Genomic DNA, 72089 nt, shown 5'->3' on the forward strand with positions numbered 1-72089 from the left:
TGTGTTTGTAGAGGGGTATACAACATTGGCTTGGTAAATAAAGATAGGTGAGCATATTAAATTGATTATATGTAGGGCTGCCAATAAAATTTTTAAGAAAAATCGTCACGTTTTTCCGAAGAAATCGTTTTTTGACAATATTGCAAAAATTTTCTATAGAAATAAAATATTGATAAAATTTTTCTATAGAAATAATATTTTGGGCAAAATTGTCTATAGATATAAAATTTTGATAAAATTTTCTATAGAAATAAAATTTTGCCAAATTTTCTATAGAAATAAAATTTTGCGAAATTTTCTATAGCAATAAAATTTTAACTAAATTTTCTATAGAGATAAAAGTTTCCATAGAAATAAAATTTTGACAAAATTTTCACAAAATTTTCACAAAATTTTCCATAGAAATAAAATTTTTACAAAACTTTCTATATAGATAAATTTGTGACAAATTTTTCTATATATTATGGATGTGTGTGTGTTTTTGTAGAGGGATATACAACATTGGCTTGGTAAATAAAGATAGGTGAGCATATTAATTGATTATGTGTAGAGCTGCCAATAAAATTTTTAAGAAAAATCGTCACGTTTTTCCGAAGAAATCGTTTTTTGACAATTTTTACAATGGAAGTAAAAATCGACAAAAAATCTGCAAAAAATTTGATAATATTCTCTATAAAAATAAAATTTTGACAAAAATTTTCTATAGAAATAAATTTTTGCAAAATTTTTCTATAGAAACATTTGCAAACATTTTTCTATAGAAACAACATTTTGATAAAATTTTTCTATTGAGATAATATTTTGGGCAAACTTTTCTATAGAAATAAACTTTTGCCAAATTTTCTATAGAAATAAAATCTTGCCAAATTTTCTATAGAAATAAAATTTTGCCAAATTTTCTATAGAAATAAAATTTTGCCAAATTTTCTATAGAAATAAAATTTTGACTAAATTTTCTATAGAGATAAAAGTTTCCATAGAAATAAAATTTTCACAAAATTTTCCATAGAAATAATATTTTGACAAAATTTTCTATATAGATAAACTTGTGACAAATTTTTCTATGGAGATAAAAGTTTGACAAAATTGTCTATATATATATATATAAAATTTTGACGAAGTTTTCTATAGAGATAAAATTGTGACAAATTTTTCTATGGAGATAAAAAATTGACAAAATTGTCTATATATATAAAATTTTGACGAATTTTTCTATAGAGATAAAATTGTGACAAATTTTTCTATAGAGATAAAAATTGTGACAAATTTTTCTATAGTGATAAAAATTTGACAAAATTTTCCTTAGAAATAAAATTTTAGCAAAATTTTCCATAGAAATAAAATATTGACAAAATTTTCTCTAAAAAAAAAATTACAAAATTTTCTGCATAAATAATATCACAATAAATTTTGATAAAAAAAATTTATAAAATTTTGATAAAAGTTTTTATAGAAATAAAATTTTGACAAAATTTTTCTATAGAAATAATATTTTGGGCAAAATTTTCTATAGATATAAAATGTTGATAAAAGTTTTTATAGAAATATAATTTTGAAAAAATTTGCTATAGAAAAAAAATTTTGCCAAATTTTCTATAGAGATAAAAGTTTCCATAGAAATAAAATTTTGACAAAATTTTCTGTAGAAATAAAATTTTGACGAATTTTTCTATAGAGATAAAATTGTGACAAATTTTTCTATAGGGATAACAATTGTGATAAATTTTTCTATAGTGATAAAAATTTGCAAAATTTTCCCTAGAAATAAAAATTTAGCAAAATTTTCTTAGAAATAAAATTTTGCAAAAATTTTGATAAAATTCTCTATAGAAATAAAATTTTGACAAAAATTTTCTATAGATATAAATTTTTGCAAAATTTTCCTATACAAATACAATTTTGCACAAATTTTCTATAGAAATAAAATTTTGATAAAATATTTCTATAGAAATAATAGTTTGGGCAAAATTTTCTATAGATATAAAATTTTGATAAAAGTTTCTATAGAAATAAACTTTTGACAAAATTTTCTATAGAAATAAAATTTTGACAAAATTTTCTATAGAAATAAAATGTTGCCAAATTTTCTATAGAAATAAAATTTTGATAAAATTTTTCGATAGAAATAATATTTTGGGCAAAATTTTCTATAGATATAAAATTTTGATGAAAGTTTCTATAGAAATAAAATTTTGCCAAATTTTCTATAGAGATAAAAGTTCCCATAGAAATAAAATTTTTACAAAATTTTCTATAGAAATAAAATTTTCACAAAATTTTCCATAGAAATAAAATTTTCACAAAATTTTCCATAGACATAAAAATTGTGACAAGTTTTTCTATAGTTATAAAAATTTGACAAAATTTTCCTTAGAAATAAAATTTTAGCAAAATTTTCCATAGGAATAAAATGTTGACAAAATTTTCTATAGAAATAAAATATTGACAAAATTTTCTCTAGAAAAAACAAAATTGACAAAATTTTCTGTATAAATAAAATTGTTACAAAAAATTTTATAGAAATAAAATTTTCACAATAAATTTTGATAAAAAAAATTTTGATTAAAGTTTCTATAGAAGTAAAATTTTGACAATAAAATTTTTAAGAGAAATCCTCACGTTTTTCCGAAGAAATCGTTTTTTGACAATATTGCAAAGATTTTCTATAGAAATAAAATTTTGATAAAATTTTTCTATAGAAATAATATTTTGGGCAAAATTGTCTATAGATATAAAATTTTGATAAAATTTTCTATAGAAATAAAATTTTGCCAAATTTTCTATAGAAATAAAATTTTGCGAAATTTTCTATAGCAATAAAATTTTGACTAAATTTTCTATAGAGATAAAAGTTTCCATAGAAAGAAAATTTTGACAAAATTTTCACAAAATTTTCCATAGAAATAAAATTTTTACAAAATTTTCTATATAGATAAATTTGTGACAAATTTTTCTATAAATTATGGATGTGTGTGTGTGTTTTGTAGAGGGATATACAACATTGGCTTGGTAAATAAAGATAGGTGAGCATATTAAACTGATTATGTGTAGAGCTGCCAATAAAATTTTTAAGAAAAATCGCCACGTTTTTCCGAAGAAATCGTTTTTTGACGATTTTTACAATGGAAGTAAAAATCGGCAAAAAATCTGCATAAAATTTGATAATATTCTCTATAAAAATAAAATTTTGACAAAAATTTTTTATAGAAATAAATTTTTGCAAAATTTTTCTATAGAAATACAATTTTGCAAACATTTTTCTATAGAAATAACATTTTGATAAAATTTTTCTATAGAAATAATATTTTGGGCAAACTTTTCTATAGATATAAAATTTTGATAAAAATTTCTATAGAAATAAAATTTTGCCAAATTTTCTATAGAAATGAAATTTTGCCAAATTTTCTATAGAAATAAAATTTTGACTAAATTTTCTATAGAGATAAAAGTTTCCATAGAAATAAAATTTTCACAAAATTTTCCATAGAAATAATATTTTGACAAAATTTTCTATATAGATAAACTTGTGACAAATTTTTCTATGGAGATAAAAGTTTGACAAAATTGTCTATATATATATAAAATTTTGTCGAATTTTTCTATAGAGATAAAATTGTGACAAATTTTTCTATGGAGATAAAAAATTGACAAAATTGTCTATATATATAAAATTTTGACGAATTTTTCTATAGAGATAAAATTGTGACAAATTTTTATATAGAGATAAAAATTATGACAATTTTTTCTATAGTGATAAAAATTTGACAAAATTTTCCTTAGAAATAAAATTTTAGCAAAATTTTCCATAGGAATAAAATTTTGACAAAATTTTCCATAGAAATAAAATATTGACAAAATTTTCTCTAGAAAAAACAAAATTGACAAAATTTTCTGTATAAATAAAATTTTTACAAAAGTTTTTATAGAAATAAAATTTTCACAATAAATTTTGATAAAAAAATTTTATAAAATTTTGATAAAAGTTTCTATAGAAATAAAATTTTGACAAAATTTTTCTACAGAAATAATATTTTAGGCAAAATTTTCTATAGATATAAAATTTTGATAAAAGTTTTTATAGAAATATAATTTTGAAAAAATTTTCTATAAAAAAAAAAATTGCCAAATTTTCTATAGAGATAAAAGTTTCCATAGGAATAAAATTTTGACAAAATTTTCTGTAGAAATAAAATTTTGACGAATTTTTCTATAGAGATAAAATTGTGACAAATTTTTCTATAGGGATAACAATTGTGATAAATTTTTCTATAGTGATAAAAATTTTACAAAATTTTCCCTAGAAATAAAATTTTAGCAAAATTTTCTTAGAAATAAAATTTTGCAAAAATTTTGATAAAATTCTCTATAGAAATAAAATGTTGACAAAATATTTCTATTGAAATAAATTTTTGCAAAATTTTCCTATACAAATACAATTTTGCAAAAATTTTCTATAGAAATAAAATTTTGATAAAATTTTTCTATAGAAATAATAGCATGGACAAAATTTTCTATAGATATAAAATTTTGATAAAAGTTTCTATAGAAATAAAATTTTGACAAAATTTTCTATAGAAATAAAATTTTGACAAAATTTTCTATAGAAATAAAATGTTGCCAAATTTTCTATAGAAATAAAATTTTGATAAAATTTTTCGATAGAAATAATATTTTGGGCAAAATTTTCTATAGATATAAAATTTTGATAAAAGTTTCTATAGAAATAAAATTTTGCCAAATTTTCTATAGAGATAAAAGTTTCCATAGAAATAAAATTTTTACAAAATTTTCTAGAAATAAAATTTTCACAAAATTTTCCATAGAAATAAAATTTTGAGAAAATATCTATGGAGATAAAAATGTGACAAAATTGTCGATATATAAAATTTTGACGAATTTTTCTATAGAGATAAAATTGTGACAAATTTTTCTATAGAGATAAAAATTGTGACAAATTTTTCCTTAGAAATAAAATTTTAGCAAAATTTTCCATAGGAATAAAATGTTGACAAAATTTTCTATAGAAATAAAATATTGACAAAATTTTCTCTAGAAAAAAACAAAATTGACAAAATTTTCTGTATAAATAAAATTTTTACAAAAGGTTTTATAGAAATAAAATTGTCTCAATAAATTGTGACAAAAAAGATTTATAAAATTTTGATTAAAGTTTCTATAGAAATAAAATTTTGACAAAATTTTTCTATAGAAATAATATTTTGGGCAAAATTTTCTATAGATATAAAATTTTGATAAAAGTTTCTATAGAAATAAAATTTTGACAACATTTTTTATAGAAATAAAATTTTGCCAAATTTTCTATAGAGATAAAAGTTTCCATAGAAATAAAATTTTGACAAAATTTTCTGCAGAAATAAAATTTTGACGAATTTTTGTATAGACATAAAATTGTGACAAATTTTTCTACAGAGATAAAAATTGTGACAAATTTTTCTATAGTGATAAAAATTTGACAAAATTTTCCTTAGAAATAAAATGTTAGCAAAATTTTCTTAGAAATAAAATTTGCAAAAATTTTGATAAAATTCTCTATAGAAATAAAATTTTTACAAAAATTTTCTATAGAAATAAATTTTTGCAAAATGTTTCTATACAAATACAATTTTGCAAAAATTTTCTATAGAAATAAAATTTTGATAAAATTTTTCTATAGAAATAATATTTTGGGCAAAATTTTCTATAGATATAAAATCTTGATAAAAGTTTCTATAGAAATAACATTTTGACAAAATTTTCTATAAATATAAAATTTTGACAAAATTTTCTATAGAAATAAAATGTTGCCAAATTTTCTATAGAAATAAAATTTTGATAAAATTTTTCGATAGAAATAATATTTTGGGCAAAATTTTCTATAGATATAAAATTTTGATAAAATTTTCTATAGCAATGAAATTTTGCCAAATTTTCTATAGAGATAAAAGTTTCCATAGAAATAAAATTTTGCCAAATTTTCTATAGAGATAAAAGTTTCCATAGAAATAAAATTTTGACAAAATTTTCTATAGAAATAAAATGTTCACAAAATTTTCTATATAGATAAATTTGTGACAAATTTTTCTATGGATATGGATGGATATGGATATGGATATATATATATATATATATATATATATATATATATATATATATATATATATATATATATATATATATATATATATATATATATATATATATATATATATATATATATATATATATATATATATATATATATATATATATATATATATATATATATATATATATTAAAAATTTTGACGAATTTTTCCTTAGAAATAAAATTTTGACAAAATTTTCTGTAGGAAAAAATTGACAAATTTTTCTGTATAAATAAAATTTTTACAAAATTTATTTATAGAAATAAAATTTTCACAAAATTTTCTATAGAAATAAAATTTGGAAAAAAATTTTCTATGAGGATAAAAAATTGGATTCAAAATTTAATTTCAAACATTTTTCGTTTCATTTAAATCCTCTACTAATTGAAAAATATCATCTTCCTAAGAACCAAATCATTCAGGTTTTCCGTGTATTCGCCTAGAATTGAATCTATTTACTAATGTTACTCTATGTGGCTTTACACTAAAGCCAATTTGGCCTCAGGACCATGGTTTTGTTTATTTGCAACGCATATTCTTCACACTCGTATGATCTTTAATGGTACGCATTTGAATCAGGTTAAAGAAATCACTTGAAATGAATGATGTTAGGATGTTGGTCTGTTGATGGTTGTTGTATGACTTTATATTACACCTCATAGTATCTCCGTTTCCTGCTGCAGAAAAAACACACAAAAATACTTTGTTTCCAATTAAAGCTCAACGTCCATCACCATGGTGTTGATGTTGATGTTGAGAATCGTGGTTACTGTCGGTTTACTTTATTTTTCTTTCTATCATCAAAGATACTTTTACACTATTTTACAATTGGTAGATATTTTTGTAACACTTTAGAGTTTTTTTGAGATTGCAATGGATTTCGATCCAATCTGGCCTTTACTTTTCGGATTATTTCTGGTGATCTAGTGGATCATTTTTTAGACCACTTTTACAACACTACAAGTATCACGTAAACGAGCAATGGTACCAGAAATAAAAGTTTTATTCACATTTTAATGCTTGAGGGTTCTAACGATAGCCACTATCTCTATCACGTTTGAATTCCATCACGAATGGATTATTTCTGAGGGTAATTGATCAAAACGCTTTTATAAGTTTGTAAACAATAAAATGAAATGTTGATGGAATAAATAATCGGTTTAGGAATGGTAGTAATGTAAAATTGGTTGCAATATATAACAGCCACCCTGGTCATTTCTGATTTCAAATCTTTGATGCAGTCATGCGTTATTTATCGGTAGTCCATATGACCACATTCGGTAGGGTTTGAACACATGGAAATATTAATGGAGGAATTGTTGGTCAATATTTTACAATTATCATTGGGTGAAACTTTTACGATGCCACCTCAAAATTCTAATTTCTGTAGTTTAGTGTTAGTTGAAATTTTTGCTGCTCTCCCTTTCTCATCTACAATTGTATTCGGTATAGACATTGAGGATGGCCGCATTATAAGTGGGGGTGAAAGTCCTTTCATTGCGTTGGTTGAGTAATATTAACTTACCACACATCTAATGTCCTGTATGAAGTATATTTGGAAGATTGAAAATGGTTTCGTTGCTGGTCTGCTGGTCTTCCATTAACCCAGTTTTTTTTTTAACGTGATATGTTCTCTTAACATAGATGGAATTTGAGTTATAGTTAGAAAGACATACAATATGATAATGTTGGGAAGAATGTTTCTTCTTTGCCAAAATTTTCTATAGAAATAAAATTTTGACAAAATTTTCTATGGAAATAAAATTTTGACAAAATTTTCTATTAAAATAAAATTTGACAAAATTTTTATAGAAATAAAATTGTGACAAAATTTTCTACAGAAATAAAATTTTGACAAAATTTTCTATAGAAATAAAATTTTGAAAAAATTTCTATAGAAATAAAATTTTTACAAAATTTTCTATAGAAATAAAATTTTTACAAAATTTTCTAGAAAAGTAAAATTTTTACAAAATTTTCTAGAAAAATTAAAATTTCTATAGAAATAAGATTTTGACAAAATTTTTTATAGAAATAAAATTGTGACAAAATGTTTTATAGAAATAAAATGTTGACAAAATTTTCTATAGAAATAATTTTTTGACAACATTTTCTATAGAAATAAAATTTTGACAAAATTTCCTATAAAAATAAAATTTTCTATTGAAATAAAATTTTGTTTTATAGAAATAAAATTGTGACAAAATTTTCTAGAAAAATTAAAATTTCTATAGAAATAAGATTTTGACAAAATTTTTTATAGAAATAAAATGTTGACTAAATTTTTTATAGAAATACAATTTTGACAACATTTTCTAAAATTTTGACTAAATTTTCTATGGAAATAAAATTTTGACAAAATTTTCTATTGAAATAAAATTTTGACAAAATTGTCTAATAAAGAAAATTTTCTATAGAAACAAAATTTTCTATGGAAATAAAATTTTGAAAAAAATTTCTTTAGAAATAAAATTTTGACAAAATTGTCTAATGAAGAAAATTTTCTATAGAAACAAAATTTTCTATAGAAATAAAATTTTAACAAAGTTTTCCATATAAATAAAATTTTGACAAAATTTTCCATAGAATAAAATTTTGACAACATTTTCTATAGAAGTAAAATTTTGACAAAATGTTCTATAGAAATAATATTTTGACAAAATTTTCCAATGAAGAAAATTTTCTATAGAAATAAAATTTTCTATAGAAATAAAATTTTGACAACATTTTCTATAGAGATAAAATTTGACAAAATTTTTATAGGAATAAAATTTTGACAAAAATTTCTATACAAATAAAATTTTGACAAAATTTTCTACAAAAATGAAATTTTGAAAAAAATTTCTATAGAAATAAAATTTTTACAAAATTTTCTACAGAAATAAAATTTTGACAAAATTTTCTATTGAAATAAAATTTTTACACAATTTTGTAGAAAAATTAAATTTTCTATAGAAATAAAATTTTGACAAAATTTTCTATTGAAATAAAATTCTGACAAAATTTCTTATAGAAATAAAATTTTGACAAAATTTTCTATTGAAATAATATTTTGACAAAATTTTCTATTGAGATAAAATTTTGACAACGTTTTCTATAGAAATAAAATTTTGAGAAAATGTTTTATAGAAATAAAATTGTGACAAAATGTTTTATAGAAATAAAATAGTGACAAAATTTTCTATAGAAATAAAATTTTCACAAAATTTTCTATCGGAGGGTTCAAGTGTGGTTCACTTTGGGTTTAGTGTACTGCCTGAATTTATTCTGATAATTGGTTGATAGTTTTGCTGCAAGTAGAGGCTGCTGATGAGGAATGTGGTAATTCCGAAACGTGCGACCATCCAAGCATCTTGCAGTCTATAAGGCTTTGCCCAAATAAATTTGACAAACATTATTTTCCTCTGTTGGTTAAGCTACTCTTGTAGTTTAGTCAAAACAATGTTTTTAAAGCTGAGATTAAAACAACAAATATGATTGAAGTACAAACCAACAATAAAGAACAAACCACGAAATAAAATTTTGACAAAATTTTCTATTGAAATAAAATTTTGACAGCATTTTCTATAGAAATAAAATTTTGACAAAATTTTCTATTGAAATAAAATTTTTACAAAATTTTCTAGAAAAATAAAATTTTCTATAGAAATAAAATTTTGGCAAAATTTTCTATTGAAATAAAATTTTGGGAAAATTTTCTATAGAAATAAAATTTTGACAAAATTTTTTATAGAAATAAAATTTTTAAATTTTTAAAATTTTCTGGAAAAATAAAATTTCCTATATAAATAAAATTTTGACAAAATTTTCTATTGAAATAAAATTTTGACAAATTTTTCTATTGAAATAAAATTTTCTATAGAAATAAAATGTTGACTTAATTTTTTATAGAAATACAATTTTGACAAAATTTTCTATAGAAATAAAATTTTGACAAAATTGTTTACAGAAATAAAATTTTGACAAAATTTTCTATAGAAATAAAATTTAAAAAAAAAAAATCTGTAGAAATTTGACAACATTTTCTATAGAAATAAATTTTTGACAACATTTTCTATAGAAATAAAATTGTGACAAAATTTCCTATAGAAATAAAATTTTGACAAAATTTTCTATAGAAATAAAATTTTATATTACATGTTAGCCTGATACCGAAACAGGCAATTGACGTCCAAATGCATTATATCTAATTATACAATTATTATTCGAGCTTTATGGACAGATATAGATTAAGGAACATGGTTAATAGAGCCATTGAAAAGAAAACGCCAGATACAAATCTATACACGCCTGGACTGTACATGTTTCAGTTCGGGCGAATGAACCTTTCCACAGCCTTTAGTATAGATCTGGCTGGGAGAGATAACTCAATTTTGGGCCCTTTATGCTAACTCCTTATGGAGAAAACATTTGGGAAATTTCCTCTTACAAATTGAATCATCTTTTCTCCCACTGTACATCATCTTTTCATATAACTTACAAGTCCCTTAATCTTATTCTTATTTCGTTTTTGTTACATAGTAATGCAACAACACGAAATTTATTTTTAGAAAGCTTATTTGTTAGAATTCACCTAAGTGGTGAACAGTCGAACAATGCTTATTGTTTCTACAGTCAACTACAACATATGACAATTAACAGAAACTGGTTTCCAGGAAACAACAACAATTCTAACACGTACATTAGTCGTGTTTTTCCTAGTTTTACGACGGGCTCATCGTTGCAACCAAAAACCAGTTTCTGTTAATTGTCATATGTTGTAGTTGACTGTAGAAACAATAAGCATTGTTCGACTGTTCACCACTTAGGTGAATTCTAACAAATAAGCTTTCTAAAAATAAATTTCGTGTTGTTGCATTACTATGTAACAAAAACGAAATAAGAATAAGATTAAGGGACTTGTAAGTTATATGAAAAGATGATGTACAGTGGGAGAAAAGATGATTCAATTTGTAAGAGGAAATTTCCCAAATGTTTTCTCCATAAGGAGTTAGCATAAAGGGCCCAAAATTGAGTTAACTCTCCCAGCCAGATCTATACTAAAGGCTGTGGAAAGGTTCATTCGCCCGAACTGAAACATGTACAGTCCAGGCGTGTATAGATTTGTATCTGGCGTTTTCTTTTCAATGGCTCTATTAACCATGTTCCTTAATCTATATCTGTCCATAAAGCTCGAATAATAATTGTATAATTAGAAATAAAATTTTGACAAAATTTTCTATAGAAATAAAATTTTGACATATTTTTTTATGGAAATTATATTTTGAGAAAATTTTCTATAGAAACAAAATTTTGCAAAATAATTTTTTTTGTTTGGTAGTTTTTTGTCCAAATTTTAGTAGATTATTTTGGTCGCGAGTGGTAACCGTCCTATGATCTCAAAATTTCGTTCACTATTTTTTCATTATCTCGGCTCTAACTATACCAAAATTCAAAGAGTAATCTATAACAGTTCCCAAAGGACAGACATTTTGCTATTTGTATTATCTCACGCCTCTATGCAATCATATATTTTTGAACCCTTAGTATAGGAGGTACGTGAAGAAGTCGTCGAATCGATACTAGTCTTCCTATTATTCTTAGTTTTGACCATAAACAAGTCGCTTCAAAGTTTCGCTTTCCTACGATGCCTCTTTCTATTGTATGGGATCCAAGCACTGTGCACCAGGCCGTTATGTGCACTGTTAGAAAAATATGTTTTTCATATGGTCCGATATAAACAAAATGTGTTTCGGGCACAATTTTTAAACACAATATATTTATGTGCAGACTAAAATGCCCTTTCTACAGAAGAGGAAAGTCAACAAGAAGATCCTAAATACAAACAAGTATCCAATAGCATTGTTTTCGTTATCTTTTTTAAACTCTTCTGTTGAAATGGCATTTTTAATATTTGACAAAATTAAAAACAATCGTATTTTAACTTAGCAGCTGAAAGCTTTTTAAGAGTAAGCCCGCTTTTTAAATTGATATACATATTGTATTATTACATCCATAGAAAAAATAATTTCCTCAGGGATGAAATTTTAAACAAACGAAAATCTCTTTTGTTTTAAAGTATTTTCTTAAACAGCAAATTTTATTTATTATTAACTTCGAACGAAAAAAAAAATTAGCATCAAAAGAAAACTTAGTTTTTCTAAAATTTCGTTTCTCAGGAAAGAACTTTTCTTTCAGGATATATATTTGTGTTAAATTTAATTTTTAAAGTGTATCACTACAGGATTTTTTTTCACGTAATTTTGGGACCACTTTTTGTACTTTTATATTCTGAAATTTTTTGGGGGTTTTTGAAAAAAGCTTAGACCAATTTAGGGTTTTTTTTTTCTTAAGATTTGGGGGGAAGAATCAAAAATCACTTGGCAACACTGGTATGGACATGTGTTTTGTTTATCATTTTGGCATTATGGGCACAATTTTTTTTCTTGGTTCGTTAAAAGAAATCGGAACGTATGCTAACCACTGCTCCACGTGGCCAACAAATGTATGTTTCTGTTAAATAATGTTATGTTTGCATGGGCTCGTGGGCGCTGCAAACTATGCTATATAAATGTAACTTATAACGATAATTGTCTATTGGTGACTATAACAGCTACGTAGCCCAGTGGTAGTGTGTTGGCTTACAAATTGCCTGGTTCCCGGTTCGATTCTCCGTCCAGGCGAAAGGTAAAATTTAAAAAAAATATAAAATTGAATAATTTCTTCAACATTATTTGTATTACAGAAAAAGGTGCCAAGAACTAAAAATTTCGTGGAAGTGAAAATTATGTGAGGGAATGAATACAATCTTCTTGGGGAGAAAATTCTTCCAAGCATATAATATTTTTGGGCTCAAAGTACTTCCAAACATATAATATGTTCACATAAAACAAATATAATAATGTTTCGGCAATATCCAATAATATATGTGCTTCCTGCAAAATATGTTTGGAACATATGTTAGAGAAGCGATTTTTTTGAGGATGTATGGTATATATGGATCCATTATGGATTGCATACAAAATTCTATTAAAGACCTGCAATCGATTTATTTGCATTGTGCAATATATGACCATTTCGGAACTTGTGTGTTCCTACATTGCCTTGACAACTGAAAGAATAACTGAAATACCTAACACATTAGGTAAACCTTAACAATCCCACATAATTTTAAACCTTTTCGCAATATATTAATTTGATTTATTTGTTTAAGAACTAAGATACTCTTATAATAGTTTACGTTGCTGTATTTTTCGAAGAATCCCAAGAATTGCTCCCTGTGGCAAATCATCTGGCATTCTTTGAATGTCATCCGTAATTGTATTCACTAACTCAATTTCGTAGGATTCATATACGCTTGGTAGGTCAAGAAGAAGATACAAATCAATAACACGTTGTACCATATCGAAATCTAAAAATAAATAAATAAATAAATAAATATTGAAGTTAATAACAAAAAACATTTGAAATAAATTAAATAAAAACAAATATAAATGGCCGTAAGATCGGTCAGGCCGAATATTAAATTGGACCCTGCATGTTGGATTTCATAGAAAATTATACTAAAGACTGTCATTTATAATCGAATTAATTGTCCATGGCAAGATATCTTAAAAATTCTTAACATTGTCATGAAGACAGATTTAATACCCATATAAGCCAATTCAGTCCTCGATCGGTTTATGTAGAGAAGTCTACAAATAATTATGAAACTATATGAACCAATTTTCGCACCATAATTAGAGAGTCATATATCAACAGGACCCAATGAAATATGCTCCTCCATGATACTCCATGAGAAAATTCAAATTTAATTGTGGACCGGCGAAGACAATTTTTTGCGCGATTGTTGGATGAAATTTGCTCTTTAAAGAGGATCCGGAAGTCTAATCCGGGAATCGGTTTATATGGGGTCTATATATAATTAAGGGGCCGATATTGACCAATTTTAGCAAATTTTTTCAATTTCAAGCGCACTGGATCACATGTACATCTACAAGAGGGACCAGAAGTCAAATCTGCTGATCGATATTAACCAATTTTTAATTTTATACATAAAAGAAGTCCGAGCAAATGGGCTATTGCAATACCATCCGATCTACATCGACAGCAACTACTTGAGCTAAGTTTATATACTATTTGCGTTCGGAAGTTAGCGTGATGCTAGATCGATTCAGAATTACACCACGACCCAGGATATTTATACTTTATGGGATCTTAGACAAAACTTTCGATGTGTTACAAACGGAATGACAAATATTTCTAAAGAAATAAAATTTTGGCAAAATTATCAATAGAAATAAAATTTCGACAACATTTTCTATAGAAATACAATTTTGACGAAATTTTCAATAGAAATAAACTTTTCGACGAAATTTTCTACAGAAATAAAATTTTGCCAAAATTTTATTTCCATAGAAAATTTTGTCAAAATTTTATTTCTGTAGAAAATTTCGTCAAAAAGTTTATTTCTATTGAAAATTTCGTCAAAATTGTATTTCTATAGAAAATGTTGTCGAAATTTTATTTCTATTGATAATTTTGCCAAAATTGACAAAATTTTCTATGAAAAAATTTTGACCAAATTTTCCATAGAAATAAACTTTTGACAAAATTTTCTATGAAAATAAAATTTTGACAAAATTTTCTATAGAAATAAACTTTCGACAATATTTTCTACAGAAATAAAATTTTGACAAAATTTTCTTTACAAATAAAATTTTGACAAAAATTTTGTATAGAAATAAAATTTTGACAAAATTTTCTTTACAAATAAAATTTTGTCAAAATTTTCTATTGAAATAAAATTTTGCGAAATTTTCTATAGAAATAAAATTTTGGCAAAATTTTCTATAGAAATAAAATTTTGGCACAATTTTCGATAGAAATAAAATTTTGGCAAAATTTTTTATAGAAATAAAATTTTGACAAAATTTTCTATAGAAATAAAATTTAGACAAAATTTTGAATAGAAATAAATTTTTGACAAAATTTTCTATGGAAATCAAATTTTGACAACATTTTCTATAAAAATAAATATTTTGAAAAAATTTTGTATGAAAATAAAATTTTGTCAAAAATTTCAATAGAAATAAAATTTAGACAAAATTTTGAATAGAAATAAATTTTTGACAAAATTTTCTATGGAAATAAAATTTTGACAACATTTTCTATAAAAATAAATATTTTGAAAAAATTTTGTATGAAAATAAAATTTTGCCAAAATTTTGTATGAAAATAAAATTTTGACAAAATTTTCAATAGAAATAAACTTTTGAAAAAATTTTCTATGAGATAAAATTTTGGCAAAATTATCAACAGAAATAAAATTTCGACAACATTTTCTATAGAAATAAAATTTTGACGAAATTTTCAATAGAAATAAACTTTTCGACGAAATTTTCTACAGAAATAAAATTTTGACAAAATTTTCTATGGAAATAAAATTTTGGCAAAATTTTCTATAGAAATAAAAATTTGACAAAATTTTCTATGAAAAAATTTTGACCAAATTTTCCATAGAAATAAACTTTTGACAAAATTTTCTATGAAAATAAAATTTTGACAAAATTTTCTATAGAAATAAAATTTTGACAAAATTTTCTTTACAAATAAAATTTTGACAAAAATTTTGTATAGAAATAAAATTTTGACAAAATTTTCTTTACAAATAAAATTTTGTCAAAATTTTCTATTGAAATAAAATTTTGGCAAAATTTTCTATAGAAATAAAATTTCGGCAAAATTTTCTATAGAAATAAAATTTTGGCAAAATTTTCTATAGAAATAAAATTTAGACAAAATTTTGAATAGAAATAAAATTTTGACAAAATTTTCAACAGAAATAAAATTTTTACAAAATTTTCTATAGCAATAAAATTTTGACAAAAATTTCTACAGAAATAAAATTTTGACAATATTTTCGATTGAAAACAAATTGAGAAAATCTTCTATAGAAATAAAATTTTTTTGACAAAATTTTCTATAGAAATAAAATTTTGACAAAATTTTCTATAGAAATAAAATTTTGACAAAATTTTCTATTGAAATAAAATTTTGACAAAATTTTCTATGAAAATAATATGAATATTAAATTTTGACAATATTTTTCTATAGAAATAAAATTTAGACAAAATTTTGAATAGAAATAAAATTTTGACAAAATTTTCAATAGGAATAAAATTTTGACAAAATTTTCTATAGCAATAAAATTTTGACAAAAATTTCTACAGAAATAAAATTTTGACAATATTTTCGATTGAAAACAAATTGAGAAAATCTTCTATAGAAATAAAATTTTTTTGACAAAATTTTCTGTGGAAAAATTTTTTTTGAGAAAATTTTTTATAGAAATAAGATTTTGACAAAATTTTCTATAGAAATAAGATTTTGACAAAATTTACAAATTTAATAAAATTTGGACAAAATTTTCTATTGAAATAAAATATTCACAAAATTTTCTGTAGGAATAAAATTTTGACAAAATATTCTATAGTAATAAAAATCTGTTGTTGTTTTTGATTTCAGCTTAAAATCATGCATTGACTAAACTACAAGTGTAGCTTAACCAATGGAAGGTTCAAGTGTGGTTCATTTTTGGGTTTAGTGAACTACCTCAATTTATTCTGATAATTGGTTGATAGTTTTGCTGCAAGTAGAGGATGCTGATGAGGAATGTGGTAATTCCGAAAAGTGCGTTCATCCAACCATCTTGCAGTCTATAGGGCTTTGCCCAACTAAATTTGACAAACATTCATTTCCTCTGTTGGTTAAGCTACACTTGTAGTTTAGTCAATGCATGGTTTTAAGCTATTTATTTCTTTAGAGAAATAAAATGTTGACAATTTTTTTTATAGAAATAAAATTTTGAGAAAAGATTCTAAAGAAATAACATTTTGACAAAATTTTCTATAGAAATGAAATTTTGACAAAATGTTGTATAAAAATAATATTTGTGTCAAAATTTTCTATACAAATAAAATTTTCACTAAATTTTCTATAGAAATAATATTTTGACAAAATTTTCTATAGAAATAAAATTTTGTATAAAAATAAAATGGTGACAAAATTTTCTATGGAAATAAAAATTTTTTTATAGAAATGAAATTTTGTCATAATTTCTCTAGATATATAAAATTTTGACAAATTTTTCTATTGAAAAAAAAAATGTTGAGAAATTTTTTTATAGAAATAAAATTTTGGCAAAATTTTTTATATAAATAAAGTTTCGACAAAATTTGTTTATAGACATAAAATTTTGGCAAAATTTTTTATATAAATAAAGTTTTGACAAAATTTTTTTAGAGAAATAAAATTTTTACAATATATTTTTATTGAAATAAAATTTTGACAACATTTTTTATAGAAGTAAAATTTTGACAAAATTGTCTATAGAAATTAAATTTTGACAAAATTTTCTATAGAAATAAAATTTTGACAAAATTTTCTATAGATATAAAATTTTGACAAAATTTTTATTGAAATACAATTTTGACAACATTTTTTTTATAGAAGTAAAATTTTGGCAAAGTTTTCTATAGAAAGAAAATTTTGACAAAGTTTTCTATAGAAATAAAATTTTGACAAAATTTTTTATAGAAATAAAATTTTGGGAAAATTTTATTTTAATTTAAAATGTAACAAAAGTTATATTTTTTTATGTAATCTTACCATTTCTTCCATAACACTGAACCATAATATCCATTTGTTCTCTGGAGGCACGGTTAATACACTCAACTGCCAACCAAGTGCATTTATTTTCAGAAATATCAGTGCCTATGGTACATGTGTGTTCAGGGGTTCCAAAACAATCGAGAAAATCATTTTGCGCTTGGAATAGGAAAGCCAAATTCAAAGAAATTTCCTTGAGATTTTGTAATTTTTGCAAATTGTTTATTCTGAAAATAGCAAAAAAAAAAGAATTCTTGACATTTTTCTAACAAAGAGAAGCCTATTTCAAAAACAATTTTTTTCGTTACCCCGCCAAGTGCATGGCCCAAGCGAATGGCAAATAGAAGAAACTGTAGGCTGATTTCGATGCAACGATCTCTCGATACATGTCCATTGTGAACGATGTCATTGGCATTTTGGAACACATCATATCCATATTTTGCCCACATGCAGTTATTAATTGCACCTCATGAAATGTATTCAAAATTTTCAAATATTTATTGGAATTTTCAAAATATTTCCGTAGCAAATAGAAGGTCAAATTTTGAAATATAAAGGAATCATTGAGAGCACTCATGCCTATATTTTCCAGAGTATGCCAACAGGGTCGACCAAATCGAATGCTACTGTTATCCATGATATCATCACAAATGGTAAAGGCTATAAACATTAACTCCAGACAACATCCTAATATATGAAGCTCCTTTTGAGACTCTTTGTTCAGAGTTTCGCAATGTGTTAGCTCCTTGTAGGTGGATAACAATATGCTGTAACCTAAATGTGCTCTATGGGGAAAATTGTAATCGAAGGACTAAAAAGAAAAATTAATTGCAAAAACAGTGATATTGTAATAATCATCCGGCTAACCTGATTAATTCTCTTTTCTATATGACCAAGATTATATTTTTGCAGAATATCCCGTTTAGCCTCTTGAAGAATTTCTATGGTGTGATAATGCAATATTGGAATGATATATGAGAAAAAATTCTATGAAGGCCTCATGTTAATAAAATAAAATAAAAAATAAAATCTTACCAGTAAAAGAATTAAAATGGGCATCATGGCATTCGTTTTCAGTGGAAAGAAATCTGGGTCCTTCCTGTAAACGTTTTAATGCAGATTCAAGATACGAGTACCTCAGATAAAAAAAAAAAACAAACATTCAATTCATATGGAAAAAAACGTAATGTAAATAATATATTTTTTTATTATTTTTAAAATAGATAAATACAATTTTGACAAAATTTTCTAAAAATTTGAAAAAATTGTCTGTGATCAAATTTTCTATAGAAATAAAATTTTGACAGAATTTTCTATAGAAATAACATTTTGACAAAATTTTCTATAGAAATAAAATTTTGCCAAAATTTTCTATAGATAAAATTTTGCCAAAATTGTCTATAGATAAAATTTTGGCAAAATTTTGTATAGAAATAAAATTTTGGCAAAATTTTCTATAGAAATAAAATTTTGCCAAAATTTTCTTTACAAATAAAATTTTGCCAAAAATTTTTATAGAAATAAAATTTTGACAAAATTTTCTATAGAAATAAAATTTGGACAAAAATTTTCTATAGAAATACAATTTTGACAAAAATTTTCTATAGAAATAAAAATTTGACAAAAATGTTCTATAGAAATAAAATTTTGACAACAATTTTCTAGCATAATATGTTGACAAAATTTTTTCGAGAAATAGATATTTGACAAAATTTTCTATTGAAATAAAATTTTTTACAAAACTTCTATAGAAATAAAATGTTGACAAAAATTTTCTATAGAAATAAAATTTTGACAAAATTTTCTATAGAAATAAAATTTTGACAAAATTTTCTATAGAAATAAAATTTTGACAAAATTTTCTATAGAAATAAAATTTTGACAAAATTTTCTATAGAAATAAAATTTTGACAAAATTATCACAGAAAAAAATATCAAATATTGGAAATATTTTTCCAATTAAAAAGTTAATTGAAGATGAATTTTTTTTTTTTCAATTAATAAATTAATTGATACAATTATCTTTTTAATCAAGATAGAAACATTATGTTAATTAATTCAATGATTGCAAATTTTAAAATTTTTATTAAAAAGTTAATTGATACAATTAACTTTTTAATCAAATTCGGAAGACTAAGCCAGTTAAAAAAGTGATGAACATTTTTTTAATTATATGCTGCGACACACTGTGGAACAGGGTATTATAAGTTAGTGCATATATTTGTAACACCCAGAAGGAGACGAGATAGACACATTGTGTTTTTGGCAATAATGCTCAGGGTGGGTCCCTGAGTCGATATAACACATTTTTGTGATCAAAGTCTAGGTCGCAATTTAAGTCCAATCGCCTTAAAATTTGGCACATGTCCCTAATTTGGGTCAGAATAGAACCCTATTGATTTTGGAAGAAATCGGTTCAAATTTAGGTATAGCTCCCATATATATCTTTCGACCGATATGCACTAATATGGACCCAGCAGCCAGAGTTTGATACCGATTTGCTTGAAATTTTGTACAAATATAACACTTAGTCGTATAGTGAAGTGTGCAAAATTTTATTGAAATCGGTGCAGATTTAAATATAGCTCCCATATATATCATTCGCCCGATATGGACTTATATTGCCCCAGAAGCCAGATTTTTGGCCGAATTTGGTTGAAATTTGGCACTAGGAGTAGAATTTGTAGTATAGTCAAGTGTGCAAAATTTGATTGAAATCGGTTCAGATTTAGATATAGCTCCCATATATATTGTTCGCCCGATATGGACTAATATGGTTGAAATTTTGCACAGGGAGGAGATTTAGCATTGTAGCTATGCGTGTCAAATTTGGTTAAAATCGGTTCAGATTTAGATATAACTCCCATATATAGCTTTCGCCCGATTTATACCCATATGACCACAGAGGCCAATTTTTAACTCCGACTTAGTTGAAATTTTGCACAGGGAGTAGAATTAGCATTGTTGCTATGCGTGCCAAATTTGGTTGAAATCGGTTCAGATTTAGATATAGCTCCCATATATATGTTTTTCTGATTTCGACAAAAATGGTCAAAATACCAACATTTTCCGTGTAAAATCGCCACTGCTTAGTCTAAAAGTTGTAAAAATGACTCTAATTTTCCTAAACTTCTAATACATATATATCGAGCGATAAATCATAAATAAACTATTGTGAAGTTTCCTTAAAATTGCTTCAGATTTAAATGTTTCCCATATTTTTTTACTAACATTGTGTTCCACCTTAGTGCATTAGCCGACTTAAATTTTGAATCTATAGATTTTGTAGAAGTCTATCAAATTCTGTCCAGATCGAGTGATATTTAAATGTATGTATTTGGGACAAACATTTATATATAGCCCCCAACATATTTGACGGAAGTGATATGGTATCGAACATTTAGATCTACAAAGTGGTGCAGGGTATAATATAGTCGGCCCCGCCCGACTTTAGACTTTCCTTGCTTGTTTTTAATTAAAAATGTTTTTCAAACAATCAATTGTTAATCTAAATTAAAATTTTAAGCCAATTCAGAATGTAATTGAAAATAGTTACCTTTTTTAATTAATAAATTAATTGAATTTTGCAATCAACATCAATTAAATGTTTAATTGAATCGAGTAAAAAATTCATTGAAATTTGCTAATGAAATCAATTAATTTTTTAATCAAGAATTTTTCCTATGCACAATTAAAACTGTGATTGATACTATCATTTTCGTGATTGAAGACATTTCAATTAAAAAATTAATTGGATGGAGTAAAAAATTCATTGAAATTTGCTAATGAAATCAATTAATTTTTTAATCAAGAATTTTTCCTATGCACAATTAAAACTGTGATTGATACTATCATTTTCGTGATTGAAGACATTTCAATTAAAAAATTAATTGAATCAATTAATTTCGTGATTGAATCAGAAAAAAATTTGTTTGTGTGATCTATAGAAATAAAATTGTGATAAAATTTGCTATAGAAATAAAATTTTGACAAAATTGTCTATAGAAATAAAATTTTGAGAAAATTTTCTATAGAAATAAAATTTTGATATAATTTCCTACAGACATAAAATTTTGACAAAATTTCCTATAGAAATAAATTTTTGACTCTTCCTAATAATAAATAAATAATTTAATTTTTAATTCAAAATAATAAATAAATAAAAATTTGACAAAATTTTCTATAGAAATAACATTTTCACAAAATTATCTATAGAAATAAAATTGTGATCAAATTTTCTATAGAAATAAAATGTTGACAAAATTTTCTATAGAAACAAAATTTTCTATAGAAATAAAATTTTGACAAAATTTTCAATAGAAATAAAATTTTGATAAAATTTCCTATAGACATAAAATTTTGACCAAATTTCCTTTAGAAATAAAACTTTTACGAAACTTTCTATAGAAATAAAATTTTGATAAAATTTTCTATAGAATTGAAATTGTGATCAAATTTTCTATAGAAATAAAATGTTGACAAAATTTTCTATAGAAATAAAATTTTGACAAAATTTTCAATAGAAATAAAATTTTGATAAAATTTCCTATAGACATTAAATTTTGATAAAATTTTCTATAGACATAAAATTTTGACAAAATTTCCTATAGAAATAAAATTGCGATCAAATTTTCTATAGAAATAAAATGTTGACAAAATTTTCTATAGAAATAAAATTTAGATAAAACTTCCTTATAATAAATAAATAATTTAATTTTTAATTTAGTATAATAAATAAATAACATTTTGACTAAATTTTCTATAGAATTAAAATTTTGACAAAATTATCTGTAGAAATAATATTGTGATCAAATTTTCTAGAGAAAAAATTTTGAGAAAATTTCCTTTAGAAATAAAACTTTGACGAAACTTTCTATAGAAATAACATTTTGACAAAATTTTCTATAGAAATAAAATTGTGATCAAATTTTCTATACAAATAAAATGTTGACAAAATTTTCTATAGAAATGAAATTTTGACAAAATTTTCTATAGAAATACAATTTTGATAAAAATTCCTATAGATATAAAATTTTGACAAAATTTCCTATAGAAATAAAATTGCGATCAAATTTTCTATAGAAATAAAACGTTGACAAAATTTTCTATATAAATAAAATTTTGACAAAATTTTCTATAGAAATTAAATTTGGATAAAACTTCCTAATAATAAATAAATACTTTAATTTTTAATTTAGAATAATAAATAAATAACATTTTGACAAAATTTTCTATAGAATTAAAATTTTGACAAAATAAAATTGTGATCAAATTTTCTATAGAAATAAAATTTGGAGAAAATTTCCTTTAGAAATAAAACTTTGACGAAACTTTTTATAGAAATAACATTTTGACAAAATTGTCTATAGAGATAAAATTGTGATCAAATTTTCTATAGAAATAAAATGTTGACAAAATTTTCTATAGAAATAAAATTGGCACATTTTTCTATAGAAGTAAAATTTGGATAAAATTTCCTAATAATAAATAAATAATTTAATTTTTAATTCAAAATAATAAATAACTAAAATTTTGATAAAATTATCTATAGAAATAAAATTGTGATCAAATTTTCTATAGAAATAAAATTTTGAGAAAATTTCCTTTAGAAATAAAACTTTGACGGAACTTTCTACAGAAATAAAATTTTGACAAGATTTTCTATAGAAATAAAATTGTGATCAAATTTTCTATAGAAATAAAATGTTGACAAAATTTTCTATAGAAATAAAATTTTGATACAATTTTCTATAGAAATAAAATTGGCACAATTTTCTATAGAAATAAAATTTGGATAAAATTTCCTAATAATAAATAAATAATTTAATTTTTAATTCAAAATAATAAATAACTAAAATTTTGATAAAATTATCTATAGAAATAAAATTGTGATCAAATTTTCTATAGAAATAAAATTTTGAGAAAATTTTCTTTAGAAATAAAACTTTGACGAAACTTTCTACAGAAATAAAATTTTGACAAGATTTTCTATAGAAATAAAATTGTGATCAAATTTTCTATTGAAAAAAATGTTGACAAAATTTGCTATAGAAATAAAATTTTGACAAATTTTGCTATAGAAATAAAATTTTGACACAATTTTCTATAGAAATACAATTTTGACACAATTTTCTATAGAAATAAAATTTGGATAAAATTTCCTATAGACATAAATTTTTGACAAAATTGTCTATAGGAATAAAATTTGGACAATATTTTCTCTAAAAATAAAATTTTAACAAAAATCAATTTTTAGAGGTTTCACTGTATTGTACAGCATCAGATTTGTTTTAGAGTATACGGACCTTTGGCCGGGGTTTAAGACTTTCTCCTATGTCCACAGTCGAAAGTGGGCTAACGCGAATGCAAAGTGATTCCATCAGTTAGGGTTTAGTTTCACACGGTCTTTTAAAACAAAATAGAGAGTGGGCCCTATTTTTATTTTGGAATTATTATTTTTTGTGCTCACATTCATATTCACTTTTATTTTTGTTATTTTGGCTCACATTTATTATGCAGTCTCTCCCCTCGTCTGTTTCATTGGGGTCATATGTTTTTGGGGCCCATTTTCACACCGTTTTCAGCCACAACTATTGTTAATATATTTACTTTGGTTTATCTCCATTGGTATAGCGACAATTTGTGAAAACTTTAGTTTTACTCCAATTTATTGTTTGCTTCTTCAACATGTGGAACATTTTTAATTTCTTTTATTTGTGGATGTATTTTTCGCAAACTATAGATATATACTAATTACCAAAGCGCTTAATATTAACTCATGATGTTGCTATTGTTTAGTATCCACATCTTTGTTAATAAACAATTCTCTTTTCAATATGAGAATGCGAACAAATACAAAAATTAACCCCTTGTGGAGTGCATGCACGCTGTATAAAATAGCACATCCTGAAACAAAAATCGCTTCTAGATTGGTAGATTAGTAGAATTCTTGATATTTTGGTAGATTTTGCAAAATATTCCTCTTCGCAAATTTTCTACAGAAATAAAATTTTGACAAATTTGACTAATTTTGTTACAGAAATTATTATATATATAATACTGAATAATAAAAAAATATAATAGTAATGTATTGGTCTTGTAGGCTTTGTGCATTATATGAAATAACTGAAATGAAATAAAATTTTGACAAAATTTTGTATAGGAATAAAATTTTGACAAAATTTTCTATAGAAATAACATTTTGACAAAATTTTCTATAGCAATAAAATTTTGGCAAAATCTTCTATAGAAATAAAAGTTTGACAAAATTTTTATAGAAATAAAATTTTGACAAAATTTTCTATGGGAATAAAATGTTGACAAAATTCTGTATAGAAATAAAATTTTTACAAAATTTTCTATAAAAATAAAATTTTCACAAAATTTTCTACAGAAATAAAATTTTGACAAAATTTTCTATAGAATTAACATTTTTACAAAATTATCTATAGAAATAAAATTTTTACAAAATTTTCTATGGAAATACAATTTTGACAAAATTTTCTATATAATTAAACATTTTACAAAATTTTCTATAGATATAAAATGTTGACAAAAATTTTCTATAGAAATAAAATTTTGAGAAAATTTTCTTTAGAAATAAAATTTTCACAAAATTTTCTATAGAAATAAAATTTTGAGAAAATTTTTATAGAAATAAAATTTTGACAAAATTTACTATAGCAATAAAATTTTGGCAAAATCTTCTATAGAAATAAAAGTTTGACAAAATTTTTATAGAAATAAAATTTTGACAAAATTTTCTATAGGAATACAATTTTGACAAAATTTTCTATACGAATAAAATTTTGACAAAATTTTCTATAGCAATAAAATTTTGAAAAAATTTTCTATAGCCATAAAATTTTGACAAAATTTTTATAGAAATAAAATTTTGATAAAATTTTCTATAGGAATAAAATGTTGACAAAATTCTCTATAGAAATAAAATTTTTACAAAATTTTCTATAGAATAAAAATTTTTACAAAATTTTCTATAGAAATAAAATTTCGACAAAATTTTCTATAGAAATAAAATTTTGACAAAATTTTCTATATAAATAACATTTTGAGAAAAGTTTCGTTAGAAATAAAATTTTCACAAAATTTTCTATAGAAATAAAATTTTCACAAAATTCTCTATAGAAAAAAATTTTTCACAAAATTTTCTACAGAAATAAAATTTTGTTTTGTTTTGTTATAGTTGGTTTTGTTCTTTAAGCATTGTTGTTGTTTTTTATTTCAGCTTAAAACCATACATTGACTAAACTACAAGAGTAGCTTAACCAACAGAGGAAAAGAATGTTTGTCAAATTTATTTGGGCAAAGCCCTATAGACTGCAAGATGGTTGGATGGACGCACGTTTCGGAATTACCACATTCCTCATCAGCATCCTCTACTTGCAGCAAAACTATCAACCAATTATCAGAATAAATTCAGGCAGTTTATTAAACCCAACAAAAACCACACTTGAACCCTCCGAAAAAAGGTTTTACATTGACAAAATTTGCTATAGAATTAACATTTTTACAAAATTATCTATAGAAATAAAATTTTGAGAAAATTTTTATAGAATTAAAATTTTGACAAAATTTACTATAGCAATAAAATTTTGGCAAAATCTTCTATATAAATAAAAGTTTGACAAAATTTTTATAGATATAAAATTTTGACAAAATTTTCTATAGGAATAAAATGTTGACAAAATTCTGTATAGAAATAAAATTTTGACAAAATTTTCTATAGAATTAAAATTGTAACAAAATTTTCTATAGAAATAAAATTTTGACAAAATTTTTATAGAAATAAAATTTTGACAAAATTTTCTATAGGAGTAAAATTTTGACAAAATTTTCTATAGGAATAAAATTTTGACAAAATCTTCTATTGAAATAAAATTTTTACAAAATTTCCTATAGATATAAAATTTTGACAAAATTTTCGATAGAATTAAAATTTTGAGAAAATTTTCTATAGGAATAAAATGTTGACAAAATTCTGTATAGAAATACAATTTTTACAAAATTTTCTATAGAAATAAAATTTTCTACAGACATAAAATTTTGACAAAATTTTCTATAGAATTAAAATTTCTACAAAATTTTCTATAGAAATCAAAGTTTGAAAAAATTTTCTGTAGAAATAAAATTTTGAGAAAATTTTCTATAGAAATAAAATGTTTACAAAATTTTCTATGGAAATACAATTTTGACAAAATTTTCTATATAATTAAACATTTTACAAAATTTTCTATAGATATAAAATGTTGACAAAAATTTTCTATAGAAACAAAATTTTGAGAAAATTTTCTTTAGAAATAACATTTTGACAAAATTTTTATAGAAATAAAATTTTGACAAAATTTTTATAGAAATAAAATTTTGACAAAATTTTCTATAGGAATAAAATTTTGACAAAATTTTTTATAGGAATAAAATTTTGACAAAATCTTCTATTGAAATAAAATTTTTACAAAATCTTCTATTGAAATAAAATTTTGACAAAATTTTCGATAGAATTAAAATTTTGACAAAATTTTCTATAGGAATAAAATGTTGACAAAATTCTGTATAGAAATAAAATTTTTACAAAATTTTCTATAGAAATAAAATTTTCACAAAATTTTCTACAGACATAAAATTTTGACAAAATTTTCTATAGAATTAAAATTTTTACAAAATTTTCTATAGAAATCAAAGTTTGAAAAAAAATTCTATAGAAATAAAATTTTGAGAAAATTTTCTATTGATATAAAATTTTGGCAAAATTTTCTAAAGAAATAAAATTTTGACAAACTTTTCTATAAAAATAAAGTTTTGAAAAAATTTTCTATAGAAATAAAATTTTGTGAAAATTTTCTATAGAAATAAAATTTTGACAAAATTTGCTATAGAAATAAAATTTTGATAAAATTTTCTATGGAAATTTCACAAAATTTTCTATAGAAATAAAATTTTTACAAAAGTTTTCAAAATAATTTTTTTTGTTTGATAAAATTTTCTCCAAATTTTGGTAGATTATTTTTTGCTTGAGTGATAATCGTGTTACTAAAGCTTTCCCGATAAATGAACTGTTTAGTGTGGTCTATGTAAAAAAGTTTACTTGGATCCAAAGATTTTGACCTTCCCTTAAGGATTTTGGTATTGATTCCGAGCCAAAGATGCGGCTTCTTTAAAATAAAGAAATTTTTTAGAGACCTATTTGGCTTTAAATTTAGGACAAATAAAATTAAAAATAGGATACGGATCTCATTTATCAAATTTTCATTCTCTTGTCGAGGGTTATTAATAACGTACAAACAAATGCCAGTTTAAAAATCCAAATTATAACGAATACTTCGAAGTAAAAACTGGTTTCTTAATTCCAAAAAAACTTTAAACTAAAGACGCTAAATCCTCAAAATAAGGTCGTAGCCTATATTTGAAGCGTTTTTATCTTAAATCTAAAGTTTCATTATTTCAGTTAATTTATAGACAATTTCTTTAAATCAAAAATGTGTTTCTTTACTTTAAGGAAAAATTGACTTAGTTCAAAGACATGCGCAAATTTACAAACTTTGTGTCCTAAATTTAATGAAAATAAATTTTGAAGCAAAGACTATACACTTTATTTTAATTGAAATTTCATTATTTTAAAGAAATGTGTCCTTAATATTTTGTAAATTTCGCATTCTAAAATTTAGGTTGCGTAATCTTTAATCACGTATATATTTTTTTCAGTGTGGACTGGTGGAATCATCGGTCCCTATTTCCTTAAAAATGAGGAAGGACGACGCATTGCCGTCAATTGAAATCGATACAGAATGTTGATCAATGAATTTTTGTTGCCAAAACTTCAAGATATGAGTGTAAACGAAATATGGTTCCAACAGCATGGTGGCACTTGTCATTAGGGTTTTCTTTTTCCCGGACTTTTTGCATTCCCGGGAAAGCGGGAATTTTTTCGAATCTCCCGGGATTCCGACCAAAGGGAAACCTGCTTTGATGTGGAATACATTTAGACATTTGAATAAATTAGAAATAGCCTAAAGGTACGGTTATAAGGCGCTCTCTGCACAACTAACAATATATATATATATATATATATATATATATATATATATATATATATATATATATATATATATATATATATATATATATATATATATATATATATATATATATATATATATATATATATATATATATATATATATATATATATATATATATATATATATATATATATATATATATATATATATATTATGTTGTTCGCTTACATAAGCCATAAATCATACTAAAATATGAAATTTTAGTAATACAAAACATTTTGGCAATGGTTAAGGCAGTCTCTTTCGGTATAGTTTTCGGAAGAACACTATTAATAAGTGGGATTTTTTGTAACACTAAAAAACTGTTTGGAAATGAAAGAAACTTATTTCGATTTCACCATCGTTAAACGGGGTCAATAAATGCACATGTTCAGTCAATATTCCCAAAAGGGAAACACTACCATGTAATACGACATTCACATTACACTTCCAAAATCCACTTTAACTAGATTTCAACCGTCTATTATGTATAAAATATTGTAAAGAAAATTTCCCGGGAATTCCAGCACTTCATTCCCGGGAAAGCGGGAGCGAAAAAATGGCAATTTCCCGGGAATTCCCGGGATACCGTTCCCGGGAAAAAAAACCCTACTTGTCATACTGCGAGCGAAATAATGAACTTATTGAAAGAACATTTCAACAGACAACATTATTACGAGAAATAAACCGGAGGATTGACGTCCGCGTTTTTTTTTTTTGATTTGACGGCAATCGTTTATTTTTTGTGGGGATCATTGCTTTACGTGGATAAACCATCAACGATTGATGCTTTGGAAACCAATATTCAACGTGTCATTGCTGAAAGACGCCCTCATAATATAGGTCCATATATGTCTATAATTATATATAGCCCCCATATAAACTGAACGCCAGATTTGATAACCGGAGACTCTTGGAGGAGTCAATTTCATCCGATCCGCTTGAAATTTGCCATATGCCCTGTAACAACCCTGTAAAAATTGGTCTATATCGGTTTATAATTATGTATAGCCCCGGATCCTTTTAGTACAGTACATTTCATCCGATCCGATTCCAGTTTTCAGTTTTCTATATTATACAAATCGAAAGTATGCGAGAATATTAACCATTACACTACGATTCCTCTCACAAAATTAACCAGAAGAGACTCATCCCCTTCCTCCCGTTATACCACCAAAGTAGATAAGAGTGATTGATTTAATATCTCTTTTTTCTGTCTTATAACTCTGTCTCTTATAATGTTTGCAACATTCAGACAATCGCCCAGCAGCGGAAATAGGCATACAGCTGGCGTTTTATAATGCCTCCCAACACATGCAGTAGGCATGCAAAGCACATACGTACTCGCTTTCAGATTTACACGGCGTGTCATTGGGGAGGAGGTCTCCTCTTACGCTTCTCATAATAGGGCGGAAAAATATACTGCAAAAAGAGAACTATTATAATGCCTCATTTGACAGGCATGTAAAATCCCCTACAAAAGCAGGCATTTAATAAGAAATACAAAAGCCTCATTTTGGAATGAGCTCAGACAAAACAAGTAAGGAAAGTCTAAAGTCGGGCGGGGCCGACTACATTATACCCTGCACCACTTTATAGATTTAAATTTTCGATACCATATCACATCCGTCAAATGTGTTGGGTGCTATATATAAAGGTTTGTCCCAAATACATACATTTAAATATCACTCGATTTGGACAGAATTTGATAGACTTTTACAAAATCTATAGACTCAAAATTTAAGTCGGCTAATGGACTAGGGTGGAACACAATGTTAGTAAAAAAATATGGGAAACATTTAAATCTGAAGCAATCTTAAGGAAACTTCGCAAAAGTTTATTTATGATTTATCGCTCGATATGTATGTATTAGAAGTTTAAGAAAATTAGAGTCATTTTTTCAACTAGTCGACTAAGCAGTGGCGATTTTGCAAGGAAAATTATGGTATTTTGACCATTTTTGTCGAACTCAGAAAAACCGATTTCAACCAAATTTGGCACGCATAGCAACAATGCTAATTCTACTCCCTGTGCAAAATTTCAACTAAATCGGAGCAAAAAATTAGCCTCTGTGGTCATATGAGTGTAAATCGGGCGAAAGCTATATATGGGAGCTATATCTAAATCTGAACCGATTTCAACCAAATTTGGCACGCATAGCTACAATGCTCATTCTACTCCCTGTGCAAAATTTCAATTAAATCGGAGTAAAAGATTGGCCTCTGTGGTCATATGAGTGTAAATCGGGCGAAAGCTATATATGGGAGCTATATCTAAATCTGAACCGATTTCCACCAAATTTGACACGCATAGCTACAATGCTAATTCTACTCCCTGTGCAAAATTTCAACTAAATCGGAGTTAAAAATTGGCCTCTGTGGTCATATGAGTGTAAATCGGGCGAAAGCTTTATATGGAAGATATATCCAAATCTGAACCGATTTCAAGAAAATTTGGCACGAATAGTAACAATGCTAATTCTACTCCCTATGCAAAATTTCAACTAAATCGGAGCAAAAAATTGGCCTCTGTGGGCAAATGAGTGTAAATCGGGCGAAAGCTATATATGGGAGATATATCCAAATCTGAACCGATTTCAACCAAATTTGGCACGCATAGTTACAATGCTAATTCTACTCCCTATACAAAATTTCAACTAAATCGGAGCTCAAAATTGGCCTCTGTGCTATATATGGGAGCTATATCTAAATCTGAACCGATTTTGCTGATATTTTGCAAGTTTTTCGAGACTCATAAAATATTGGGATGTTCGGAATTTGAGGAAGATCGGTTGATATACACGCCAATTATGACCAGATCGGTGAAAAATATATATGACAGCTATATCTAAATCTGAACCGATTTTTTCCAAAATCAATAGGGATCGTCGTTGAGCCGAAACAGGACCCCGTACCAAATTTTAGGACAATCGGACTAAAACTGCGAGCTGTACTTTGCACACAAAAATACATCAACAGACAGACAGACGGACAGACAGACAGACAGACAGACAGACAGACAGACAGACAGACGGACATCGCTAAATCGACTCAGAATTTAATTCTAAGACGATCGGTATACTAAACGATGGGTCTCAGACTTTTCCTTCTTGGCGTTACATACAAATGCACAAACTTATTATACCCTGTACCACAGTAGTGGTGAAGGGTATAAAAAGTAAAAACAAACTCCCTTATTTTATACATTTCATATAATTATACCCTGCGCCACACTGTGGAACAGGGTATTATAAGTTAGTGCATATGTTTGCAACACCAAGAAGGAAAAGTCTGAGACCCATCGTTTAGTATACCGATCGTCTTAGAATTAAATTCTGAGTCGATTTAGCGATGTCCGTCTGTCTGCCTGTCTGTCTGTCCGTCTGTCTGTCTGTCTGTTGGTGTATTTTTGTGTGCAAAGTACAGCTCGCAGTTTTAGTCCGATTGTCCTAAAATTTGGTATAGGGTCCTGCTTCGGCTTAAAGACGATCCCTATTGATTTTGGAAAAAATCGGTTCAGATTTAGATATAGCTGCCATATATATTTTTCACCGATCTGGTCATAATTGGCGTGTATATCAACCGATCTTCCTCAAATTTCGTAGATCCGAATATTTTACGAGTCTCAAAAAACTTGCAAAATATCAGCCACATCGGTTCAGATTTAGATATAGCTCCCATATATAGCTTTCGCCCGATTTACACTCATTTGCCCGCAGAGGCCAATTGTTTGCTCCGATTTAGTTGAAATTTTGCACAGGGATTAGAATTAGCATTGTTGCTATGTGTGCCAAATTTGGTTGAAATCGGTTCAGATTTAGATATAGCTCCCATATATAGCTTTCGCCCGATTTACACTCATATGACCACAGAGGCCAATTTTTAACTCCGATTTAGTTGAAATTTTGCACAGGGAGTATAATTAGCATTGTTGGTATGCGTGCCAAATTTGGTTGAAATCGGTTCAGATTTAGATATTGCCAGCGTTGCCAATTTAGCTTTTTCCCCGCTAGATTTGGCTTTTTTTGAAGACGTTTAGCGGGGAAAAAATGTATTTAGCTTTTAGCTTTTTTTCTGGCTTTTTTTCATGACCCTTTTAGCTATTTTTGGCTTTTTTTATTTTCGACATGTTCCTATTGAAATATGGATAAAACTTCGTTGTTATCTAAGCCTTGTTGCCAGAATAAGGTTTTCCACATATTTCAATTCCTTATATAAACTGTCAGTAAATTTTTAGGAATATTAGCATTTGACTCGTTTATCCTTTTTCTATTATTATAATATTCTAAAGTTATTATGATATTACTAAATTAAAATAGTAGATGTGAATTGCTTTGTACATTGAAAAAATATTGTTGTGAGGCCAAAGATTTCATTTCCTTAAAATACGAACGCGAATTTTGGTTATAATAGCATTTGTGAATTTCTCTTATATAAACTGTTTTCCTTGTCCAATAGCCGATAAATTCTTTTTGTCCTTATAGTTAAGTGATTCAACTTAAAAATGGGTATCTTTTCATGAAAGAAGGCTAGGGTCAATTCTAAAAAATTCTTAAAATTAATGAAATAGTCTTTAAATTTGTGGAGTTTTTGTATCTTGACCACAAACCAAAATAGCGTTCAAAAATAGAAGAGGTTTTTCAACATTTTATTTTAAAAACGTATACATAGAATAATTTCTACTTAAAGTCGAGTCTGAATTTGGAAATTTAAGTTGTCGTTAGCACGTTTTTAAAACACTGTTATAGCTCATGAAGAAAAAGCCGAAAAAACCGAATGAATTCAAATTTGACTCGGAATCAATACCAAAATCATTAGTGTACAAAATCTTTGGAACCGAACATAGAAATAATTAAGGAAATAAAGTTTTGAATGTGGTATTATTTTTTTAACATCAAAAAATGAAATGAAAAAACTCGTAGTGATAGTATCAAAAAAAAAAAAGCTATATATTAATGGAATGGATTTACATTTACGAAAATTGGACAACAATAGGTTTGTATGGGAAATTTTCGAATAAAAGTTATTCAATATAAACTTGCAAGACAGTTAGAATGGGTTTTATTCTCTTGGGTAAAATTAGGAGAAGTGTACACGTTCACGAATTTATCATTAATTCAGTTAAAACGAAATATATTGATATTTTCTAATGCAGTTCTATGTGACATTATGCAATATATCGCACATTGGGCTTGTTGATGATTAACCAGCTGACAATTGCAAGTGTGAAAAATGTTTTTACTAGGAAATATAAACGAAGGACTTCCAGTAAAAATTTGTGATAGTAATCAAAATGTGTCGAGTACGCAAACAGAGCTAATATGACTTAAATTTTCTTATAGTCTCACAGAAATTGAATTAAAATGAATACAATTAAAATAATATGCATTTTAAGTGAAATAAAGCCTTCAAGTTTGTTAAATTTCAATCAAAAATGTGACTTTTGATACAAAAAATGTTAGCTTTTTTTCTAGCTATTTTTTAAAATTTTTTAGCTTTTTTTGGCTAGTTTTTTGGACAAATCTAGCGGTTTTTTGTGAAACAATTCTGGCAACGCTGGATATTGCTCCCATATATAGCTTTCGCCCGATTTACATTCATATAACCACAGTGGCCAATCTTTTACTCCGATTTAATTGAAATTTTGCACAGGGAGTAGAATTTGCATTGTAGCTATGCGTGCCAAATTTGGTTGAAATCGGTTCAGATTTAGATATAGCTCCCATATATATGTTTTTCTGATTTCGACAAAAAATGGTCAAAATACCAACGTTTTCCTTGTAAAATCGCCACAGCTTAGTCGAAAAGTTGTAAAAATGACTCTAATTTTCCTAAACTTTTAATACATATATATCGAGCTATAAATCATAAATAATCTTTTGCGAAGTTTCCTTAAAATTGCTTCAGATTTAAATGTTTCCCATATTTTTGTACGACTTAAATTTTGTGTCTATAGATTTTGTAAAAGTCTATCAAATTCTGTCCAGATCGAGTGATATTTAGATGTATGTATTTGGGACAAACTTTTATATATAGCCCCCAACACATTTGACGGATGTGATATGGTATCGAAAATTTAGATCTACAAAGTGGTGCAGGGTATAATATAGTCGGCCCCGCCCGACTTTAGACTTTCGTTACTTGTTTGTAATGTTATTTTTCTACAAAACTTAATTCATTATGCTTTTGCTATTGAAATGCATAGTTGTGTATGTTAATTTTCTGTTCTTTATATGAAATACTTTTGTTTTTAACCGAAAACATGTTTTGTTTTAATATTATTTACAATGCAGATTTTTTGACGATTTTTAAAATGGAAGTGACGATTTTTCTTAAAATTTTATTGGTAGCCCTGCTCAGAACACATACTCATATTCTAATTATTTATCGTGCATGGTGGGCTTACTCTTGCTTTGACATTTTGCTCTCATCTAAAAGATGTTAAGAGAATTTTGTAGAGAAATTTTCTTTTTGAGCATCAAATGTTGATACAGATCTTTAGTTGTATTGCTCCCCACTGGGAGTTATACTAAAACACAAACAACAATGTTTTTACACAGGTGTTTAAAAAAAAAAAAAATAGATTAAAATGTTATTTTTATATTTGTCTATTTATTCTATGAAATATTTTATAATAACCATGGCCAGCATGGATTGCATACAATATTCTACTAAGAACGGTAGTTCAGAATCGCATTAATATATTTAATTATGAACCGAGAGGGATCAGTTTTTGTGAGGTTGTTTAATGGTGCATATCGAATGTAAAATTAGCCTTTAGGGCGCTCGAAGGGTATCGGTCTATATGGGGGCTATATCAATTTATGAAGCGATATAGATCAATATTTGTGTAATTACTTTATTGTAAATTACTTGAAAATTTTCGGGGGAATAGGGTAGTAAATAAGCCTTGATGATGCAGAGGAGACGCCCCCACCACCCAGCTAATGCACTCAAAAATTGCGACTCAAAAATTTCAAATGAAAGCAGTGATTAATAAAATTATTTTATATAAAATTATATATTAAAACAGATCGTCCGGTTCTAAAAATATTAGCTTTACACTAATACTTTGGCATTTTTCCGAGTCTAAGAAGCAGACAATTAAAGCAAAAGGATACAATTATGACACATTTAAATTTAAGTTTTGAATAAAAATGGATACTAAGTTTGAGCTTAACCGCTAAAACCAAAAATGAATCAGTAAAAGCAGAATAAAATTATATAATTTTGTTTATTTATTTCTCATTTCGGCTTGAGGTCCTTTCAAAAAAAATCCTTTTACGAGTTTTGATTAATTGTAAAATTTATTTTTCTTTAATTACAACAAAAGGTCAAATAAATTAAGGATATACATTTTTTTGGCACATTTTTGTTTATGGCAAAAATATTTTTTTTTGGAAATTCATCGATGGACCTGTCAGTAGTTTAAAAATTTCTACTTAACCAACTAGACAAGCACCTTTTTTCGTATAATTTCGTCTAGAATTGATAACATTGACTTTCGGGGTACTCCTGCCGACGTTTGCTGTAGTTCATATTTGATTGTTTCAACCGATTCCATTTCAAAATCTTTATAAATTTTAGGTAGATCTAGATGTATGTAAAGATCCATAATACGTTGAACTTTTTCAGGATCTGAAATATACAGCGGAAAAAAACATGAAAACAAAACAAAAAAACATGAAAACAAAAAACATTTTTCTATAGAAATAAAATTTTGATAAATTTTCCTATAGAAATAAAACTTTGACAAAATTTTCTATAGAAATAAAATTTTAGAAAAATTTCCATAGAAATAAAATGTTGAGAAAATTTTCTAAAGGAATAAAATTTTGTGAAAATTTCCAATGGAAATAAAATTTTACCAAAATTGTCTATAGAAATAAAATTATGCTAATTTTTAATAGAAATAAACTTTTGATAAAATTTTCTATAGAAATAAAATCTTGACAAAATTTTCTATAGAAATTAAATTTTGACAAGATTTTCTTAAAAAAAAAACACTTTGACACAATTTTCTATAGATATAAACTTCTGACATATTTTTCTATAGAAATAAAATTTTGATAAAATGTTTTATAGAAATAACATTTTGACAAAATTTTCTATAGATATAAAATTTTTACAAAATTTTCTATAGAAATAACATTTTGTCAAAATTTTCTATAGAAATAAAATTTTGATAAAATGTTTTATAGAAATAACATTTTGACAAAATTTTCTATAGATATAAAATTTTTACAAAATTTTCTATAGAAATAACATTATGACAAAATTTTTGTAGAAATAAACTTTTGATAAAATTTTCTATAGAAATAAAATTTTGACAAAATTGTCTACAGAAATATAATTTTTTACAACATTTTTTATAGAAATTAAATTTTTTACAAAATTTGTCTATAGAAATAAAATTTTGACAAAATTTTTTATAGAAATAAAATTTTGACAAAATTTTCTATAGAAATAAAATGTTGACAAAATTTTTTATAGAAATAAAATTTTGACAAAATTGTGTATAGAAATATAATTTTTTACAAAATTTTTTATAGAAATTAAATCTTTTACAAAATTTGTCTATAGAAATAAAATTTTGACAAAGTTTTCTGTAGATGAGTAGTTTTTTATGAACATTTTTCTTAGAAATAAAATTTTGACAAAATATTTTTATAGAAATAAAATTTTCACAAAATTTTCTACAGAAATAAAATTTTCACAAAATTTTCAATAGAAATAAATTTTTGACAAATTTTTCTATAAAAATAAAATTTTTAAAAATTTTTCTATACAAAAAAAGTTTTTACAAAATTTTCTATAAAAATAAAATTTTTACAAATTTGTCCATGGAAGCGAACTGTATTTGTTAAATGTTTGCAGAAGATAAATTTTGACATACAAATAATATTTTGAGAAAATTTTCTATAGAATTACAATTTGGACAAAATTTTCTATCGAAGTAAAATTTTGACAAAATTTTCAATAGACAATTTTGATAAAATTTTTAATATAAATAAAATGTAGACAAAATTTGCTATAGAAAAAAAACTTTTGATAAAATTTTCTATAGAAATAAAATTTTTACAAAATTTTCTATACAAGAGTTATTTGTTTGGTAGTTTTTTTGTGAAATTTTTTTATAGAAATAAAATTTTGACAAAAAATTTTTATAGAAATAAAATTTTCACAAAATTTTCTACAGAAATAAAATTTTGACAAAATTTTCTACAGAAATAAATTTTTGACAATATTTTCTACAGAAATAAAATTTTGACAAAATTTTCTTTACAAATAAAATTTTTACAAAAATTTTGTAAAGAAATAAAATTTTGACAAAATTTTCTAAAGAAATAACATTTTGACAAAATTTTCTATAGAAATAAAATTTTGCCAAGATTTTCTATAAAAATAACACTTTGACAAAATTTTCTATAGATATAAATTTCTGACAAATTTTTCTATAGAAATAAAATTTTGATAAAATATTCTATAGAAATAACATTTTGTCAAAATTTTCTATAGAAATAAAATTTTGATAAAATGTTCTATAGAAATAACATTTTGTCAAAATTTTCTATAGAAATAAAATTTTGACAAAATTTGCAATAGAAATAACATTTTGACAAAATTTTTGTAGAAATAAACTTTTGATAAAATTTTCTAAAGAAATAAAATTTTGACAAAATTGTCTACAGAAATATAATTTTTTACAAAATTTTTTATAGAAATCAAATTTTTTACAAAATTTGTCTATAGAAATAAAATTTTGACAAAATTGTTTATAGAAATAAAATTTTGACAACATTTTCTACAGAAATAAAATTTTGACAAAATTTTTTATAGAAATAAAATTTTGACAAAATTTTTTATAGAAATAAAATTTTGACAAAATTTTCTATAGAAATAAATGTTGACAAAATTTTTTATAGAAATAAAATTTTGACAAAGTTTTCTGTAGAAGAGTAGTTTTTTATGCAAATTTTTCTTAGAAATAAAATTTTGACAAAATATTTTTATAGAAATAAAATTTTCACAAATTTTTCTACAGAAATAAAATTTTCACAAAATTTTCTATAGAAATAAATTTTTAACAAATTTTTCTATAAAACTAAAATTTTTACAAATTTTTCTATACAAAAAAGTGTTGACAAAATTTTCTATAGAGAAAAAATTTTTACAAAATTTTCTATAAAAATAAAATTTTTACAAATTTGTCCATGGAAGCGAACTGTATTTGTTAAATGTTTGCAGAAGAAAAAAAAAAAATAATATTTTGAGAAAATTTTCTATAGAAGTACAATTTGGACAAAATTTTCTATCGAAGTAAAATTTTGACAAAATTTTCTATAGAAATAAAATTTTATCAAAATTTTCTATAGACAATTTTGACAAAATTGTCTATACAAGAGTTATTTGTTTGGTAGTTTTTTTGTGAAATGTTTTTATAGAAATAAAATTTTGACAAAAAATTTTTATAGAAATAAAATTTTCACAAAATTTTCTACAGAAATAAAATTTTGACAAAATTTTCTATAGAAATAAATTTTTGACAATATTTTCTACAGAAATAAAATTTTGACAAAATTTTCTTTACAAATAAAATTTTTACAAAAATTTTGAAAAAATTTTCTATAGAAATAAAATTTTGACAAAATTTTCTATAGAATTAAATTTTTGACAAATTTTTCTATAGAAATACAATTGTATCAAAATTTTCTATAGAAATTACATTTTGACAAAATTTTCTATAGAAATAAATTTTTGACAAATTTTTCTATAGAAATAGAATTTTTACAAAATGTTCTATGGAAATAACATTTTGACAAAATTTTCTATAGAAATAAAATTTTGACAATTTTTTTCTATAGAAATAAAATTTTGACCAAAGTTTTTATAGAAATAAAATTTTGGAATAGATATAACATTTTGAGAACATTTTCTATAGAAGTACAATTTTGACAAAACTTTCTATCGAAATAAAATTTTGACAACATTTTCTATCGAAATACAATTTTGACAAAATTTTCTATAGAAATAAAATTGTATCAAAATTTTCTATAGAAATAAAATTTTATTAAAATTTGCTATAGAAATAAAATTTTGATAAAATTTTTAATAGAAATAAAATTTAAACAAAATTTTCTATAGAAATAAAATTTTGACAAAATTTACTATAGAAATAAAATTATGACAAAATTTCAAGATTTGCTATAGATATAGAATTTTGATAAAATTTTTAATAGAAATAAAATTTAAAAAAAATTGTATAGAAATAAAATTTGAAAAAATTTACTATAGAAATAAAATTATGACAAAATTTTCTATAGAAATATAATTTTAACAAACTTTTCTATAGAAATAAAATTTTGACAAAATATTCTATAGAAATAAAATTTTGACAAAATTTTCTATAGCAATAAAATTTTGACCAAAGTTTTTATAGAGATAAAATTTCGGCATAGATATAACATTTTGAGAAAATTTTCTATAGAATTAAAATTTTGACAAAATTTTCTATCGAAATAAAATTTTGACAACATTTTCTATCGAAATAAAATTTTGAAAAAATTTTCTATAGAAATAAAATTTTATCAATATTTTCTATAGAAATAAAATTTTATCAAAATTCTCTATAAAAATAAAATTTTGATAGAATTTTTAATAGAAATAAAATTTAAACAAAATTTTCTATAGAAATAAACTTTTGATAAAATTTACTATAGAAATAAAATTATGACAAAATTTTCTATAGAAATATAATTTTAACAAACTCTTCTATCGAAATAAAATTTTGACAAGGTTTTCTATAGAAATAAAATTTTGACAAAATATTCTATAGACATAAAATTTTGACAAAATTTTCTATAGAAATAAAATTTTGACAAATTTGTCCATGGAAGCGAACTGTATTTGTTAAATGTTTGCAGAAGTGATTTCTTGTCAGATTGCCTATTTTACCTTTTTGACCATAACATTCCAACATTATTTGTTTCTCTTCAGAGGAAGCTCTCTCCATACATTCCACAGATAGCCAGGAACATTTGTGCCCTTGTATATCGGTACATCTTTTTCCAGTTATGGAGAAATAACCAAAACAGTCTAGAAAATCATTTTGGGCCTGATAGAGTTGACCAATTTTCAAAGATATTCGTTTGGCTTGAGCCAAAGCTTCGGGATCTTTGATGCTGTAAGAAAATGGAATGGAAAGGAAATATTTTAAAACAGATTTTTAATGTTTATCGAAATTTCTGAAAAACTTACCCAGCCAAATGCATGACCATGACATAGGGATAATAAAAACCGCCAAAGCCCGTCTTAGCGGTTACTAAAGCCTTATAATTGTCTCGGTTAAATGATAGTACTGAAGCATTGGAATACATCATATCTAAACATTGACCACAAGCTATGGCCATTGTAGTCTCATGTGATAGCTCAATTAATTTCGTATAACATTCCAAATGTTTAAAATGTTTATGTAACAGGAAAAATATCATATTTTCAAATATAAAAGCATCATTAACAGCACTAAGACCTATACTCTCCATTTTATACCAACATTTATGACCAAATCTTGTCAAACTATTATCGGTCAGGTCATCTCTGACAATGAGAGAATAGATCATTAGTTCCATACACCATCCCATAATGTGAAATAATTTTTGTTTCTCCAAGTCCAGGTCTTGACATTGAAAAAGTTCCTTGTGTGTGGGTATCAATACCCGTTGACCAACTTGTTTGCCCTTTAGTAGATTATAGTCAAGAGCCTAAATATTTTGGAAAAATTAAAAAAAAAAAAATTATAAATTTCGAAATATTTCATAGACGACAAACCTGCGTTAGTCTATCATTCAAGACATTGAGATTATATTTTCTGAGAACTTCCAATTTAGCTTCTTGCAAATATTCTGGAAGATAAAAAATAATAAATATAATATGATTGGAACACAATTTTGTTAATTTTTCGAAGGAGGTATAGCTATAGCTCTGTTTCAGTACTCGGAATTTTTTGATAATTATCATAAAGTTTTACTGCAAGTCGTTTGTTTACTCCAAAAAGCCAGCAATAGAGAACCAGAGAGTGAGAGAGAGAGAGATCAAATGTGAGCTAATGACAAGCAGAGAAGTTGCAAGTTTTTGTTGGCAACTCGTTTTTTCTCAGTAAACACATTGCCGAGTTAGCACATAATTACCAGTTGCCTTTAAGTCATAACAAAAAATTGTATATCTTTCTTCTAAAATTCAAAGTATGTTTGTTTATTTATTTGTATTATTTCCGGGTAAGCTAGGAAACGGCTGAACCGATTTACTTGAAACTTTCAGAGATCGTAGGGGACGCTCATGTTGTGAAAATATACCCTATTTCAGTGAAAAAAAAACTAAAATCCTCTAAATTACCTTAGATTTACAGAGAACATGCGGTGAGGTTATGAAATTAATATGGGGTAGCTGACGTGTTCATATGTGGACGGGGAGGGGGATCTACCCCTTGCCTGACTTTTTGAAACTTGGAACAAAATTATGCGATTTGCTTGAAATTTTCAGGGAAGGTTGAAGGGGGGCGTCTAGACAAAGAACGGCTACTTAATTTTTCGATTTTTTGTCGGGGAGGGGTACCTCCCCTTAGCCCGATTTTTTTTTAAAGTACATTGAAAACAAAACTAAAGTTCTCCGACTGAAATTTTGATGGGAAAAGTGGGTGAGGTTGTGAAATTTATATCAGGTTTCTGATTTTTATACCCACCACCATAGAATGGTGACGGGGGTATAATAAGTTTGTCATTCCCTTTGTAACACATCAAAATATCGATTTCCGACTATATAAAGTATATATTCTTGGTCAGGGAGAAATTCTAAGACGATATAAGCATGTCCGTTTGTCCTTCCGTCTGTCTGTCTGTTATAATCGCGCTACAGCCTTCAATAATGACGCTATCGTCCTGAAATTTGGCACAGATTCGTCTTTTGTTTGCAGGCAGGTCAAGTTGGAAGATGGGCTATATCGGTCCAAGCTTTGATATAGTTCTCATATAAGCCGACCTCCCGATTTGGGGTCTTGGGCTTATAAAAACCGTAGTTTTTATCCAATTTGCCTAAAATTGGAAATCTAGAGGTATTCTAGGAAAATAAAAAGATGTGCCGCAAATGGTGAGTACCGGATCTTGTTTCGATATAGCCCCCATACAGACCGATCTCCCGATTTTATTTCTAGGGCTTCTAGAAGCCGTAGTTTTTATCCAATTTGCCTGAAAGTAGAAATCTAGAGGTTTTCTAGGACCATAAAGAGGTGTGCCGAAAATGATGAGTTCCGGTCCATGTTTTGGTGTAGCCCCCATATAGACCGATCTCCCGATTTTATTTCTTGTGCTTCTAGAATCCGTAGTTTTTATCCAATTTGCCTGAAATTGCAAATCTAGAGGTATTCTAGAAAAATAAAGAGATGTGCCGAAAATTGTGATTATCGGACCATGCTTTGATATAGTCCCCATATAAGCCGATCTCCCGATTTGACTTCTAGGGTGTCTAGAATGTGTATTTTCTATCAGATTTGCCTGAAATTGGAAATCTAGAGGTATTTCAAAACCACAAATTGGTGTGTCGAAAATGGGGGATATCGGTCCATGTTTTGGTATAGCTGCCATATAGACCGATCTCCCGATTTTATTTCTTGGGCTTCTAGAATCCGTAGTTTTTACCCAATTTGCCTGAAATTGGAAATCTAGAGGTATTCTATGAATATAAGGAGGTGTGCCGGAAATGGCTATTATCGGACCATGTTTTGATATGGCCCCATATAAAACGATCTCCCGATTTTATTTTTTGTGCTTCTAGAATCCCTAGTTTTTTATCAAATTTGCCCGAAATTGGAAATCTAGAGGTATTCTACGACCATAAAGAGGTGTGACGAAAATGGGGTGTATCTCCCGATTTTACTCCTTGGGCTTCTAGAATCCGTAGTTTTTATCCAATTTGCCTGAAAGTGGAAATCTAGAGGTATTCTAGGAAAATAAAGGGATGTGCCGAAAATTGTGATTATCGGACCATGTTTTGATATAGCCCCCATATAAACCGATCTCCCGAATTTATTTCTTGGGCTTCTAGAATCCCTAGTTTTTATCAAATTTGCCTGAAATTGGAAATCTGGAGGTATTCTAGAAAAATAAAGAGATGTGCCGAAAATGGTGATTATCGGACCCTGCTTTGATATAGCCCCCATATAAACCAATCTCCCGATTTGGCTTCTAGGGCGTCTAGAATGTGTATTTTCTATCCGATTTGCCTGAAATTGAAAATCCTGAGGTATTTTAAAACCACAAATTGGTGTGTCGAAAATGGTGAGTTCCGGTCCATGTTTTGGTATAGCTCCAATATAGACCGATCTACCGATTTTATTTCTTGGGCTTCTAGAATCTGTACTTTTTATCCAATTTGCCTGAAATTGGAAATCTAAGGTATTCTAGGACCATAAAACGTGTGTCGAAAATGGTGAGTTCCGGTCCATGTTTTGATATAGCCCCCATATAGACCGATCTCCCGATTTTACTTCTTGGGCTTCTAGAATCCGTGGTTTTTACCCAATTTGCCTGAAATTTGAAGTCTAGAGGTGTTCTAGGACCATAAAAACGTGTGTCGAAAATAGTGAGTTCCAGTCCATTTTTTGATATAGCCCCCATATAGACCGATCTCCCGATTTTACTTCTTGGGCTTCTAGAATCCGTAGTTTTTACCCAATTTGCCTGAAATTCGAAATCTAGTGGTATTCTAGGAAAATAAAGAGATGTACCGAAAATGGTGATTATCGTACCATGTTTTGATATAGCCCCCATATAGACCGATCTCCCGATTTTACTTCTTGGGCTTCTAGAATCCGTAGTTTTTACCCAATTTGTCTAAAATTGGAATTCTAGCGGTATTTGAGGATCATTAAGGGGTGTGTCGAAAATGGTAAGTATTGGTCCATATTTTGGTATAGCCCCTGCATAGTTTTACCTCCCGAATTTATTTCTAGGACTTCGAGAAGCCGGCTGACGACAAATAGCTCAGCCGAATATGGTGTGTGTCGAACCATGTTTTGGCTCGACACACGCCATAGACCGATCTACCGATTTAACTCCTAGGGCTTCTAGAAACCGTAGTTTTTATCCAATGTGCTTGAAAATGTAAATATACTGGTATTGTAGACAAGGCCGTATTCAGGGGGGGGGGGGTGAGGGGGATCAAACCCCCCCCCCGAAATGAATGAATATTTTTATATAAATAAATATATATTTTTAGCTGCATAGAAAAATCTTATCGAGGATGTTGAAGAAAAGCTGGAGGTTTTATTTTGAAAAACGCTTACCTATAAAACTTGCACAAATCATAGAATACTAGTTGAAAAGCCCGTCAAACGACGGTCGAAAAAAACTAATTGTTTTTGTTCTCGCACCACAAATTTCATTTTTGGGAAATGTCTTTCTGCTTTTTATTTGTGTTTGTTGTTCTTTTTGTGAACATGACTCGCTTTGTTTGGCCATAGAAACAACAACGAAACAGCCAAACGCACATGTGTAAATGAAATGGCGCAAACCCTGCGAAAAGAACCTGCCTAATTCAGCGATGGAAGCACTTGGAGAGTGCAATAAAGAGATATTTCCAAACGTGCATATTCTTTTAAAAATTTTGGTCACTTTGCCAGTTACTCAAGGATGGAAAATACAATTTTTAAGAAAGTACAAAAAAGGTATTTTTTGAGCGGAAATTTCACTGGAAAATTATTGTCAAGAGACTAAATTTTAAAGAAAATAAAATTTTGACAAAATTTTCTATATAAATAAAAATTTGCAAAAATTTTCTATAGAAATAAAATTTTGCAAAAATTTTCTATAGAAATAAAATTTTGCAAAAAAAATCTGTAGAAAAAAATGTTGCAAAATTTTTTCTATAGAAATAAAATTTTGCAAAAATTTCCTATAGAAATAAAATTTGTACAAAATTTTCAATTGAAATAAATTTTTGACAAAATTTTCTAAAAAAATAAAATTTTGCAAAAATTCTATATAGAAATAAAATTTTGACAACATTTTCTACCGAAATAAAAAATCGATAATAAAGAATCACATTCTATTTTCGACTAAAACATTCTTGAAGTTCAATAAAATCCGGTTTTTGACTATGTCTTTTACAAAATCGAGATTTTCTTCCCACATGAACATGTTTGTTTTGCCATATTTGTAAAAGACTATTAGCAAATAAGGTTGATAAAGACTTTCTCAAAATATTAAAATATTTTGTCAAAGCTATTGTACCATAAATCTGATATCGACTCAAAAATGTCTACACAAAAGGTACTAAATCATTCGCGGGGGTACTACGGTACTGACCGGGGTGAACAAGTATTGAAAAAAGTACTATAGTACTGCATTTTCCATCCCTGCAGTTACTACGTACTCATCCGAACTTTCATTTTCAACAATGAAGAGATTAAAGACGTATCTAAGAAATTCGACTAGCGAGAGTAGACTCAATGGATTGGCATTAATGTCGGTTCATCGCCGAATAAATGTGCTGACTGAAGAAGTCATTGATTTATTTGCTGCCCAAAAAGCCCGTCGGCTCATAAATAAAATTTTCTACACATGAGCCCTGCCAGCATTTCAAAGTTCCATTTCATCCTTATCGCTACCACAGACTCGTAAATGTCACCACAACCATCGCGAACTGTGATGGGGGAAGCATATCAAAAAGTACAAAATGTACATGAAAGTATTTTGCCATCACTACTGTTAGAAGAGCCATTTTATTTTTTGTGAAACGCCAAACGCAACCAGCTTGTTATATTTTATTTAAATAAAAACGAAAATAAAGTTCTGAAAACATAGATATTACGCTTAAAATTGTGAACAATTTTCGACTTTCCAAATAGAATAAAGTGATCGTTTTTCAAATATTTTTCCAGACACGCTGTCTCCATCGAAAATAAACAAACTGGCTGATAGACGCTGCAATATGTAACTTGCTACTTAAAACTCAACATCATTCTTTTATTAATGCAAAAAATTATGTTAAATGTGATGAGATAAACCGAAAAATGTTATATTTATAAGAAATTATAAATGTTTAATCAAATCAATAAACATCTACACAATCGTGTTTTACTTGACCACAATGATTCTTCTACAATTACCTTAAAATGCACTTTTTCTGATAGTTTGCAGGGGTTCTTATTGGCGTCCTTCGAAATTGATCTAAATAGGCACCTAATAATTGCACTGATGAGAAACTTTTTCGTAGTAACTTGGCGTGGTACAACTTCTCAATAGTGACGGCGCTTTTCCGACGAGTTTTTGATGTCGTATATGATTGTTTTCGACATAGTGGGGATTCTCAGAAGCGCCCCCAAATTCAAAAAATGTTGGCAGGGAGATTATATGAATATTTTTTTTAAGTTGAACCCCCCCGAATTAAAATCCTGGCTACGGCCTTGATTGTAGACCTCAAAAATCTGTATGGCATTTATTTTTACCGGTCCATTTGGTAAGGTATCTATATAGACCGATGTCTCTTCTCGACGGTAGGTTAGGTTAGGTTAGGTGGCAGCCCGATGTATTAGGCTCACTTAGACTATTCAGTCCATTGTGATACCACATTGGTGAACTTCACTGAGTGCTGCCCGATACCATGTTAAGCTCAATAGCCGAGTCCGAAAGGCATTCCACATTGCAGTGAAACCACTTAGAGAAGAAATGTCACCAGCATTACTGAGGTGGGATAATCCACCGCTGAAAATCTTTTTGGTGTTCGGTCGAAGCAGGAATCGAACCCACGACCTTGTGTATGCAAGGCGGGCATGCTAACCATTGCACCACGGTGGCTCCCTCTCTCGACGGTACACCCAAAGAAAAAATATTTTCCTCCGGAATGAAATTTTAAAGAAACGAAATTCCCCTTTCGTATAAAGTATTTTCCTTTAGAGCAAATAATCCGAATTTTTGATAAGCGATTCAACGATTGTCTTTAAAATTTGTGTCAAAAGTAAATTTTGCTTGTTTAAAATTTCGTTCCTCAGAAAAGAAAACTCTTCTTTCAGTGTATAGCAGGCGCACTGCTCATAAAAATTGCTTGAAACTGAAAGTACAATTTCCAGATTTTACTACTCGTAATCATTTAAATAATGGCGGTAAAAATCTACACATTTAAGATTTCAAATCAAGGCGTTATTTCATCATTTACACGATATGTTTCTAATCTTCATAGGTAAAGGGTGATACGGTCAAAATTTGGTCAATATGAACTTGACGTATTTCTTCCAATTTTGCATTTAAAAAACCTGAACACCCCTCATTTTGAAGGCGTGTGTGTGTAGAATGTTGCTCCTATTTAGATTTTGGAATTCACTCTTCAGTTGTCAAAATGCCGTCCAAGCAAGAATAGCACCGTATCAAAATTTTGCTCGCGCATCGCGAAAATCCGAGCTACTCGCACGCAAAGCTGGCAAAATCGCTAAAAGTTGCCAAATCAACCGTTACAAATGTAATTAAAGTGTTTGGGGAACGTTTGTCGACAGCCAGGAAGTCTGGATCGGGGGGAAATCGAAAACCGGAAGCCGCTGAGACGACAAAGAGAGTTGCCGGTAGTTTCAAGCGAAACCCTAACCTCTCTCTCCGAGATGCCGCAAATAAGCTGGGTGTATCGTCTACAACCGTGCATCGAGCTAAAAAACGAGCCGGACTATCGACTTACAAGAAGGTAGTGACTCCAAATCGCAATGATAAACAAAATACGACGGCCAAAGCGCGATCCCGGAGGCTGTACACGACGATGCTGACGAAGTTTGACTGCGTGGTAATGGACGACGAAACCTACGTCAAAGCCGACTACAAGCAGCTTCCTCGACAGGAGTTTTATACGGCAAAAGGAAGGGGAAAGGTAGCAGATATTTTCAAGCACATAAAACTGTCAAAGTTCGCAAAGAAATATCTGGTTTGGCAAGCCATCTGTACCTGTGGCTTGAAAAGCAGCATTTTCATAGCTTCCGGGACTGTCAACCAAGAAATTTACGTGAAAGAGTGTTTGAATAAACGTCTGCTGCCTTTCCTGAAGAAACACGGTTGTTCCGTACTGTTTTGGCCGGATTTGGCATCTTGCCATTACGGTAAAAAGGCCATGGAGTGGTGGTTCCCAAGGACAAGAACCCTCCCAACACGCCAGAGCTCCGCCCAATTGAGAAATACTGGGCTATTGTCAAGCGGAACCTAAAGAAGACCAAAACAAGTAAGGAAAGTCTAAAGTCGGGCGGGGCCGACTATATTATACCCTGCACCACTTTGTAGATCCAATTTTCGATAGCATATCGCATCCGTCAAATGTGTTGGGTGCTATATATAAAGGTTTGTCCCGAATACATACATTTAAATATCACTCGATTTGGACAGAATTTGATAGACTTTTACAAAATCTATAGACTCAAAATTTAAGTTGGCTAATGTACTAGGGTGGAACACAATTTTAGTAAAAAACAAGTAAGGAAAGTCTAAAGTCGGGCGGGGCCGACTATATTATACCCTGCACCACTTTGTAGATCTAAATTTTCGATACCATATCACATCCGTCAAATGTGTTGGGGGCTATATATAAAGGTTTTTCCCAAATACATACATTTAAATATCACTCGATCTGGACAGAATTTGATAGACTTCTACAAATCTATAGACTCAAAATTTAAGTCGGCTAATGCACTAGGGTGGAACACAATATTAGTAAAAAAATATGTGAAACATTTAAATCTGAAGCAATCTTAAGGAAACTTCGCAAAAGTTTATTTATGATTTATCGCTCGATATATATGTATTAGAAGTTTAGGAAAATTAGTCATTTTTACAACTTTTCGACTAAGCAGTGGCGATTTAACAAGGAAACTGTTGGTATTTTGACCATTTTTGCCGAAATCAGAAAAACATATACATGGGAGTTATATCTAAATCTGAACCGATATTACCAATAGTACTCTTTGTGCAAAATTTCAAGCTAATCGGGATAAAACTCTGGCTTCTGGGTCCATATAAGTGCATATCGGGCGAAAGATATATATGGGATCTATATCTAAATCTGAATCGATTTCAAACAAATTTAGCACGCATAGCTACAATGCTAATTCTACTCTCTGTGCAAAATTTCAATTATATCGGAGTAAAAGATTGGCCACTGTGGTCATATGAGTGTAAATCGGGCGAAAGCTATATATGGAAGTTATATCTAAATCTGAACCGATTTCAACCAAATTTGGCACGCATAGCTACTATGCAATTCTACTCTCTGTGCAAAATTTCAATTAAATCGGAGTAAAAGATTGGCCTCTGTGGTCATATGAGTGTAAATCGGGCGAAAGCTATATATGGGAGCTATATCTAAATTTTAAGGAAACTTCGCAAAAGTTTATTTATGATTTATCGCTCGATATATATGTATTAGAAGTTTAGGAAAATTAGTCATTTTTACAACTTTTCGACTAAGCAGTGGCGATTTAACAAGGAAACTGTTGGTATTTTGACCATTTTTGCCGAAATCAGAAAAACATATATATGGGAGCTATATCTAAATCTGAACCGATTTCAATCAAATTTGGCACACATGTCTATACTACCAATAGTACTCTTTGTGCAAAATTTCAAGCTAATCGGGATAAAACTCTGGCTTCTGGGTCCATATAAGTGCATATCGGGCGAAAGATATATATGGGAGCTATATCTAAATCTGAACCGATTTCAATCAAATTTTGCACACTTGACTTTGACTATACGACTAAGTGTTATGTTTGTACAAAATTTCAAGCAAATCGGTATAAAACTATGGTTGCTGGGTCCATATTAGTGCATATCGGGCGAAAGATATATATGGGAGCTATATCTAAATCTGAACCGATTTCTTCCAAAATCAATAGGGTTCTATTCTGACCCAAATTAGGAACATGTGCCAAATTTGAAGGCGATTGGTCTTAAATTGCGACCTAGACTTTGATCACAAAAATGTGTTCACAGACAGACGGACATGGTTATATCGACTCAGGGACCCATCCTGAGCATTATTGCCAAAGACACCATGTGTCTATCTCGTCTCCTTCTGGGTGTTACAAACATATGCACTAACTTATAATACCCTGTTCCACAGTGTGGCGCAGGGTATAAAAACTGCTAAGGACGAGCAGCAGTTCAAGGCAAACTGGCTTTCTGCGGCGAAGAAGGTTGACAAGGTGGCTGTAAAAAATCTGATGGCAGGTGTCAAGCGTGAGGCTCGGCAATTCGGATTTGGAAAAGCGAAATCCTAACTGAATATTTTTCCTGAATTTTATACTAATTGAACTTGAAAAAAAAAATTTAATTTGATTTTTTAAATAAACGATTTCACCGATTTACACGCGTTTTCCCTTGACCAAATTTTGACCGTGTCACCCTTTAAAATCTTTAGATTTATCTGTTGGAAACGCACTGGTTGAACTGATCTGCTTGAGAAAATATCTGTCATTAAACCCCCCTGAAATTTTCAAAGGAAACTATTATATTTGATTCATGATGGTGGGTATTTAAGATTCGGCCCGGCCGAAATTATTGCTGTATCAATTTGTTCTAGAATATTTTGTCAAAATTTTATTTCTAAGAAAATTTTATCAACATTGTATTTCTATAGAAAATTTTGTCAAAATTTTATTTCTATTTTTTTTTTCCTACCACCGAAAGCAGTTTAAAATTAATTTTTATAGTTATTTCGTCCGTATCGGTTTTCCGGTTTTATGTACGGTAGAACATTCGGTTTACGTTGTCCATGGTGAAGATTATAAAAAGGCAGTCATATTTTGAATCAAAAATCTTATACATACTCGACGAAAGTTTGAAATCGGTAACGTCGATGTGATCTACTGGATATGATGTGGAGGGCATCGATAAAAACCTAATATAGAAAAAAACCATACATTATAAGGTTATATAAAGTGATGTTTTTTTTTTGTTTTCCAAAAAAAGTGGTTATAATTAATTTTTATTATTTTTTTCTAAATTTTCCACAGACCTATACACGTTTCCTTTTCCTATACCCTCCACCATAGGATGGGGGGGTATATTAACTTTGTTATTCCGTTTGTAACACATCGAAATATTGCTCTAAGACCCCATAAAGTATATATATTCTGGGTCGTGGTGAAATTCTAAGTCGATCTAAGCATGTCCGTCCGTCCGTCTGTTGAAATCACGCTAACTTCCGAACAAAACAAGCTATAGACTTGAAACTCGGCATAAGGATCTGATGGCATTGCACCTTATTGGACCACTTTACATATAGCCCCCATATAAACCCACCCCCAGATTTGGCTTGCGGAGCCTTTTACAGAAATAAATTTCATCAGATCCGGTTGAAATTTGGTACATGGTGTAAGTATATGGTCTCTAAAAACCATGCAAAAATTGGTCCATATCGGTCCATAATTATATTTAGCCCCCATGTAAACTGATCCCCAGATTTGAGATCCGGAGCCTCTTGGAGAAGCAAAATTCATCCGATCCGGTTGAAATTTGATACATGGTGTAAGTATGTGGTCTCTAAAAACCATGCAAAAATTGGTCCATATCGATCCATAATTATATATAGCCCCCATGTACACTGATCCCCAGATTTGAGCTCCGGAGCCTCTTAGAGAAGCAAATTTTATCCGATCCGGTTTAAATTTGGTACATTGTGCTAGTATATGGCCGCTAACAACCGTGCCAAAATTGGTCCATATTGGTCTATAGTTATATATAGCCCCCACATAAATCTGTCCCCATTCACACATAAATGGCCCCATATCGGTTTATAATTGTATGTAGCCCCCTTGTAAAGGACCCCCATCTTTCAATTCGGCACTCTAATTACCGCGAAAATTGGTAATTATTTTTACACTTCCCCATATTCCATATACCGGGTCAGGATCAGAATTATACATATATGAATTATATAGTGGATGGTAGTCTTTAGTAGAAGTTTCTACACAATCCATGGTGGAGAGTACATAAGATTCGGCCTGGCCGAACTTACGGCTGTATATACTTGTTATTATGTTATTTGGGGCTTGTAAATTACTTGTACCAACGATGGAATTTGTTTATTTCACCTTGACAATTTAGGTTTAATCTCCTTTAAATGTCGCAAAAATCTAGCCATTTCAAATTCAAACAAAAAGAATAACTACGGCGAATTTTTATTTTATTTTGCCCGCGTTTAGCTTTCACATGCAACCGTTGGCTTAGAATTCTTGTATGAAACTAAACCAAAGGTTTGTGAGTTTTAATTTAAATGGCAAACATTATTATTAAATACGGCTAATACAATTTTCATGAGTCACATTCGTTAAAAATTGACAAAGCAGGTTTCTTCAAACAATATATAATTGTGTTTTTTTTTTATGTAAACTTTAGTACAGTAGGTTAATTTTATCAAGGCTCCGGAAACCGATCCATATTGGGATCGGTTTATATGGGGGCTGTAAATAATTATGGACCCATATCGACCAAATTTTGCACGGTTTGCCTATGGGTGGAAATCGCAAAACATCAAATTTTCCAAATGAATTTTACAAAAAAAAATTCAAAATTTTATTTCTATAGACAATTTTGTCAAAATTTTATCTCTGTAGAAAATTATTAAATGTTCCGATTGAAATTACTTTAGAACATCTTGGGAAGTTATACAACAAAAGTAAATTTAAAACTTGGCAACTCTGTTCATGAGCCTGAGTCCTTTTCCAGTAAAAATTATCCAGTAAAAACTGGCAAAAGAGTGAGAACGAATTTTACTCTCTTTGCTAAAATAAGCAGAAATGTAAAAAAACCTCGGTTACCAGGGTTAGCAGAATTCTACCAAAAATAGAAATAATATATTGTGAAAATTTTATTTCTATAGAAAATTTTCTCAAAATTTTCATTATATTTTGCCAATTTTTTTTTATAGGAAATGTTGTTAAAATTTTATTTCTATAAAAAATTTTGTCAAAATTTTATTTCTATAGAAACTTTTGTCAACATTTTATTTCCATAGAAATTTTTGTCCTAATTTTATTTCTATAGAAAATTTTATTTCTATAGAAACTTTTGTCACAATTTTATTTTTATACACAATTTTGTCAAATTTTTATTTCTATACACAATTTTGTCAACATTTTATTTTTATACACAATTTTGTCAAATTTTTATTTTTATACACAATTTTGTCAAATTTTTATTTTTATACACAATTTTGTCAAAATTTTATTTCTACAGGAAATTTTGTCAAAATTGTATGTCTATAGAAAATTATGTGAAAATTTTATTTCCATAGAAAATTTTGTCAAAATTTTATTTATATAGAAAATTTTGTCAAAATTGTATTTCTATAGAATTTTTCTTCAAAATTTTATATCTGTAGAAAATTTTGTGAAATTTTTATTTCTATAGAAAATTTTGTCAAAATATTATTTCTATAGAAAATTTTGTCATATTTTTATTTCTATACAAAATTTTCTCAAAATTTTATTTCTATAGACAACTTTGTCAAAATTTAATTTCTATAGAAAATTTTGTCAAAATTTAATTTCTATTGAAAATTTTGTCAACATTTTATTTCTATAGAAAATTTTTTCAAAATTTTATATCTATAGAAAATCTCAAAACTCAAAATTTGAATTCTATAGAAAATTTTGTCACAATTTTATTTCTATAGAAAATTTTGTCAGAATTTTATTTCTATAGAAAATTTTGTCAAAATTTTATTTCTATAGAAAATTTTGTCAAATTTTTATTTCTATAGAAAATTTTGTCAAATTTTTATTTCCATACAAAATTTTCTCAAAATTTTATTCCTATAGACAACTTCGTCAAAATTTAATTTCTATAGAAAATTTGGTCACAATTTCACTTCTATAAAAAATTTTGTCAAAATTTTTTTTCTATAGAAAATTTTGTCAAAATTTAATTTCTATAGAAAATTTTGTCAAATTTTTATTTCTATACAAAATTTTCTCAAAATTTTATTCCTATAGACAACTTCGTCAAAATTTAATTTCTATAGAACATTTTGTCACAATTTTATTTTTATAAAAATTTTTGTCAAAATTTTATTTCTATGGGAAATTTTGTCAAAATTTTATTTCAATAGGAAATTTTGTCAAAATTTTATTTCTATAGAAAATTTTGTCAAAATTTTACTTTTATACACAATTTTGTCAAATTTTCATTTCTATACACAATTTTGTCAAAACTTTATTTCTTTATTTTGTCAAAATTTTACTTTTATACACAATTTTGTCAAATTTTCATTTCTATACACAATTTTGTCAAAACTTTATTTCTATAGGAAATTTTGTTAAAATTGTAAGTCTATAGAAAATTTTGTCACAATTTTAATTCTATAGAAATTTGGTCACAATTTTAATTCTACAGAAAATTTTCTCTAAATTATATTTCTATAGATATTTTGTCAAAATTTTATTTCTATAAAAAATTTTGTCACAATATAGTTTCTATAGAAAATTTTGTCAAAATTTTATTTCTATAGAAAATTTTGTCAAAACTGTATATCTAGAGAAAATGTCAAAAATCAGAATTTGAATTATATAGAAAATTTTGTCACAATTTTATTTCTATAAAAAATTTTGTCAAAATTTTATTTCTATAGAAAATTTTGTCAAAATTTTATATATATATAGAAAATGTTGTCAACATTTTATTTCTGTAGAAAGTTTTATCAATATTTTATTTCTATAAAAAATTTTGTCAAAATTTTATTTCTGTAGAAAATTTTGTCAACATTTAATTTCTATAGAAAATTTTGTCAAAATTTTATTTCTATAGAAAATTTTGTAAAAATTTTGTTTCATTGGAAAATTTTGTCAAAATTTAATTTCTATAGAAATTATTGTCAAAATTGTATTTCTGTAGGAAATTTTCGTCAATTTTTTTTTCTATAGAAAATTTTCCTCAAAATTTCGTTTTTTTGGAAAATTTTTTCAAATTTTTATTTCTGTAGAAAATTTTGTCAAAATTTTATTTCTATAGTGAATTTTGTCAAAAATTTATTTCTATAGAAAATATTGTCAACATTTTGTTTCTTTGGAAAATTTTGTCATATTTTTATTCTATAGAAAATTTTGTCGAAATTTTATTTCTATAGAAAATTTTGTCAAAATTTTATTTCTATAGAAAATTTTGTCAAAATTGTATTTCTATAGAAAATTTTGTCAAAATTTTGTTTCTATAGAAAATTTTGTCAAAATTGTATTTCTATAAAAAACTTTGTCAACATTTTCTTTCTATAGAAAATTTTGTCAAAATTGTATTTCTATAGAAAATTTTGTCAAAATTTTATTTCTATAGTGAATTTTGTCATAATTTTATTTCTATAGAAAATTTTGTCAACATTTTATTTCTATACAAACGTTGTCAAAATTTTATGTCAATAGAAAATTTTGTCAAAATTTTATTTCTATAAAAAATTTTGTCAAATTTTTATTTCTATACCAAATTTTCTCAACATTTTTTTCTATAGACACCTTTGTCAAAATTTAATTTTTATAGAAAATTTTGTCAAAATTTAATTTTTATAGAAAATTTTTTCAAAATTGTATTTCTATAGAAAATTTTGTCCAAACTTTATATCTATAGAAAATGTCAAAAATCAAAATTTGAATTCTATAGAAAATTTTGTCACAACTTTATTTTTATAGAAAATTTTGTCACATTTTTATTTCTATAAAAAATTTTGTCAAAATTTAATTTCTATAGAAAATGTTGTCAAAATTTTATTTCTATAGAAAATTTTGTCAAAATTTTATATCTATAGGAAATCTTGTCAACATTTTATTTCTGCAAAAAGTTTTGTCAAAATTTTATTTTTATACAAAATTTTGTCAAAATTTTATTTCTATACACACTTCTGTCAAAATTTTATTTCTATAGGAAATTTTGTCAAAGTTGTATTTCTATAGAAAATTTTGTCAAATATAGAATAGAAAATTTTGTCATTTTTTTTTAGAAAATTTTGTCAATTTTTTTATAGAAAATTTTGTCACAATTTTAATTCTATACAAAATTTTGTCGCAATTTTAATTCTATAGAAAATTTTGTAAAAATTTTATTTCTATAGAAAATTTTCGTTAAAATTTTATTTCTTTGGACAATTTTGTCAAATTTTTCTTTCTATAGAAAATTTTGTGAAAATTTTATTTCTATAGAAAATTTTGTCAAAATGTTATTTCTATAGAAAATTTTTTCTAAATTTTATTTCTATAGGAAATTGTGTCAAAATTGTATATCTGTAGAAATAAAATTTTGACAAAATTGTCTATAGAAATAAAATTTTTCAAAATTTTAGTTTGTTTGTTTGTTTGTTTGGCAGTCATTGGTAAAATTTTCTCCAAATTTGTGCCGATTATTTTGGGTTCGAGTGGCAACCGTGACACGAACGCTTTCCAGTAGCAATTTACCATAAACCAATTTACAGAATTATTATACTATTAAAACAACAAACGTATTCATAGTTTTTGTAACACTTCTACGTAACTCTAGCAATGTGTTTACTGAGAAAAAAAGTCGCCAACAAAATTTTGCAACTTCTCTACTGCTCATTTGCTCAAATTTGATCTCTCTCTGGCTCTCTTTTGCTGGCTTTTTGGAGTAAATGAACGACTTCTATTAAAAATTTGTAATAATCGAACGGAGGTAGTATTTATCGACATTTATACAACTTGCGTGTAATCAAGGAGAGTAATAATTGAAAATTTTCGTACTTAAATTTTTTCGTTAGAGTTGTTAACGAATGTTAATGAAAACCTTTGTTTGCTATTGTTTGTGAGATAGTATATGTTACTTTTACGTGTTATAAAGTTTGTCTGCCGATACCTGCCCTTATCAAATAAAGTAGCGAACTATTCTCATTTTGGCTGAAAACCATGCTTATCGAAATGCTAACGTTACTTTCTGGAAAAGTAAAATACGACATTATACCCACGACGATTTAATCAAATAAATTAGTGAAAAGGCACGAAACACAAATAAAATTATATTAAAAAGAAGGGGAAACCCACAAGTGAACCAAAATAAGGGTCTAATGGCCAAAATTGCGAAAATCGGGCTATACATTTATATTCCATGATTTTTTGCAGGTATAGCTGTATATCCACACTGTGGATATATTAATTTAGAAATTTCTTATCTTCTACCATATAAAAATAAGTCGGGTTTTCCTTCCTGACGCAATAACTCCAGAACACACAAACCGATTTCCATGTTGGAAAGTTTTCGGGCTCCGTAAGGTTTATAGCAAAGAAAATTCAATAAAAGTTTCAACTGAAAAGTGGAATGTTTTTTTACATACAGCGCATATTACAAAATTTTTAATTTGAAATCATCGCAGCTGCTTTTGTTATAAAATAACTAGCGTAACCCGGCCCGCTTCGCTGCGCCTTCCGAAGCATATTTGGAGGAATATTTTGCGTTAACTTAGTCAACTATATCCTTCGCGCTGAAAACAAATTCGAAAAGATTTGAATTCTTTTAAACAAATCGGACTACTTGATTTTTCGTTTAAAATCGCAAAAAATCGCTTCTGTAACATATACTCCCAAACATATTTTGCTTCAAGCATATACATTTTTGGCTATTGCCCAAACATTTATATGTTTGATCTCTTCCAATATATAATATGTTTGAAAGCATATTGGTCTAAACAATATATGTTTGGATAGTCTAAGTTCCAAACATTTTGTATTTTTGCATCCAAATTCAATAATGTTGTCTTCCAAAAAACAATATGTTATTATGTGAACATATAATATGTTTGGAAGCATTTCGCACCCAAAAATATTATATGCTTAAAAAAAATTCTCCCAAACAATATTGTGCTCAAAATTTTATTTATTTATTTATATATTTACAATCATAATGAATTATGAAAATAAACAGGTAATATAGGTGCTAACAACATAGGTTTTCGACCTGAATGCTCAAAATTTTGTTTCTGCCCAATTGTATATTCCCCGACATCTTTCTCACTTCCACGAGATTTTTTAGTTCTTAGCACCTTTTTCTGTAATACAAACATTGTAGAAGAAATTATCCAATTGTATGATTTTTTTTATTTCAATTTTACCTTTTGCCGGACGGGGATTCGAACAGCGGACCACACAGTTTGTAAGGATCAAAGAAGTAGCTGATCAATTGCCCAAGGAAAAATAAAATGTTAATTTTGTAATAACAAGCAACAACCACCAACTTAATTCAATATCGCTCCCTGTTAAATAGCGCTCCAAGCTACTAAACACATATATGTTTATAGGCTATTTCTAAATTAATATATGTTTGCATCCAAGCATATTATATTTAAAAACATTTTATGTCCCAAACATAATATGTTCTAACATATTAACATATATGTCCCAAACATGTTTGCTAGTTTATGAACATTATATGCTTGCACTCAAAAATATTGTGTTTAAAAATTTGTGTTCCAAACATATAATGTTTATAGCCAAACATATGAAAAACAGTCTTTTTCATCCGTGTAGGTACAAATACGGCGGGAGAGGGTGTACCTTCTTGTATATTTCTTGTGAATTTTAAGTGTGGTTTGTCAAGGAAAGGTATCCTTCTCCTCAACATATCTGAAAATTAAGCACTATATTATAATAACATACAAAGAATTACTGTTTCCCATCCAATAAATCGGAAAAAGCAAAAATAGTAAAAAATTTTACCACATTAACATTTGCTAAAATGTTGGAAAATTATGCACCCTCTACGTTGGCTGCCAATTCCAGTTCTTTACTAAAAAGAAGTCTGACAGAAGCCTGTGCAAAAATCATAAAATTATGTACCGAGTTCCCATTTACGGACAACCCTCTACTTTCAATTTAAGAAAAAAAAAACGGACAAAAAGGGAACCCTCCCCCTATCACGTACCCTATATTAATTTCGCAACTACTCAATGGTCCCTATATGTTCTATCGTAGTAAATCGACAAAGTTTATTTAAATTTTCCCCTTCCCCAACCAGATATCGAAAAATCATATACTAATTTAAAAATTATGTATAAATTTAATCACCTCCTCCCACCTTCCCTGTAAATTTCAAGTAGATCGGCGATGTTTAAATTTTGCTCTATTGTTTTAAAGGGACGTCACTTTCCCCGATACAATATCGACAAACACCGTAGTGAATAGCACCCCTAACCTTCCCTGAAAATTCTTGAAACTTTCCTTCAAGTGTGGGGCAAGGAAGGTTGCCTCTTCGTTCATAACCTTTCCCCACTGCCTATGTAAAATTCAAGAAAACTTAAGAGTTGTTGTTTTTTTTTGCAGTTTTAGAGGAGGACCTCCTCCCCGACTAAATATCGAAAAGTGATGTAGCGTATCTTTTGTAAACGTCCCAGAAAATGTCAAGCAAATTATAAGCCTAAAAGGGCGGCCTCTCTTCCGTCCAAATATCACAAAATCAGGTATCAACTATTAACATCGTAGCCTCTCCCCAGTCCTCTGTAAATTTCAAGTAACTCGGTAAAGTTAAATTGTTTCTCTGTATGTACTTAAGAGAAGCGGATGTCTCCCTATGTCCTTGTATTTTTATTAAAAAATCGAGAACCTGATATAAATTTCATAACCCATTTTGTCCGTAAAATTTCAGTCGGGGGAGTTTAGTTTTGTTTGTACTTTCAAACAAAAAAAATTCGGGCAAAGGGGTGGTCCCCCTCCCCGACCAAATATCGAAAAATAATGTAGCGGATTTTTGTCTAGATGCCAACCCTAACATTCAATGAAAATTTCAAGCAAATCGCATAATTTTGTTCCAAGTTTCAAAAAGTAGGGCAAGGGGGAGGTCCTCCTCCCCATCCACATATGAAATCATCGGGTACCCCATATTAATTCCATAACCTCACCACATGTTCTCTGTAAATCTCAGATAATTTAGAGAATTTTAGTTTTTTCACTGTACTTAAAAAAGAGTCGAACAAAGGAGAGGCCCCCCTCCGCCACCAATTATCGAAATAAAAAGTAGCGGATCTTTGTCTAGATGCCAACCCCAATCTTCGATGAAAATTTCAAGCAAATCGGTCAACTTTGGTCCAATTTTCAAAAAGTCCGACGAAGGGGAGGTCCCCCTCCGCGACCAGGTGTCAAAAAATGAGGTACCCTATTTTCACCACATGAACGCCCCCTACGATCTCTGAAAGTTTCAAGTAAATCGGTTCAGCCGTTTCGGAGCCAACTCGGAACATACAAACAAACAAACAAACAAACAAATAAACAAACAAACAAATAAACAAACATAGATTGAATTTTATATATATAGATTTTATTTTTTCAAATTTTTTCCCTTTTGCGGGGGTCCCTTTTGCCAGATTTTTTGAAAATAGAAAGTAGAGGATTATCGATAAATGGGAACTTGGTACATGATTTTATGATTTTTCCACAGGCTTCTGCCGGGTTTTTTTAAGTATAAACCTTAAATTAACATGAAATTGACAGGCAACGTAGAGGGTGCTTCATTTTCCGGTATATGTTTGGGAAAGGCATGTTCTCCGTGTCCAACACTTTAACAAATGTTAATATGGTCAATTTTTAAGTACTTTTACTTTTTCCGATTTTTTGGACGGTATGTTGAGGAGAGGTATACCTCCCCTTGACAAACCACGCTTGAAATTCACAGGAAATGTAGAAGATTGTCCAACGATTTGAATAGAGAACAATTTAAAAAACAAACAAAAAATGTTGAAAGGGAACACCACCTTCCCGACGTTTGTTAACCCTCTAATGCCCAATTTTTTTGTCAGCTGATTAAATATTCAATGTTAGCGATACAAAAGCAAGAAAACTAAACACGAAAAATGTATATGGTTAAATTCAGTATATGCTGCAAAGCCTCATGAATAGTTTTAATAAATTTGTTTTTTTTTTTATTTTACCCACTTTTGTTGTCATAAGGTGTGTTTTACTAAAAGCTTCCTGATTTAATGAAGCCCACCTAAAGGCGGAATTGGGCATTAGAGGGTTCTGCCGGTCCGTTTTACATCTGCTTAACCGCCCTATTTCTGCATATAACAGGTTAGCTGATAAGTCCCCGGTCTGACACATAGATGGCGTCGCAAGTATTAAATGCATATTATTTTTATACCCACCACCATAGAATGGTGACGGGGGTATAATAAGTTTGTCATTCCGTTTGTAACGCATCGAAATATCGATTTCCGACTATATAAAGTATATATATTCTTGATCAGGGAGAAATTCTAAGACGATATAACGATGTCCGTCTGTCCGTCTGTCCGTTTGTCTGTCTGTCTGTCTGTCTGTCTGTCTGTCTGTTGTAATCACGCTACAGACTTCAATAATGAAGCAATCGTGCTGAAATTTTGCACAAGCTCGTCTTTTGTCTGCAGGCAGGTCAAGTTCGAAGATGGGCTATATCGGTCCAGGTTTTGATATAGTCCCCATATAAACCGACCTCCCGATTTGGGGTCTTGGGCTTATAGAAATCGTAGTTTTTATCCAATTTGCCTGAAATTTGAAATCTGGAGGTATTTTATGACCATAAAGAAATGTGCCAAAAATGGTGAGTATCGGTCCACGTTTTAGTATAGCTCCCATATAGACCGATCTCCCGATTTTACTTCTTGGGCTTATAGAAACCGCAGTTTTTATTCAATTTTCCTGAAATTTGAAATCTAGAGGTATTGTAGGACCACAAATACGTGTGCCAAAAATTGTGAGTATCGGTCCATATTTTGGTATAGCCCCCATATAGACCGATCTCCCGATTTTACTTCTTGGGCTTATAGAAAACGCAGTTTTTATTCAATTTACCTGAAATTGGAAATCTAGAGGTATTGTAGGACCACAAATACGTGTGCCAAAAATTGTGAGTATCGGTCCATATTTTGGTATAGCCCCCATATAGACCGATCTCCCGATTTTACTTCTTGGGCTTATAGAAACCGCAGTTTTTATTCAATTTATCTGAAATTGGAAATCTAGAGGTATTGTAGGACCACAAATATGTGTGCCAAAAATTGTGAGTATCGGTCCATATTTTGGTATAGCCCCCATATAGACCGATCTCCCGATTTTACTTCTTGGGCTTATAGAAACCGCAGTTTTTATTCAATTTACCTGAAATTGGAAATCTAGAGGTATTGTAGGACCACAAATACGTGTGCCAAAAATTGTGAGTATCGGTCCATATTATGGTATAGCCCCCATATAGACCGTCTCCCGATTTGGGGTCTTGGGCTTATAGAAACCGTAGTTTTTATCCAATTTGTCTGAAATTGGAAATCTAGAGGTATTTTAGGACCATAAAGAGGTGTGCCGAAAATGGTGAGTATCGATCCATATTTTGGCATAGCCCCCATATAGACCGATTTCCCGATTTTACTTCTTGGGCTTCTAGAATCCGAAGTTTTTATCCTATTTGCCTGAAATTGGAAATCTAGAGGTATTTTCGGGTCACAAAGAGGTGTGCCGAAAATGGTGAGTATCGGTCCATATTTTAGTATAGCCCCCATAAGAACGATCTCCCGATTTAACTCCTTGGGTTTCTAGAAACCGTAGTTTTTATCTGATATGCCTGAAATTGTAAATATTCTGGTATTTTAGGCTCACAAAAACGTGTATCGGATTAAGTTTTTATCGGTCCACTTGGTAATGCCTCCATATAGACCGACTTCACTTCTTGAGGGTGTAGAAGGCGCACTGATCATGAAAATTGCTTGAAACTCAATGTAAAATTTCCAGATTTTACTTCTACAGATTTAAGATTTCAAATCAAGACGTTATTTTATAATTTTCTTGCACACTTACAAGAGATGTTAATGATTCCTCTAAACCTCAAACAAAAATGGTTCTTACAAATCCAGAATCTGATATAGTCCTCATAGGTGAAATCTTTAAATTTATCTTCGGGTTGTGTCCTCAAGTCCTCAAGCCCTCCTGAAATTTCAAAGGAAACCCTAATATTTGGTTCATGGTGGTGGGTATTTAAGATTCGGCCCGGCCGAACTTACTGCTGTATATACTTGTTCTATAGTACTAACCTTCAAATGATTCGTGTCAAAATTTGACGTCTGTAAGTCAATTAGTTTGTGAGATAGAGCGTCTTTTGTGAAACAACTTTTGTTATTGTGAAAAAAATGGGAAAAAACTGAATTTCGTGTTTTGATAAAATACTGTTTTCTGAAGGGAAAAAATACGGTGGAACCAAAAACTTGGCTTGATAATGAGTTTCCGGACTCTGCCCCCAGGGAAATCAACAATAATTGATTGGTATGCAAAATTCAAGCGTGGTGAAATGAGCACTGAAGACGGTGAACGCAGTGGACACCCGAAAGAGGTGGTTACCGACGAAAACTTCAAAAAAAATTCACAAAATGATTTTTAATGACCGTAAAATGAAGTTGATCGAGATAGCAGAGGCCTTAAAAATATCGAAGGAACGTGTTAGTCATATCATTCATCAATATTTGGATATGCGGAAGCTCTGTGCAAAATGGGTGCCGCGCAAGCTCACATTTGACCAAAAACAACAACGTGTTGATGATTCTGAGCGGTGTTTGCAGCTGCTAACTCGTAATACACCTCGAGTTTTTCCGTCGATATGTGACAATGGATGAAACATGGCTCCATCACTACACTCCTGAGTCCAATCGACAGTCGGCTGAGTGGACAGCGACCGGTGAACCGTCTCCGAAGCGTGGAAAGACTCAAAAGTCCGTTGGCAAAGTAATGGCCTCTGTTTTTTGGGATGCGCAGGGAATATTTTGATCGATTATCTTGAGAAGGGTAAAACCATCAACAGTGACTACTATATGGCGTCATTGGAGCGTTTGCAGGTCGAAATCGTGGCAAAACGGCCCTATATGAAGAAGAAACAAGTAAGGAAAGTCTAAAGTCGGGCGGGGCCGACTATATTATACCCTGCACCACTTTGTAGATCTAAATTTTCGATACAATATCACACCCATGATACAATGATTATAAGGTAGCCTTATTCCGTCAGGTGACTTTGAACGGCTCATCATAATGTCAAAAATATTGTTGACATTTTTAAATTATGTTGTTGGAATAAACGTCTTAAATTTAAATTGTATTTGAAATTCGGAAATGAAACGGAAAATGCGAAAGTGTTGTCTGTGTAACAAGCGGGTAAATGGTGAAAATGGTCAATTTTTTTCTATTCCAAAAAAAAAAAACATTTCTCATGAGCAACACAAAATCAAAACAAACATTTTTGTATTTGTTTATTTACTTTTTACCGACATTTAGTTTGACGTTATGATGAGCTGCTTTTATGTTTTTGTTGTTATTTTTGTTCTACAGAGGCTACCTTACAATCATTGTATCATGATCACACCCGTCAAATGTGTTGGGGCTATATATAAATACATACATTTAAATATCACTCGATTTGGATAGAATTTGATAGACTTTTACAAAATCTATAGACTCAAAATTTAAGTTGGCTAATGCACTTGGGTGGAACACAATTTTATTAAAAAACAAGTAAGGAAAGTCTAAAGTCGGGCGGGGCCGACTATATTATACCCTGCACCACTTTGTAGATCTAAATTTTCGATACCATATCATATCCGTCAAATGTGTTGGGGGCTATATATAAAAGTTTGTCCCAAATACATACATTTAAATATCACTCGATCTGGACAGAATTTGATAGACTTCTACAAAATCTATAGACTCAAAATTTAAGTCGGCTAATGCACGAGGGTGGAACACAATGTTAGTAAAAAATAAATATGGGAAACATTTAGATCTGGAGCAATTTTAAGAAAACTTCGCAAAAGTTTATTTATGATTTATCGCTCGATATATATGTATTAGAAGTTTAGGAAAATTAGAGTCATTTTTACAACTTTTCGACTAAGCAGTGCCGATTTAACAAGGAAAATGTTGGTATTTTGACCATTTTTGTCGAAATCAGAAAAACATATATATGGGAGCTATATCTAAATCTTAACCGATGTCAACCAAATTTGGCACGCATAGCTACAATGCTAATTCTACTCCCTGTGCAAAATTTCAACTAAATCGGAGTTAAAAATTGGCCTCTGTGGTCATATGAGTGTAAATCGGGCGAAAGCTATATATGGGAGCTATATCTAAATCTGAACCGATTTCAACCAAATTTGGCACACATAGCTACAATGCAAATTCTACTCCCTGTGCAAAATTTCAATTAAATCGGAGTAAAAGGTTGGCCTCTGTGGTCATTTGAGTGTAAATCGGGCGACAGCTATATATGGGAGCTATATCTAAATCTGAACCGATTTGGCTGATATTCTGCAAGTTTTTCGAGACTCTTAAAATATTCGAATGTACGGAATTTGAGGAAGATCGGTTGATATACACGCCAATTATGACCAGATCGGTGAATAATATATATGACAGCTATCTGAACCGATTTTTTCCAAAATCAATAGGGATCGTCTCTGAGCCGAAACAGGACCCTATACCAAATTTTAGGACAATCGGACTAAAACTGCGAACTGTACTTTGCACACAAAAATACATCAACAGACAGACAGGCGGACAGACAGACATCGCTAAATCGACTCAGAATTTTTCTGTAGAAATAAAACTTTGACAAATTTTCCCAAAGATATAAAATGTAAAAATTTTGACAAAATTTTCTAAAGAAATGAAATTTTGACAAAATTTTTTTTTGGCAAAATTTGATTTCTATGGAAAAATTTGTCAAAATTTTATTTCTATAGAAAATTTTTTCAAAATTGTATTTCTATAAAAAATGTTGTCTACACTTTATTTCTATAAAAAATTTTGTCAAAATTTCATATATTTAGAAAATTTTGTCAAAATTTCATTTCTTTAGAAAATTTTGTCAAAATTTTATTCCTATAGAAAATTTTGTCAAAATTTTATTCCTATAGAAAATTTTGTCAAAATTTCATTTCTTTAGCAAATTTTGTCAAAATTTTATTCTTATAAATTCAAAAAAATTCAAAATTTCTTATTTATTTATTTTCTATACCAATTTTTTCTCCAAATTGTTTTTCTATACAAATTTTTCTCAAAATTTTATTTCTGTAGAAAATGTTGTCAAAATATTATTTCTATACAAGATTTTGTCAAATTTTTATTGCTATAGAAAATTTTGTCCAAATTTTATTTCTATACAAATTTTTTCTCAAAATTTTATTTCTATAGAAAATTTTGTAAAAATTTTATTTCTATAGAAAATTTTGTCAAAATTTTATTTCTATAGAAAATTTTGTCAAAAATTTATTTCTATAGAAAATTTTGTCAAATTTTTATCTCTATAAAATTTTTTTCTCAAAATTTTATATCTGTAGAAAATTTTGTCAAAATTTTATTTCTATCGAAAATTTTTCAAAATTATCTTTATATGTAAAATTTTGTCAAAATTTTATTTCTATAGAAAAATTTCTAAATTTCTTGCTTCAATATTTTATTTTTATATAAACTTTATCCAAAAAAATATTATTTTTGACAGAATTCTACCAACTGTGGCAAACGTGGTGGTAATACAAATTTATTTTTATGTTATATACGCTGCATTTTTTTATGTTTTAAGATAATAAAGCACAATCAAAAAATTAATTGAAAGTCAAGTAAAAAATTAATTGATACTATTAATTTTTGTGATTGACAACAAATTAAAAAATTTGTTGAAACAATGAAATTTTTAGTTTAATATTTTGTAAAATACAATTAACACTTTAATTGGAAAATGTTCGTGAACATTTTTTCTGTACTTTTCAATTAAAGCCTTCTTTGAGTTTTAAAACATATTCAATTTAAAATTTAATTGAAACAAATATTAATAGTATAAATTAATTTTTTAATGGTTACTATCATTTCTCTGATTGAAGAAATATTAATTAAAATATGAATTGATTTCCTAACCAATAATTATTACACCTAAACATATGAAAAAGAGTTTTTTCATCGGTGTATGATAAGCAAAAAATGCATTCGTATTTTAAAGACGTGGAATCTTTGACGTCATAACCTATTAATTGCGTGTCTTACTTTATTCGTACTAATAGTAGTAGGTAGAGGAACACAACTATTGTAGTTTTACATAGTTCTGGGCTGTTGTTGTTATTTTTGTACTAGTGAGGTTACTTGTATAGTGATATCAATTTTCATGGCATTCAATTTAATTCAAAAGTTCATAGGGAACTAATCGAAAACATTTATTTAATTACTAGTTTATCAACTTCACGAATAGGGGAGTGAATTGTGCAATGTGTTTTCCAGTTTGGCGTTTTGAGAATCCAAAATGTAGTAGATTCATGGCAAAAATCAAATTTTAATAGCTAAGAGGAAAGAACTACATCTGGATTATATTCGAAGAACGAAATAATATTACTAAAATTTCTATAGAAATCAAATTTTGATCAAATGTTCTATAGAAATAAAATTTTGACAAAATTTTCTACAGAAATAAAAATTTGACAAAATTTTCTACAGAAATAAAAATTTGACAAAATTTTCTATAAAAATAAAATTTTGCCAACATTTTCTAATGGAATAAAATTTTGAAAAAATTTTCAATCGGAATAAAATTATGACAAAATTTTCAATCGGAATAAAATTATGACAAAATTTTCTAAAGAAATGAAATTTTGACAAAGATTTGAAATTTTGACAAAATTTTTTATAGAAATAAAGTGTAGACAACATTTTTTATAGAAATACAATTTTGAAAAAATTTTCTATAGAAATAAAATTTTGACAAATTTTTCCAAAAATTTGTCAAAATTGGCAAAATTTTGCCAACATTTTCTGTAGAAATAAAACTTTGACAAATTTTCCCAAAGAAATAAAATTTTGACAAAATTTTCTATAGAAATAAAATTTTAACAAAATTTTCTGTAGAAATAAATTTTTGAAAAAATTTTCTATAAAAATAAAATTTTGCCAACATTTTCTAATGGAATAAAATTTTGAAAAAATTTTCTATAAGAATAAAATTTTGACAAAATTTTCTAAAGGAATGAAATTTTGACAAAATTTTCTATAGGAATAAAATTATGACAAAATTTTCTACAGAAATGAAATTTTGACAAAGATTTGAAATTTTGACAAAATTTTTTATAGAAATAAAGTGTAGACAACATTTTTTATAGAAATACAATTTTGAACAAATTTTCTATAGAAATAAAATTTTGACAAATTTTTCCATAGAAATCAAATTTTGCCAACATTTTCTGTAGAAATAAAACTTTGACAAATTTTCCCAAAGAAATAAAATTTTGACAATAAAATTTGGACAAAATTTTCTATAGAAATAAAATTTTAACAAAATTTTCTGTAGAAATAAATTGTTGACAAAATTTTCTATAAAAATAAAATTTTTCCTCTGTTGATTATATATATATATATAACAAACAAAAGAAATAAAATTTTTTCAACATTTTCTATAGAAATAAAATTTTTTCAAAATTTTCTATAGAAATAAAATTTTGACAAAATTTTCTATAGAAATAAAATTTTGACAAAATTTTCTATAGCAATAAAATTTTGACAAAATTTTCTACAGAAATATAATTTTGACAACATTTTCTATAGAACTAACATTTTGAGAAAAAACTTGTCTATATATATAAAATTCAATCTATGTTTGTTTATTTGTTTGTTTGTATGTACCGAGTTGGCTCCGAAACGGCTGAACCGATTTACTTGAAACTTTCAGAGATCGTAGGGGGCGTTCATGTGGTGAAAATAGGGTACCTCATTTTTTGACACCTGGTCGCGGTGGGGGACCTCCCCTTCGTCGGACTTTTTGAAAATTGGACCAAAGTTGACCGATTTGGTTGAAATTTTCGTTGAAGATTGGGGTTGGCATCTAGACAAAGATCCGCTACTTTTTATTTCGATATTTGGTGGCGGAGGGGGGTCTCTCCTTTGTTCGACTTTTTTTAAAGTACAGTGAAAAAACTAAAATTCTCTAAATTATCTGAGATTTACAGAGAACATGTGGTGAGGTTATGGAATTAATATGGGGTACCCGATGATTTCATATGTGGATGGGGAGGGGGACCTCCCCCTTGCCCTACTTTTTGAAACTTGGAACAAAATTATGCGATTTGCTTGAAATTTTCATTGAATGTTAGGGTTGGCATCTAGACAAAAATCCGCTACATTATTTTTCGATATTTGGTCGGGGAGGGGGACCACCCCTTTGTCCGAATTTTTTTTGTTTGAAAGTACAAACAAAACTAAACTCCCCCGACTGAAATTTTACGGACAAAATGGGTTATGAAATTTATATCAGGTTCTCGATTTTTTAATAAAAATAAAAGGGCATAGGGAGACATCCGCTTCTCTTAAGTACATACAGAGAAACAATTAAACTTTACCGAGTTACTTGAAATTTACAGAGGAATGGGGAGAGGCTACGATGTTAATAGTTGATACCTGATTTTGTGATATTTGGACGGAAGAGAGGCCGCCCTTTTAGGCTTATAATTTGCTTGACATTTTCTGGGACGTTTACAAAAGATACGCTACATCACTTTTCGATATTTAGTCGGGGAGGAGATCCTCCTCTAAAACTGCAAAAAAACAACAATTCTTAAGTTTTCTTGAAATTTACATAGGCAGTGGGGAAAGGTTATGAACGAAGAGGCAACCTTCCTTGCCCCACACTTGAAGGAAAGTTTCAAGAATTTTCAGGGAAGGTTAGGGGTGCTACTCACTACGGTGTTTGTCGATATTGTATCGGGGAAAGTGACGTCCCTTTAAAACAATAGAGCAAAATTTAAACATCGCCGATCTACTTGAAATTTACAGGGAACGTGGGAGGAGATGATTAAATTTAGACATGATTTTTAAATTAGTATATGATTTTTCGATATCTGGTTGGGGAAGGGGAAAATTGAAATAAACTTTATCGATTTACTTCGATAGAATTTATATGGACCATTGAGTAGTTGCGAAATTAATATAGGGTACGTGATAGACCGATATCAGGTCGGAGTGGAGCGAAGGTGGGGAGAGGGTTCCCTTTTGTCCGTTTTTTTTTCTTAAATTGAAAGTAGAGGGTTGTCCGTAAATGGGAACTCGGTACATAATTTTATGATTTTTGCACAGGCTTCTGCCAGACTTCTTTTTAGTAAAGAACTTAAATTTACATGAAATTGGCAGCCAACGTAGAGGATGCATCATTTTCCAACATTTTAGCAAATGTTAATGTGGTAAAATTTTTTACTACTTTTGCTTTTTCCGTTTTATTGGATGGGAAACAGTAATTCTTTGTATGTAATTATAATATAGTGCTTAATTTTCAGATATGTTGAGGAGAAGGATACCTTTCCTTGACAAACCACACTTAAAATTCACAAGAAATATAGAAGAAGGTACACCCTCTCTCGCCGTATTTGTACCTATAAACGAAAAATCAAGTAATCCGATTTGTTTAAAAGAATTCAAATCTTTTTGAATTTGTTTTCAGCACGAAGGATATAGTTGACTAAGTTAACGCAAAATATTCCTCCAAATATGCTTCTGAAGGCGCAGCGAAGCGGGCCGGGTTACGCTAGTTTTCTATAAAAATAAAATTTTGCCAACATTTTCTAATGGAATAAAATGTTGACAAAATTTTCTATAAGAATACAATTTTGACAAAATTTTCTAAAGAAATGAAATTTTGACAAAATTTTCTATAGGAATAAAATTTTGACAAAATTTTCTATAGGAATAAAATTTTGACAAAATTTTCTATAGGAATAAAATTTTGACAAAATTTTCTATAGGAATAAAATTTTGACAAAATTTTCTAAAGAAATGAAATTTTGACGACGATTTGAAGTTTTGACAAAATTTTTTTATAGAAATAAAGTGTAGACAACATTTTTTATAGAAATACAATTTTGAAAAAATTTTCTATAGAAATAAAATTTTGACAAATTTTTCCATAGAAATCAAATTTTGCCAAACATTTTCTGTAGAAATAAAACTTTGACATATTTTCCCAAAGAAATAAAATGTTGACAATAAAATTTGGACAAAATTTTCTATAGAAATAAAATTTTGACAAAATTTTCTTAAGAAATAAAATTTTGACAAAATTTTCTTAAGAAATAAAATTTTGACAAAATTTTCTATAGAAATAAAATTTTTCCTCTGTTGATTATAATATATATAACAAACAAAAGAAATACAATTTTTTCAACATTTTCTATAGAAATAAAATATTCCATTTGTTTTGTTTTGTTAT

The 72089-nt window shown here is 27.6% G+C and overlaps 2 protein-coding genes across 2 annotated transcripts; both read right to left on the minus strand.

Moving 5' to 3' along the window:
• Positions 1–13273: 13273 nt before the first annotated feature.
• Positions 13274–24510, minus strand: LOC142227491 (uncharacterized). The gene is made up of 6 exons (XM_075298045.1): positions 24384–24510; positions 18810–18910; positions 18642–18715; positions 18083–18585; positions 17775–18001; positions 13274–13515 (listed from the first exon to the last, which is right to left on the minus strand). The coding sequence occupies exons 1-6, from the start codon at positions 24470–24472 to the stop codon at positions 13331–13333; spliced, it is 1179 nt and encodes a 392-aa protein (XP_075154160.1). The 5' UTR covers positions 24473–24510; the 3' UTR covers positions 13274–13330.
• An 11626-nt stretch (positions 24511–36136) lies between these two features.
• On the minus strand, positions 36137–53097 carry LOC142227492 (farnesyl pyrophosphate synthase-like). The gene is made up of 6 exons (XM_075298046.1): positions 52961–53097; positions 51695–51765; positions 41677–41750; positions 41107–41609; positions 40804–41030; positions 36137–36486 (listed from the first exon to the last, which is right to left on the minus strand). Exons 1-6 carry the CDS (start codon positions 53008–53010, stop codon positions 36299–36301), a joined length of 1113 nt encoding a protein of 370 aa, XP_075154161.1. The 5' UTR covers positions 53011–53097; the 3' UTR covers positions 36137–36298.
• Between the last annotated feature and the right edge of the window lie 18992 nt (positions 53098–72089).

The sequence above is a fragment of the Haematobia irritans genome, chromosome 2, assembly GCF_050003625.1.
Source record: "Haematobia irritans isolate KBUSLIRL chromosome 2, ASM5000362v1, whole genome shotgun sequence".
In the NCBI taxonomy this organism is placed as follows: domain Eukaryota; kingdom Metazoa; phylum Arthropoda; class Insecta; order Diptera; family Muscidae; genus Haematobia; species Haematobia irritans.

Bases quoted from the DNA above. Each gene is read 5' to 3' on its own strand.
- LOC142227491 (XM_075298045.1), bottom strand. From the start codon at position 24,472: ATGTTCCACATGTTGAAGAAGCAAACAATAAATTGGAGTAAAACTAAA. The intron at 18,586-18,641 runs GTTAGCCGGATG...TTTTCTTTTTAG, and splicing joins TAGAAAAGAGAATTAATCAG to TCCTTCGATTACAATTTTCC. The intron at 18,002-18,082 runs GTAACGAAAAAA...TGCTATTTTCAG, and splicing joins TGGGCCATGCACTTGGCGGG to AATAAACAATTTGCAAAAAT.
- LOC142227492 (XM_075298046.1), bottom strand. From the start codon at position 53,010: ATGGCTAGATTTTTGCGACATTTAAAGGAGATTAAACCTAAATTGTCA. The intron at 41,751-51,694 runs GTATGTATAAGA...TTTATCTTCCAG, and splicing joins CGATTTCAAACTTTCGTCGA to AATATTTGCAAGAAGCTAAA. The intron at 41,031-41,106 runs GTAAGTTTTTCA...ATTTTCTTACAG, and splicing joins ATGGTCATGCATTTGGCTGG to CATCAAAGATCCCGAAGCTT.